At 37.1% G+C, this 72,089-nt stretch overlaps 1 protein-coding gene across 1 annotated transcript; it reads right to left on the bottom strand.

Moving 5' to 3' along the window:
- Positions 1-8,121: 8,121 nt before the first annotated feature.
- On the bottom strand, positions 8,122-58,244 carry RFX6 (regulatory factor X6). The gene is made up of 19 exons (XM_065911732.1): positions 58,022-58,244; positions 57,603-57,759; positions 54,720-54,843; positions 52,940-53,001; positions 40,182-40,259; positions 39,112-39,139; positions 29,088-29,195; positions 25,494-25,571; positions 25,263-25,376; positions 23,154-23,203; positions 20,629-20,788; positions 19,338-19,482; positions 17,918-18,027; positions 16,860-16,977; positions 15,283-15,405; positions 14,255-14,461; positions 12,314-12,826; positions 10,917-11,129; positions 8,122-8,297 (listed from the first exon to the last, which is right to left on the bottom strand). The coding sequence occupies exons 1-19, from the start codon at positions 58,242-58,244 to the stop codon at positions 8,122-8,124; spliced, it is 2,787 nt and encodes a 928-aa protein (XP_065767804.1).
- Positions 58,245-72,089: the final 13,845 nt, after the last annotated feature.

Here is a 72,089-nt window from a genome sequence, read left to right on the forward strand (position 1 = left end):
TTCCCATCATATCCCTGCCCTCTATGCGTCTCCAGGAGCTCAATTCGTGTTTGAATTTCTCTGAGATCCTTCATTTCTTTTCACAGTTTCAGCTAATTACTTCTGAATTGTAAGAAGTTAAGTTGTATAAGTTCCTTGAGGGACGGATCTTTTCTATTCTTGTTACCACCAGTGTGAGCAGACATATTTGTCAAAATGTGGAATAAAATGGAGTATCTCTTGCTACCTTCAACACATTAATGCATTAACAAAACCTAACAAAGACTGAGAACACTACCAAGACTTTTCATTAAAAACACTCAAGCAATAAGTAAATTAAAAAAATCTTTTTTCCTGTAGATTTAATTGATGTTTTAGCTTATGCTATCACTTATAATTTTTATGTATAGTACTTTTATTTACTTGTCACTGTTGTTTAGTCGCTATAAGTTATGTCCAACTCTTTTGCGACCCCATAGGCTTGTCCATGGGATTTTCCAGGCAAGAATACTGGAGTGGGTGGCCATTTCCTTCTCCAGGGGACCTTCCCGACCCAGGGATCAAACTCGCAGTTCCTGCCACGTCTCCTGCATTGCAGGTGGGTTCGTTACCGCTGAGCCACCAGAGAAGCCCCATTTATTTATTATTGGAGTATAATTCTTTATAATGTTGCATTAGTTTCTGCTGTACAACAAAGACCTACAGATGGCCACGGGGCACATGAAAAAATACTGACCATCGCTAATTATTGTAGAAATGCAAATCAAAACTCCAATGAGGCATTACCTCACACTAATCAGAATGGCCATCAACAAAATATCTACAAACAATAAATGCTGGAGAGGATGTGAAGAAAAGGGAACCCTCTTGCACTGCTTGTGGGAAAGTAAATTGGTATAGTCACTGTGGAGAACTAGTCACTGTGGAGAACAGTATGGAAGTCCCTTAAAATACTAAAATTAGACCTACCATATGACCCAGCAATCTCACTACTGGGCATATGCAGTGAGAAAAACATAACTCAAAAAGACACATGTACCCCATGTTCATTGGCGCAATAAGTAAATTTTAAGTCTTTAGAGTAAATGAAATTTGTAAATGTTGAGATAAAGTTCTAACAGGAGCAGGAATCTATAAGTATGTTTTTAGTTGTGCTATTTAGAAATAGAACAGTATTATGCTCTTCATGCTTCAATTTTCTCTGATTAGTGAATTACTGCTATTGTTTTCCAGAGAAGTAAATAATATGGTATCCTCAAAAAAATTTTAAAAAAATTAAAAAACAACTTCCCATACTACTGAATGAGCAGAGAGTCTTTTACTAGAACCCCTGATGTGACAAGTAAAAAGGTCAAACTAATGACTGGCCAATTATATCTTCCTAAACATCTGCATGAATATGACTGAAATTATAGACATTAGAAGAGAAATTTGGGGGAAAATCAGAGATCTCTCCAACTAGATTAGATTCTACAAAAAACTAAATAAATTATCTTACTCATTCTGGAAATAGACTATTTTTAAAATAGGAAACATTTCTACCATAGTATTATGTAACCAAGATCAATAAAAATGGAACAACAGTATTTATAAGATTTTGATATTAGAAAACTAATTACAGATATTTTTTACCAATCAGAACAGAGATAAGACCTTATTTTGTAGTCAGAGATCTCAAAATTTAGCAAATAGATTGTTCATTGGAGTCTACTTAAAACTATTAGTCTTTCCCAGCCATTGCTAATGTCTATAATCACAGAGTAACTGAAATTTATTTTCTTTTCATTTAATCAGTGTGCTTTTGGAACAGACAGGTTGTGTTCTCTGCCATTTACAAACTCAAGGATTTAATTTAGAATTCAATAATTGAATGAGATAAAATAATGACCTTTTATATAAATTCATCATTTCTTATCTTTCCCAAAGCACAAAATGTCCTGTATGCCATTATCATTATTGTTTACTTTTCTGGAAGGTTTTTGTTTAAATTTCTATAACTCACCTAGGATTATAAATCTGCCTTTAAAATACAGTATAAACAGTTTACTCCTCCAGGCCTTATAAGATCTCATAGCTGTTATTATGAGACTTGTATGACAATTAATTTCACTCCCTTTATACTAAGGTTTATAAAGAAATCTGAGTACATGTAATATCCCTTTCCAGGAAGTTCGAGCATACTCTCATCTGCCTCCTGCTTTTTTGAAAAGGTGGAACTCTGGGTTTGGGCTTCAGAATTCATTTATCTCAAAATTGTTTTGTTTCTTCTTTTTTCTCTTTTTTTCTTGAGGGAGGGAGGTAGAGGGAAAGAGAATGTATCATCTGGGCTGACTTTCAAGGAGTGGCACTATTCTTTGTCCTTTTTTGGTGGACGGCATTTGTATGAGCATGAGTTAGTGCTTCAAAAGCTTCTCATGTATTGCCTATCAAGTTTTTCTGAAGAAGAGGAAACGCACGCTGTTGTGGATTTGGTGGTGTGGTCAGAGCAGCTATACTCTGGATGACTAAATGCAGCCTGTGTCCATCAATGGCTTCCAGCGCAAATTTGAATGGAGAGAGGAGGATTTGGCACCATTCTCCGTGTGGTCAGGATGGCACAGTCACAGAGCTGGGATTCTACATCAGGTCCGAGGACCTGCCACCTCGGCGTCCCATTAGAGAGGTCCACCTATTGCTGCCTACTGAACTTCTGTACCAACTCAGCTGCTTTCTTTTTTTTCTCTGCTTTTAGCCCTACTCCTCTGCCTGTTTCTCTAGATTAAGTGTATGAGTTTCCCAGTCACTGTTCTCAAGAGGTGATCTGATTGGGTTAAATAACATTTAATGTGCTCAGTTGTTTTATTTGTATCCGACTCTTTGTGACCCTATGGATTATAGCCTGCCAGGCTCCTCTGTCCTGGTGGGTCAGATGGTAAAGGATCTGCCTGCAATGCAGGAGACCTGGGTTCAACCCCTGGGTCTGGAAGATCTCCTGGAGAAGGGAATGGCTACCCACTCCAGTAACCTTGCCTGGCGAATTTCATGGACATAGGAACATTTAATACAGGTTGCCATTATTGGGCAAAGTTTTGGGACAATCCCCTCCTAGCCTACTGGTTTACCTCTATTTCTCCACAGTTTGGCATTTGAAGTAGGACAGTTCTTCAGATCTCTCCCATACATGGCAGAATATTCATGTCCCTGGTCCCGACACTAAATGCCAGTGCACCGGCCCTCTTTAAGCATCATGCCAATGAAAAATATTCCCCTCACCATTTCCAAACTATGACCTGGGCTACCTTGAGTGTTTTATGGACTTTTTTCTTTCAAAGGAGAAAGAAAGAAAGATTCTGCATCACAACTGTAATTGAAATTTATCTTAAATTATTAAACAAAGAAATTCCTTCTGACCTGAAAGTGTACTTGCAAGCATGCTAAGTTGCTTTTGTCATGTCCTACTCTGTGAGACCCTATGGACTGCAGCCAGCCAGGCTCCTCTGTCCATGGGATTCTCCAGGCAAGAATACTGGAGTGGTTGCCATTTCCTCCTCCAGGAGATCTTCCTAATCCAGGGATCAAACCCGGGTCTCTTAAGTCTCCTGCATTGGCAGGTAGGTTTTTTACCACTGGTGCCACCTGGAAAGTGTACTAGGGGACATATAACTGATGATAGTTCTGCCTTTTCTTATGGCAATGCCACCTGGAGAGAAGAAAATAAACCAGATCCGTTCTGATCTGTGGGTCTGTGTTAACGATTCAGCTGGGTTTTAGTTTTTCTTCAAGTTGTTACAAAACAGGCCCTTGGTCTCTGAATTATATTAAGGATCCAGCAATTAAAACATTCATTTTTATGTTATGTATATTTAGTAACCACCTTAAGACTTGAAAAACAGTACCCCCAAAATTGAGTTATAAACCTACCATTTAAAATTTTTAACCTTAATTTTGTAATTCACATAAGCATTAGTTTGAAGAGATCACCTCTTTATAATTGATATTCCACAATTTCTAACAGGTTTTGAAGAATAATTTACTTTTAGAAACACAAAAATCTAGGCAAGATTCTCTTAACTATATTAAAATTAGTTAACTATATTAAAATTAGTTCCTTCATGGATCTAAAGTTTGGCTGCTTAAGGCCTTTTGTGTAGAAAGCAGCCAAACTTTAGATCCATGAAGGATATAAGTCCTTTTTAAAAAGATTTAAAAAAAAAAAATTAATAGGAAGTAACTTTTATTTATGTCTTATGAAAATGTAGAAAACTGATGAATACAGAATGACACAAAGCAGAAGTAATGTGGGTTACTGAATTACTACACACAGGTATTAACATCTGTAGTATCCTTAGTTATGTACTTGCTAATTGATTTTGTGATAGCATTTTTATACAAAAAATGTTTTAAATTATTTTTGGCTGCACTGGGTCTTTGTTGTCGCACACAGGCTTCAGTAGTTGCAGCACGTGGGATCTAGAGCTTGGGCTCAGTAGCTATGGCACATGCAGTTACTTGCCCCATGGCATGTGAAATCTTCCTCGACCAGGGATGGACTCTGTGTCTCCTCCATTGGCAGGCAGATCCTTAACCACTGGACCACCAGGGAAGTCCCAGGAAACAGTTCTTAAATAATAAAGGTAGCTGATGGTATTAAATGTCTCAAGCTCCTTTTGGTAAAATTAAAGATGCTGTCACCTGTAATTCATGCTGGAATGGCATTGCCTTTCCAGAGGCAAGTGGAGATATGGGAGATGTTTCTGTCTGTCACAAGGCTATGTTGGGGGAGTGCACTGGTATTTAGTATTTGAGGTCAGGAATGCTAAGTCTTAGTAAGATGCAGAATAGTCCTACAAAACCAAGAACTGTCCTCCCTGAAAGCCAACGGTGCTTGCATCAAGAAATACAATCGGGCTTCTAACAGTGATAAACCTAAGTCCACCACCTGGGGGAAAGAGCAAGTTAGTCGTCTTCTTGTCAAAATTTAGCACCTTGGTAGGTGCACCTGAAACCCAGACACTGTTCCCTTGCTTCTGAACTTCTCCTTGCTCCAATCATTTTCCCTCACCTTAAGAGGGAGTATCAATATAGGGTCAACTATTTACACTGGAGGGCTGCCCTGGTGGCTCAGATGGTAAAGAATACACCTGCAATGTGGGAGACCAGGGTTCGATCCCTGGGCTGGGAAGATTCCCCTGGAGAAGGGAACGGCTACCTACACCAGTATTCTTGCCTGGAGAATTCCATGGACAGAGGAACCTGGTGGGCTACAGTCAGACAGGACTGAGCAACTTTCACTTTCACTTCAGTTTCATTTACACTGATATTCTCTGCAAACAGTGTTAAGGAAAACTTTGGAGCTGCTAGTGACATATTGCTTTTTATTCCTTCTATCTACCCAATCACCAGTCCTTCAATGCAGTCTTTGAAATGATGTTCATGTTTCTTTGAAATGGTGCTTATGCTTCTGTCTCTCCCCCATCAATCATTCTTCTTCCCCACTGCCTCTGCACTTACCTGCTGGCCGAGAGGATGAAAGAAACAGCCTTCTAAGTGGCCCATTCTTATGCTAATTCCTTCTGAAATCCACTTCCTCCCTCCAACTAAGGCTAGACTGAGTAAAGTAAGTAAAGTCATTCAGTAGTGTCTGACTCTTTGTGACCCCGTGGACTGTAGCCTACCAGGCTCCTCTGTCCATGGGATTTTCCAGGCAAGAGTACTGGAGTGGGTTGCCATTTCCTCCTCCAGGGGATCTTCCTGACCCAGGGATTGAACCCAGGTCTCTAGCATTGCAGCCAGACGCTTTACTGTCTGAGCCAAGGTTAGATGTTCCCTAAACATCGTTTCCCCACCTTGCTTTTTTTTTTTTTTTTTAAATATTATTTTATTAGTTGGAGGCCAATCACTTTATAACATTTCAGTGGGTTTTGTCATACATTGACATGAATCAGCCATATAGTTACACGTATTCCCCATCCCGATCCCCCCTCCCACCTCCCTCCCCACCCGACTCCTCAGGGTCCTCCCAGTGCACCAGGCAAGAGCACCTGACTCATGCATCCCACCTGGGCTGGTGGTCCGTTTCACCATAGATAGTATACATGCTGTTCTTTCAAAACATCCCACCCTCACGTTCTCCCCCAGAGTTCAAAAGTCTGTTCTGTACTTCTGTGTCTCTTTTTCTGTTTTGCATATAGGGTTATCGCCACCATCTATCTAAATTCCGTATATATGTGTTAGTATACTGTAATGTTCTTTATCTTTCTGGCTTACTTCACTCTGTATAATGGGCTCCAGTTTCATCCATCTCATTAGAACTGATTCAAATGAATTCTTTTTAACGGCTGAGTAATATTCCATGGTGTATATGTACCACAGCTTCCTTATCCATTCATCTGTTGATGGGCATCTGGGTTGCTTCCATGTCCTGGCTATTATAAACAGTGCTGCGATGAACATTGGGGTGCACGTGTCTCTTTCAGATCTGGATTCCTCAGTGTGTATGCCCAGAAGTGGTATTGCTGGGTCCCACCTTGCTTTTTAATCAAAAATCTTCAGTTGAGATTTTACTTATCTTCCCTTTCTCATTACATCAGAACTTACTAAAGATATTGGCACTGTCTTTTTCATCTTTGTATTTTCATTGTGTCTGACACAAAACAGATGCTGAATATGTGTTTAATTACTATACAGTTGAAATTTGGTTTTCAGGTTTTAATATTCATGGCCAAATACTTCTTAAAGCTGTTTTGCTTTCTCCTTCAGTCCAAGCCCTTATTAATTTCATTTCCTTTGTACTCATGATATTACCATAGCAAAGAATAGGACACTTGGATTTCTCATGATTTGTTATTGTTGCAAAATATTTCTGCTAATTAACTAGCTCATAACTACATACTAGCAAATGGTAGCAACACTCCAAGAAGTTCACAGATAATTGTTTATTGCTTGCTGAAAACAATTCCACGGTTGGTCTTTACCAAATTATATCAGGATGTAAAATGCGTGTTTAGGGTTTACAGGTCCTTTTATAATGTACGCAGGGCTTACAGTATAACCCTATGCTTAAGAAAAATAATAGAACACCTGTCATAAGATGATAGGAAAAACCTGTAAAGTTGATAGAAGTTTCCCATTACTATAGGCCACGAGTCTTAACAACAGACTTTTCACTTAAGACGTATGAAAAAGATTCAGCTTGATAAATGGTGTATCAAATTGCATTCGTTTATACTTAATGAATCCTTCATTTCTGTGTTTGTTTTTGCATCTAGATGATCCTTAAATACTCTCTCAGTTTCTAAGCAAAGTACTCAATTAAACACTGCTTCCATATCTGTAAAAGTTCAAACAGTGTACAAGTCACAATTTCTTTGTATTTATATGCATGGATCTGATATGCAAATATTATAGAATTATTGGTTTTAATTTGATATACCAAGGAACTTTGCCTGCAAATCCCAAGAATTCTTTAGAAACAGTACCAGCCCTGAGAGCAACTAAGCCTTTAAAAATATTTCTATACTTTATTTCTTCCTATCTTTTTTAAATGAAGAAGGAAAGCATTTTTAATCTCCATTAAGTTACATAGAATTGGAATACTGCTATGTAACATAAATGATCATACTAATGCACAGGAATTGAAAGTCAAGCATCTTTGGTTGAGGCTGAATTGAACGAAGTCTTGATCCTGTAAACATTTCCATAGGAGGTAGCCATACACATTTGACTTATTGTCAAATAAGGGATAGTAAACAATGATTCTGCGATCCTAATAAATTAAAAGTATTTTAAAAGCATTAAATAAATGTTTCTCTTTTTAAAAAACCAAAAATGAAACAGCACACAGATTTTCAATAAATTAAGAAGAGAAATATTAAATCTTTATAGTTGAAATGTCTGCATCTTCAAACCTCCATTGGTTCATTTGATAATGTTTGATGTTATAACTAATAATGGGACCACATACATTCTAAACAAATTGTTTGCAAGGCAAATTCTGCAGGTATTTCCATTCATTATGGAGCTGTCCACAGTTTTATACCAGTGACCTGAAAAACAATATCCTGCCACTGGATAGTCCATTTTCTTTCTCTGATGGCAGTCTGAGTAGATAGGATTTGAATGGTAGAGATTTTTTAGTTTCAAACCCCACCCAACACTCTTGCTTTAAGTGCCTCCAGCTGCTGTTCCCATGAACACAGTGTTGATTGGTGGTAGAGAGGATACCATTTCTCTACCATTTGCTCCATGGGAGTCCAGGGGTTCTTGAGCTGGATATTGATTGGAAGTTCCATACATACACTGGGAGGAAGAGGGAGGAATTGGGGTTTGCAGGCTGGATGCTGTAAGGGAAAATATAATTAGCAATTGAAAACAGACTTTTTCTTTTTTCTGTGGCACTCACTTTAAGCCTTCATACTTACTTGTGCATTTAGCATATATATCTGTACTAAATTTGAGTGTGCATGGTATCTCAGAGCAATTCTCATCTTTTCTTTCATTTCACCCCTTGCATTTTCCTTCTTCAACATATTTCACAAAGAAAACTCAATTTCAAACATAAATTCAGACAACTTTATCACCACAATATACCCCCAGTCCGCTTCCTCTTTCCATCTGCATCTCCACAATTGGAGTTCAAACTACCATCTTCTCTTTACCTGGACTAACACAGAGGCCTAACTAGTCTCAGGACTTTGCTTCACTTTTCACCCTGTAGAGAGTGGCTAGGATAGTCTTGCAGAAGTGGACATCAAATTGTCCCTCTTCTCAAATGCTACAATGACTTTCCATTACTCTTAGAACAAAATCCAAGCTCCTTGCCTTGGTTCATAATACCCTAGGTGAATTGGCCTCTGCCTTCTAATTTATTTCACTCCCCTCTCTTCATTCACCATGCTCAAAACACACGAGCCTTCTTTCTACCCTTTGAAGCCAAAGAATTCTCATTTCAGAGGCTATGCAACTTGCCATTCCTTCTGCCTAGAACTTGCACCGTCAGATCTTCACATTACCTCCTTCTTATCATTCAGCTTTCAACTCAAATGTTTCTGCCTCAAGATTCCTTTCCCAACTATTTTAGCTAAAGCAGCTCATCCATTACTATCTGTCATTTTACCTTAATATTTAATTGACCTGAGAGTATCTGAAATTATCTTTTTTAATGCATTTAAAAAATATTTTCATTGCTTGATCTTTCCCTACGAGAATGTAGGCTTCTTACAAGCAGGAACTCTGACCTGATCACTCTCATAACTGCACACCTAAAATGAGGATTGGCCCATCACAGTAGGTTCTCAAAATTGTTCACTAACTCGCTCACTAACACTACATTTCCTGCATTTTTGGTTGCTGCTTTCTCAGTACTGTTTTTCTTCTTTTTCTAAGTACCATCATCTCTGTCACTAAAAAGCCGGCTCATAACTAAGGACATTTAATTATAGGTCCTAACTCCCCTTGTGGTGCTTCCCAGGTGGCTCAGCAGCAAAGAAAGTGCCTGCCAGTGTAGGAGACTCAGGTTCCATCCCTCGGTGGGGAAGATCCCCTGGAGAAGGAAACAAACGGCAACCCTCTCTAGTACTCTTGCCTGGAAAATCCCATGGACAGAGGAGCCTGGTGGGCTACAGTCCATGGGGTCACAAAGAGTCAGACACGGCTGAGCAACCGAGCACGCACACACACACACCCCTTGGGGTGCTCAGTCCACTCACTCTATTCCCTCTTTTCACCCTGAAGTCTTCTTTGCAATTCACTTATAGGCCAGCTCAATCAACTAAAGTTTAGAGTCTCTCCTATATCCAAACTATGTTCCATCAAGGTGTCTACTCTCTCTACAAGTAAACAGAACTAATAGTAACAACAGCAACACGGTACATCTTAGTCTCACGGCAAAGGAAACTTCCTGAAGTGGAATTTTCTGCTTCATTAGAGCCACCCAGAAGCCATGACCATATGCAGATGGCATGAGATGAGCTGGCAGCCTCTGCTCAGGGAGCCTGTGTAATGGTCATAGGAAGGGAACAAGTGCTTCCTATTGAATTATTGGAAAAACACACTGAGAGAGGAGAATGGGCTTTATTCAGTTTTCCCTTATGCCCTGTTTGGGTGTTGATACCCTCTACTTAACGCTAATCTGAAATCAATTCCATTGGAAGATTTCAATCATCTCATATCTTCCAATGGAATTGATTTCAGATTAGCCCTGATACATGGATATATACTTTCCCTGTGTTACATTATTAGCGGGTTTAGAGACTAAATCTATGCCTTTTTTTCTGTCCCCTTTTTTCAACTTACTGATATATGGAGATCCTACTACATGGCAGACACTTTGCTGGGGGCTGGCGAATCATCTAGTACAAGTTGTGGTATTTTCTCAGGGACAGCAAACTTGTTCAAATAAGATGCTAGGGGACTTCATGGCAGACATATGGTTTTGCTCATTTTTACCTAAAATGTACGTTATAGACTAAGAAAACAGCATTTTCTACAGGTTGTCTAATCACATTTTATGTACAAATGAGAAAGTGATAGTAACTTTCCTCTCAAGTTACCATTTTTAAAAACCTGGAGTGGTTTTATGATACTGATGGAGATTATGGTGTCCAAAGACAGCTCTTGTCACTGGCCCTGCTTCCAACAGTGAATAAGAGAAACTGAGAAAAATATATCATTATTGCCCTTACAGTTTTTTAGACTACTTTTGATAGGTTATATGAAATATTTTCATACAAATTAGATGCCAGAGATTCTTTTTGGAAAGAATAACATATCTAGCAGTAGGTTGCATGGTGACATATATATTGAAAAAATGATTAAGACTGTTCCTAACAGATTCAAAAACATAACTTCAGATCTAAACTGATAAACCAAAGGTGGGAACATGAGTGCCCAGTTAATACTGGATACCTGAGGTTAACAACATTTTAAAAATATTTTCAAAAACTATTAATACAATTTACCTACTACGGGAGTTCGACATGCAACTGAAGGTGGTGTGTCTGCATAAAATGAGCTGGTCTGCTTTCTACTACCGTCATCTAAAATGTTGAGCGGATCATGAATGTCACCATATGGAGGCAGGGAGCGAACACTGCTGATGACAGAAACGTGTTGATTCACCATCGATCCAAGTCTATGAGACTCTGGGTAGTTGACGTTGGTCCCATAGTACCCTATGACAGAAAGTGTTGAGAAAGGAGAGTTAACTTATTGCAAATAATATTCAGGAAGAAAAATGAAAGGACAAGGTAATAGGAGAGATCCCTAGAGATACCTTACTGTAAATACTACATTGACATCAACATTTACAATACAGTTGGATGTGTGCTTACATATGGATAAGGTTCACTATTTTGTTTTTTGTTTTTAAAATAAGTAGGAGTTATCACATTATTAATTTTGAGATATAAGACTATACCTCTCTCACATTTCCCTTCTCTAAATTAATAAGATCTTATGATGCCTATGAAGAGAAAAACACTATTAGCCTTTCACAAAGATTACTCTACTTATCAAGTACCAGTTTTACTGACAGATTCATGTTTCTGGGAGGAGGATTGGTCTATGCTGAGGAGAGGAGCAACAGGGCAGCCACTTTGGTGGCTGAATAAGTCCACATAGCTTTTCAACTGAGTAGTTTTACCTGTTTTACCAGCCCAGCAGGAAGCACTGTCTGGGTCCTAATCTTTAAGATCTGCTGCTAGTTCTCTGGAAGAAACATTATTCACTAAAAATATCTTCAAAGGACAGAACATTCTTCTTTGGGGCTAACACGGTTTGACAATGTTTTCACCCCGTGTGGCATTTAGAAGGGCAATTGTAATAAAGCCACAAGAATTAGTGATATGCTTGTGTTGTACTGTGCTTACTCAGTACTCAGTCATGTCTGATTCTTTGTGACCCCATGGACTGTAGCCCACCAGGCTCCTCTGTCCATGGGGATTCTCCAGGCAAGAATACTGGAGTGAGTAGCCATGCCCTCCTCCAGGGGATATTCCCAACCCAGGGATCAAACCCACATCTCCTGCATTGCAGGTGGATTCTTTACCATCTGAGTTACCAGGGAAGCTCAAGAATACTGGAGTGGGTAGCCTATCCCTTCTCCAGGGGAACTTCCTAACTCAGGAATCAAACTGGGGTCTCCTGCATTGCAGGTAGATTCTTTACCAGCTCAGCTACCCGGGAAGCCCAGGGATACGCTTATACATGGCTGAAATTAGCTCCAAATATCAGGATTCCATGATCTTGAGAAAGTTCTACACAGGATGACATGCTGTTCACCAGAGATGGAACTCAATGTCTGGTCTTGCCTAACTGCCATCTCAGGAAAGGAAAAAATCTTTAAAAATTTCAATACCATTAGGTGAATTAGGAGGCAATGTTGCTCCTTGGCAGCTGGCAGACCCTGCATTGCTCAAGAAATTGAAGCCTCCTGTATTTAAAAACTGCAGACTATGTGGATCTTGGCCATGTGGGGATGGTCCATAGCTGGAAGGTGGCCGAGAATTATATGGGGACCCAGCACAGCTGCCACTGAAGAAGTCTCTAGAAAGCTGCTGGTCACTCCAGACCATGCATCGACCATGCTCTGGGCGATGAGGATAGAGTCCTGATGGGGTGTGAGGTTGTGTCCTAAACACAGTCTGATAGTTAGAGTTGGTCCCATAAAAGTCATGGCTGGCTTGAGGGAGAGTCGGATAAATAGGCTCTGAGTATGCTGAGCAGTGTGATGGGGCTGACAGTACTGGGCCCACACTCGGGGGTCTCCCTGCCATTGGCCCCTGATTAATGACGCTTCCTCGGCTTGCCATGGCTGGAGAAATAGGTGGTGTCATCAGATGACCAGAACTCTGGGAAAGCTCCATTTGACCTGGAAAAAAGTTATCAGAGAATTCACTAGCGGCAGATTAAAAACAGATGGGCTCACAACATTTAAAATTATGCAAAAGATTTATTAATATGTCTTTTTTCCAACTTAGATCATTTCTAACCTCCAAAAATAACAGGACTGGGGAAACAACCAAACTCTAGGCTTAAAAATATCATCACAACATGTATGTATTTCACAACAGTGGCAACTTTTGGAGTTACTGACCATGGAGAAGAGCCTGGGAAGGCTTCATCCTTCCATCTGTATAAAGATGATTCTCTAATCATCTCAAGCTTGGGAAAGGCAAAGGGTCTGCTGTTTACCTTTCTCTGTAATTAAAAAAAACACACTGAATGCTAAATGGTTTGATGTATAGAAGGGATATTGTAGATCCCATCACTTCAGTCGTGTCCAACTCTTGGCGACCCTATGGACTACAGCCCACCAGGCTCCTCTGTCCATGATATTCTCCAGGCAAGAATACTGCAGTGGATTGCCGTGCCCTCCTCCAGGGTATCTTCCCAACCCAGGGATCGAACCTGCAACTCTTATGTCTCCTGCATTGGCAGGCAGGTTCTTTACCACTAGTGTCACCTGGGAAGCCAATGTATAGTGTGAAAGAAAAATGCAATAATGACAAAAAGACCATGGCTTCAAAGCAGCCAATTCAAAACTTCATGCAAACCCCACTGATGAGCAGTTAGCTATGAAAGCTACCAAATCCCCGGGCCTCCAGCTTTCCATTGTTGGAATTAGGCCCCTGAACTATAAAGCCTTTCCAGGGTTAAAATTCTGTGTGTCCAACAAATAAGGTATATAGAAGGATTTCAAGGAAGACATAAGGCAATAAGTGGACTTAAAGTATCATCTAGTAGCTAGTTTAAGCCATAAACATTCAGACCAACAGGGAACCACAGACCAAAGAGAAAAATTTTTGTTGATGGTTATCCTAAAATAGCTGAATCTTTTTTTTAAAAAAAAAACCTTTTATTCATTTGGCTGTATCAGGTCTTGGTTGCAGGTCCCCTGAATCTATTTTCTAATGGATAACAAATAAAGTCTCCTCAAAATCCATAAATAAGCAAGTAGCTCATATTTTTTGACTTTCAAAGCATCTTAAGGATTTTGTGGACACCTAATCTATTTCTTTATTCGGCCAAGTGAGAATAACCAAGTATTTGAACTTCTGATATAACTAGAAGAGTATCGTAAAGTGTGATGTCTGTCTTTAAAATGGTGTTGATAAAAATATGAATGACAAATGTTGACAATCACAAAAATATTATAAAGCTTTATTAGAAGTCATCGGAGATAAGCCTTTTTATTCTTGGAACACCTGGAGGTTATTAGCTTTAAGAAAACAAAGGAATAGGTTCCTGTGAGACATACTGAAGCCTAAGTGATGTTCTTGGTTGTCTCACAGCCTACCTGGAAGCGGCATATTGTCTGTATTCCCAGCAGGGAACGGGTGCAGAGCGGAGGTTAAGCCTCCAGTTTGACTAGATGACAGAGGAAGATAGGCTGTCTCCATGTGGCTTTCATTCTTCACAGTATCGCTGGGAACAGTGCTCCCTTTATTACGATTGGCCAGAAAGCATGAACTCGGAGAGGCAGTGAAGGCAGCTTTACTTGCATCTGGAAAGTTTTTTTTAAAATAGGAAAGCTAACATCATTACCACATTCCTAGTAGATAAGCCCAAGTGCAAAACAAAACAAACAAATAAAAATAAAAACTGTAAATGTTCCAGGGCTGTGTCATAAATCTGGAAATTTTTGAGAACTGTTTTCCATGGGAAATAAGCCTGGCAGACCTTTGGTCTTGGCAGAGGTGCTGGGCTTTGTTAACCATATACTTGTGGGTATAGGTATTTTCTTGTTGTTTTTGTTCAGTCGCCCAGTCATATTCAACTCTTTGTGACCCCATGAACTGCAGCATGCCAGGCCCATCTGTCCCTCACCATCTCCCATAGTTTGCTCAAGTTCATGTCCGTTGCATCGGTGATGCCATCCAGCCATCCAGGTGTTTTCTTAGGGGCCCTAAGTAATCCTGTAGTGAATAACCTTCAAAATGCGAGTCATCACATGCCGAACAGATGAGTTTCCGTCCCTCTCTAAATTCCTATAGAACTCATCTCTGCACCATTTATAAGACCTCTTGTCTTGAATTATAGCTATATTTGTGTTATAGTCACTTCTCCAATTTTACCTAAGTTCTCAGAAGTTAAGAATATCAATTTTATTCTAGAGTTTCTAGTTGACTACTTGACTACTCTATGGACCAATGGAGGAAAGAAGAAATAGGGCTCTCTTAGTGTTAGTATTCTGTGTCAGTAGTGACAGTCTAATGGGGAAAAATCTGAGTCTACCATCAATCCACGTAACAGGTGTGCTTACAAATTCCTGAAACTAGGTTTCAACAAAGAAAGATGCAAAACAAGATGTACATTTTAAATTACCTGAGTTCTTCATGTACTTGTCCAATAAATTCTGTAACTCCTGCTCTTTGTCATTATTAAACTGGGTCTCCATGGCCAGCAGAATGTATTCATCAAGAAGCATTCGGATCAAATGGAAAGAACCTTGGTTATGGATGAGGAATGAGGAGAGGGTATTGCGAGATGAAATAAGGGAAAGAAAGAGAAGGAAAGAAAAAAGAGAGAAGTCAAGTTATCTTTGTGACCATCTCGAAGCACTTTACAAGGAGCAACTGAAATAAACAAATACTTGTTGGACTTTAAATGACCTGCTAAGACCAACATGCTTAACTTGGGTCTCTAATCTTTTTGTGAACCGCCTGCCCAGCTCCCCGTGTGTACTGTCCTGCCAGCTCTTTGGCCACTAATTACATCAAAGGAAAATACGGATGAAAGTGAGACATGCTTTATGCTTTAAGAGGGCATACACTGGAGTGTGATAAGCTTTAACCTGGGGAGAATGAGCTCTACTCTCCTCTACTTCTGTTTACTTTGGACTAAATAATTAGACAATAGCCAACATGGTCTGAAAAAAATATCAAGTGAGAAGATGCCTTTTTCTCCTGAAACAAAATATTCTTTCATTTAAAAAAAAAAGAAAAAGTAATTTTCATGTGGAAGATGTCCTGGAAAACCTTAAACTTCTTTTATTCAATAGATTTCCCAATGAGTTCTTTTTAATAATAAAGTCAGGATTAAGTATTGTATAATTTAAGAAACCTTAAGTATAAGCAACAAATTTCAGACAATAGATAATATGTTTTGTTTATGCCTCAATACAAGTTCACCAATTTAATCTAATTTTGTTGGAAATTAAATGAAAACAATTTACTTAATTGTAACTTATTTTATAATGTGAATATTTTGCAAAATGCAATTACAAATGCAGAAGTACTTTCCAGTAGATAGCATTATAACTACCAATAAAGAATCTGAGAAGTTTTAGGAAAAAGGAGGTATTCAACTTTTAAATACAGTAACGTGACTCAATTTTTTCATAAGTTATATGGATCAGGAAAGATGGTTCAGAAACATATGATAGCATGTCTTCTAATCAGCTCTTTGATTCTTGGAATACAGCTATGTGGGTTCCTAGAAAAGATGCAGACATTTACCATACTGCAATGAATAGTGCCTTTGGAAAGTAATGTATGGATTATTGTTTATTTGCTTGTTTAACAAAAGAAATGTATCCAAGCACTGATGGAATGTAATGGTTACAGCTACTATTTACTGTGTATACCAGTTGCTGGCAATGTATTTTTATATATATCACCTCACTCAATTGCCTATGTAACCTAATGAAAGAAGTATTCTCCCATTTCTACAATGAGCAGACTAGCTTGGGTAGAAGCAAACTCAAAGAAAAGCAGTGTGAGGTTTTAACTCTGCAAGTGGTCTGACTCTAATACCCAGGCTAATAACAATCATTGTCTACTGGTTTAACAGTCAGATTGGAGAAGTGACAGTGCCACACATTTAATAACTGATAGGAAATGTGACTGAGGAATGAATGGTGTGATTCATCTAAGAAGAGTTTCATAAAGCACGTAAGATACCAAAACTGGATGCATTGTTCAAGGTGAGATTATGCATTACTCGAGCACCAAAAAAGCTCCACTTCAGCAGGAAGTCTTGAGCCCTCTTCTTTAATGATCTCCCATTTTGTTTGCTGGTCTAAAAGTAAAGCAACAAAAATTAAACTATAAAATCTCATCTCATCATTACATGCTTCGTACATAAGATCAAGAGGTAGATAAACTGACAGATGGATAGATGGCATAGCATGCCTTTTATTTCATCAAATAAAATGATCTGTCCAGGGATTTTAATTTTCATCTGTCTTTGCTGTCATTTCTCAGGTTCATAGATCTTTATTCTGTATGGTTTTGTTACCTAACAGAACTGGACAACAAAATGAAATAACTTACAAAATATTTTCTCTCAATTTTCCTTTGACAGAGCTTTAAAAAGAGCAGAAACGAAGTATGAAGAAAGGGTTATATATTTCTGTGAATGATTAACTGACTTCTCTAGTCCTGAATGTTAATCTGCTTTCCTTCCAGGAGAAAAAAAAAGTTCCTACACTATAACTAGTTTCCTTGATATGGAATGGCTAACACCAATTGGTGATGGATATATTTGTTCTTATGGCCTTGTGTGACGGATGACTTGAAGGCTAACTGAAAGAGTTGAAGAAACCACATACAAAACACAAAATACTGAGCTCCCGGAATTAAAAAATGCAAATTACTTAAAACTATATCTTCTGTCACCTTTTATGAAAACATGCTTTTTAAAAAAGGGCCAGATCTTTCCAGTTTTATCTTTCACTACTGATGTTACTCAGTTGTAAACTTATTGACTGATAGCGAATGCACAGTGGCTTGTAGTCTGTCAGAAAACAATAAATGAAATCCAATTCATGTCCAATGTTCTCAAATCTGCTGTATTTCTAATCTTGATATTTGACTTACCTTATTGGTCAGTTTCAAAAGCTTTTCAAAGCATTATTACACATATCCTATCACCACCCCCCACCACTCAAGAAATTATAGCCAGTTGAGCATTTGCTGTTAACAAAATCTTATTTTCTGAATATATCATTGAAAAATACCTTAATAACTCTCTGCTCCACCACAGTATCCAACCATTCAATGAAAGCCTCCACAGTGGCATTCTTCTTAAGGAGATCTTTCAGTTCTTGGAACACTGTGATAGAATCATCTACCATGTAAAAAGAAAAAAAAAAAAAAGAAAGCCTAATATTGTATTCTATTTTGAACCCAAGATAAAACCTAAAACTAGAATAACTGGTAATTTTATAGTATAAAAGGGAAAGACAGGTAGATTAAATTAAACATGTTAAAGAAATTAATTTCATATCCTGCAAACTAACAAAAAGTCCTTAGTTCTTTACTCTTCAAAATTTTAGTCACAAGTGTACATGTCTTGGTATATACTGAAATACAGGTTTATATATTATACACTAGGGAGGAATAAGTTGTCAATAGAGATGATAATTCATTTGGAATGCAATGCTTTCATTAAATGCAATGGATTAGTTGAAAGCTAATGAATGAACTAAGCTAGACTTGTTGATTTCCTGCTTTCTGAAATACCCTTTATCTTTAGCAAAAATTAAATTCTGCCCTGCAGAAATGAGCCACTTAAATGAATAATCTTTTATCATGTAAAAGTTAAAGGGGCAGTTTAGGACTGTCATTTTATTAAACAGTTTGAGGTTTACTGAATCCCAAAGGGTAATATAATTTTGTTAGGAAACAGAAAGCAGGACTAAGGTTAGACTGTCCCAAGAGAGCAGTGAGTTATAGCTTATAGGAGGCTGCATTTTTTTGGTCTTTTCAGAGAGAAATGGTAGGAAAAACAGTTGGTTGTTATCCCTGGGAAATGGAGCCTGGTTGTATGGTCACATATGCTTGCATGGTAAATGTCAGACTGTCCAAACCTAAGTCGGGCACTTCTACTTTGAACAACAGGATTGCGTTGAGATATCATTTTGATATGCATTGTACACCATATGATGCCCAGAGTGGAAAACACATGGAAATGCACATGCATGTAACATAAAACTGGAAGAAAACTCAAAACCATTTTGATTATTCCTAAGTTTTTTTCTATTTGGGTTATTGCTTGACAATGAGATTATAGATGGCTTTTACTTTCTTCTTAACATTTTCTATATTTTCCAGGTTTTTCACAATCAGTAAGTTCAACTGTTTTAAAATAGAGAGCAATTTTTCAAATTAAAAGTATTTCTATAAACCAAGGTTTCTCAAACAGATATGATTTTGTAGTCCAAGGGGACACTTGGGAAATGTCTGGAGACATACTTGGTGGTCACAGCTTGGGGTGGCTGCTACTGGCATGTCGGGGATAGTGCCCAGGGATGCTTTCAAACATCCTTCAATACACAAGACAGTCCCTGCCCGGTCCCATCAAACAGTTATCCAGTCCAAGACATGGATAGCACTGAGACTGAGACTCCCTGCTCTAAACCAAGAGAGAAGGTTTACATTCAGTGTAGACATCAGACTCTGTGTCCGTGCTGCCCGAAATGGTGAGAAGGGCCTGAGATCCGATGCTATTCAAGTCAACCTTCTCAATATCAGACACCATAGAATTCACAACATGCTGGTCAAAGAGAGCTGGTCTGGCAATCTGCATAAAGAAAGTAAAAAGGATACTAAATTATGTCATTGACCCTCCATCTAAAGAAAAATTTAGCTTCTAGAGAAATAATTCTCTGAGAGAAATGTATCATAAATAACTCATTCCTTATTTTAAAACTAAAAGCAGGAGCTGAGACTCATGGTCATCTCTGTTAAAGGTTTGAAAACTATTTTTGGAATAAGAAAATATATTTTTTTATCCATGGTCATAAAATAAGAATTTCACAATGTTATATTTCTTATCTGAAACTATCCTAAGCAAATCTTTCAAAATTTCAGAGGCTGATGACCTTCATAAAGCAAAGGATCATTTGAGGAGAGGGGAAGTATATTTTAACACTATACAAACACATAACTCTAATTTAAGAATTACTTTTTTCCTCCTATTTAAGAGAACTAAATTAGAAGTAGTTTAAAATGACTTCCCTGGTGGCTCAGATGGTAAAGCATCTGCTTACAATGCGCAAGATCTGGGTTTGGTCCCTGGGTCACGAAGATCCCCTGGAGAAGGAAATGGCGACCCACTCCAGTATTCTTGCCTGGAAAATCCCATGGACAGAGAAGTCTTGTAGGCTACAGTCCATGGGGTCGCAAAGAGTCGGACACGACTGAGTGACTTCACTTTCACTTAAAATGTGTTGTGGGTTTCCAAATATCAGATGGGCTCATTCCTCACAATCTATTAATTTTATTAATTGGATTTATTTATTAATAGAATTCATGTGGCAAATAGTTTTACATTTTACATTACATTCAAAAGGTTTTTTTCTCTTTTTACTTTCTATTGTGAAATAATTTTAAATTTACAAAAAAGTTTCAAAAAATAGTGTAGAGTATTTCCATATACTCTCTACCCAGCTTCTCCTCACATCATCATTTTACAAAACCATTGTATATTATCCAAATCAGGAGACCAACGTGAGTACAATACTAGTAACTAAACTACAGGCATAATTCAAATTTCATCAGTTTTCCCACTAATGTCCTTTCTCTGTTCTAGCATTCACTCTAGGATCTCACATTGGATTTAACTGTTGTCTACTTTGTCCCCAATCTCTTAAAGTTCCTCAGTCTTTGCTAACAAATGATTCAATTTTGATTTGGTGACTCAGATACCCTTGGCTGACCGACGTACCTGTGCAAGATGTAAGAAAGATGTTTGTCGTTTCAGAGATGATACAAATCTTCTCACAATAGGTATTTTCTTGTCAGTTAGAGCTTCTGGCAAATTTTCCAGGGATGAAACAACCCATTGTTCCCAATTCTTAGCAAAATTTCTGATGTCTGCTAATAAGCTAGAAAAATTCCCAAAGAACAAAAAACTCTGTATTAAATACTAAATAGTTCACAATGCATTAAATAAAAGCAGTTTGATAGAGGTGTAGTATTATTCTGTGATTCTAAGAACATGACTGAAGTCAGCCTAGGTCTGCTATTTATCATCTTGATCAAAATACTCAATCTCCTGAAACTAATTTCCTCATCTGTTAAATGGGAATAAGAATAGTATTTATGTCACAGGACTACATGAAATTCATGAGGACTACAAAATAATTCATGGAAAGTGTTTGGGTTAAAACTTGGCAGACAGAAAGTGATCAATAAAGATATACTTTATTATTAATGTTGGTAATTCAATCATCTATAAAATAGTTCTGGGAAAAGGTAAGTGTGCATTTGATTGTACATATCATGGCTTCTTGAGAGACATGCATAAGGATCATAATGCCATTTCAGGTATTTAATATTTGTTTCTAGTAACATATTCCTATAATTCCTGATGATTCCTATATTTTAAATTCCTAATAATTCTATAATTCAAACATAACTATAGAATAAATTACCACAAATCATAGGAACTTATTTAGAGAATTGCAAATGTTGGTTGTGTATATATATATTATGAGAATATACAAAAATTTATAAATCAGTCAACAACCGACATATGATATCATAACAAAACTGATCTAAATATATTTAGGATAGGGCATATGTTGAGGAGCAGTGGCATGGTAAAGCAATAAAAATAGGCAGCGTTTCGAGTTAAACAGACAATTAAAATCTAGGTTCTGCTTCTTACTAATTTGGGCAAATAAATTAACTTCTTTGTACTCCTAGGTTCCTCTTTGTGAATTTGGGATGATAACAGTTTGGAATAGTGTGACAAGTTGTTTTCCAAAAAAAAAATCCAATTGTTCAATGAAAAAAAATTGATTAAATATAGTATTTTTCAGATGCTGGATATCTATCCAATCATTTAAAAAATGATCATCTGTATCTGTTGATATGGAAAGATTTTCACAGTATACTGCAATAGTATATGTACTATAATTCCATTTTTTAACATTCCTAGAAAAAGGTTTGTGAGATAACAACCTGACATTAAAAATCTAAGATTATCAGTTGATTTTTAAAATGTACTTAAGCATGTTTTTCATTTTCTAAATGAATACAAACTACTTGCATATGTGAGATAAATATATAAATAATATATAAATAGTACTTTTCAGGTTGGTTGTAGGAATTAAGTGAAATAATTTAGGTAAGATTAAACTCCCACACTATGTTTAATAAAATTCAGCTGTTACTACTTGTTAGTTACAAGGCTGGATGACTTCCCAGGTGGCTTAGTGGTAAAGAATCTGCCTGCCAATGCAGTAGATGCAGGAGGCCAGGGTTCGATCCCTGGATCAGGAAGATCCCTTGGAAAAGGAAATGGCAACCCATTCCAGTATTCTTGCTGGGACAATCCCATGGACAGAGGAGCCTGGTGGGCTACAGTCCATGCGGTCACAAAGAGTCGGACACACTTAGTGGCAAAGCCATCACCTGACTGAATGCCTGTCACTGTGTAAAGCAGAGCCATTCTGCTGTGACACAGAAATGTTGTCTACCTAATTCAGAGCTCAGATTAGATACTTAAAGATTATATATCAATAATTACAAGAAACTATTGACAGACCAACTACTATTTAAATAAACAAACTAGTCTAGAGGAAAAGGTAAATAAAAAATAAAGATTGTTTTATCAATCATCATGTATTTATTGAGAACCTATTATCCCCGCCTATGTATATTTGTATCCCCAAATACTAAAATAAATTTCATTACTTTATTAGAATTTATTGTTTTTTAAATTGGCTTTGTTTCAAGTTTCTATTGTTCTTACATCAGAAAAGACTTTGTGAAAAATCTTCAGGCATCATTTCCATTTGAGATCTTACTCCTTTGTTAAAAAGAAGGTAATAATTCCATTATGTTACTTTCTGATTTCCATAATTAAGACTAAAGTATAATAAATATAAAACAATTTCCCTTATGCTTTTCTTATTGGGGTTATTTTCCACGAATTATCCCATTTATCTCTCTCCAGCCAGTTTCCATTGAAGAACTTCCTCGGTATCTTAAGGTCAACTATACTTAAATATTTATTTTTCACTTGGGCAGCTCTCAAAGGGATTTCAGGATTGTCCCATCAATTTTGTTCATTGAGGTTTGAATATAAAGATTGAGGCACATCTCTTCAGCTAAAACAAATGGACAGGAGCAGGAAAATAATACTGGCAAATGAATGAATTTCTACTTAATGTTCTGCTTTACTATAATGTATAAGGTTAAACTCTTTACAAGCAAGTATCACATTTTATTGACGGAACCTACCTTTCAGGCATTTCTTGCATTGTGGCAGGAATGAGTACATCTGTAAGAACCTTAATCACAGCAAAAGAGAGTTAACATAAAACCTTACTCAATATTTCTATAGAGACACACTTACTCTTTGTCAGCTACTTTTTATTCCGAACTTTCTAGAGAATATGTTAACTCATTTCTGAAAGTTATACTTTTATCTCTAAAATGAATGCATATGTGAACTGTGTATGTGTGTTTGTGTGTGTGTAAAAGGCAAGGGGAGGGGTATATAGAAATACTTCAATGCCAGTTAAGCAGGTGACATGAATATACTGAGTACAGAGTGTTAGTTTTCAGAACATAAAGGACACTGAAAAGAAAGGGCTAGACTGACTGAACCTTAAACATGGGTGAGATGGTGAGTGGACCTTGATGAGAATAAGTGGAAAGAAAAAATTAGTGCCGACTGATACCAACTCAGGAGAAACTGATAAATAAGGGAGATGGGGAATCAGATAGGATATGAACAATACAGATCCCTTGGGCTGGCTCATAAACTGAGTGGGCCAGTCTGGGGACGAGGACCAAGAAGGCTACAGAAGATATTTCAAAATGAGATTAAACCCTCATCTACAAAGGCCTGTGTAGCCTACTAGCAAAACACACATGTAGTCCACGTATATGAAACACTAAAACCAGACAGTATTATAGATGTCCAGTATGCTCGTCACCGATGAACTGGCCTTGGTGATTATGTACAGTTTTAAAGACTAAAAGCTGAGCAATCTCTAGAGGTGGGCTGAAGGTCTTGCCAAAGCTCATGTTACAATACACTACTCTGTTTACAGTACTCACTGTGGGGAAAACTTTGTGTATGGAAAGGTACTTAGACTCTGGACTTTTGTGCTGAAGGCAGAGAAATAGACCATTTGGCAATGGGGAAAGCCATGCTTTACGGATATTTTTTGGAGGTCTGAAAGACAGTCGGAACAGCTTTACCTTGCTGCTGGTAAATGTGTGTGTGTGAGCCCAGGTCTTTACCCACTCGTGGAACCACCTGCTTTCACCTTTCCGATTACTTCCTCATGTCTTAAATGTTGCAGATAATCACTTAGTGCAAACTGAACCATTTCTCTCTACATGATGATATTCTTATTTGACCCAGAGAAATGAGACAATCCTTGCCCTCCTTTGCTTTCCTTCAACTTTAACTAAAGGTAGAGAATATACAGCACTTACTCCTTTCTCTTATTCTGCAATAAGGAAGAATGGAACAGAGGATGAAAATATGGGCTCCCTCATCCTAGGTCAAGCCCAGATCTCGATGTGCAAAGATGCTTCTGGACTGTTTAGTGTCTGCTTTACTTCTCTGCAAAGTTGAGAAGGTAATAGCAGCAACTAACTTAGATGGATTATTCCTCTGAAATACGTAACAGAGCTCCAGCTTGGGTTTTCTTGCTTACCCAAATCCTTAATATGTTTTAAAAGGAAAGCTTTTGTTTTTCCTTATGACAATTGAACAGGTTAATGCAGATAGACTCAATTCAAAATACCCAAATTATAATACAGTTTTCTCCCTCAGCTTGGATCTCTGTGTACTCTCACTTGGGAACAGATTCCTGGGGGAATTAGCTCGACCCTCTTTCCAGCTGAATGGCTGGTTTTGTGGCCAACCATTTCCTCTTTGCTTTCAATATCCTTCCTGATCCTTCTGTAGACACTTAGGGACTCTTATTTGGCTTAAGAACAAAATTCATCATTAATGCATTAACATTAGAGATTTCCAGATTTTTCAAGTTATTAGTTTTGTAAGAGTGCGTAATTCTGCTTTCCCCAAACTCTGATACTATTTATTCTGAAAACATCTTAGACAGTTAATAAAATTACGGAAGTTTTTATGGAAGTATGCCACATTTAGAATCATTCTTAGCTGTAAACAGAAACTGATTTTTGTATTACTTAATATAAATTTATATTAAAATACATTCACTATTACATACATACTATTAAGCTGATTGCTTTCTAATCAGAAAAAATTAATAGTGTATCTCCAGCTAGAAATAACAAGTTTATTGAAAACATATTGAGAAGTTTAGATGGAATGAGAAATATATGCTTAAGTCATCCTAAAGAGCTTACCTTATAAAGAATTGAGTCACAAACACAGAAAATGTCAATTATAACTGGGTTTTCAAGCAGGGGAAGAAGATGATCAGGCATTCCTTGCCAAAAGTGTAATAAGAAATGCTGAATCTAGTTGAGAGCAAAGAGTACGTACATTAGCATTTTTCCTTAAGGTGAACTTGCATGAAAAACAAGAAAAGAATGTTTACATAATACAGTCAGCAAAGTATTCTTTATTACTCTTACCTCCTCAAAGTTTCCATTTATTGCGTTGTCCAAGATGCACTGGCAGTGAGTTTTGTACATCATTATTAGGGTATCAACCTATATCAAGGAAGAAAAATCTTATCAAAAGCACCCTTTCAATGCTGCCTTCATTTTGTTCATGCATACGTTTGTTCATATATCCAAACACATCTTTAAAATTCCTGTTATGGACCAAGCGCTGTGCTCAATGCCAAGGAAACAAAGGTAAAGGCGTAATTCTTTTTTTTTTTTTTTTCATAATTCTTATTTTAAGGAGCATACTGCATTATGAAGGGAGAAGGATGAGCAAATGGATGGCTGCAGGACAGTGTGATAAGAAAAATGAAAAAAGTGACTGTTCAGGGAACTATCAGTCAAAGCGACATTGTAGTTTTCTGCTTAATAAGAAAATCTCCTTTGATTGGAGAAATAAACGTAAAATGGTAACATACAGTAACTCTTCCCACAGTTTTATTAAGCAGGTGCTTGGGCAGGTTGGTGCAGTGGTTTCCAGTTTCGGCTGTGGAGTCAGCTAACACTGAACATTGGCTCCACCTCACTGTTTTGCACAGGTTGCTTTGTCTCTGACCCCAAGTTTTGTATCTTCAAGTAGTAATAACATATTACTTATAAGGTGTTGGAGAAGATAAAACAAGACGTGATGCACGTGGAACAATTTTCCTCATGCAAAGTATAAGATCTTACCGTATAACCTCAAATTACTAATAACATCAAATGACTCGTTGGCCAAAAAAGATTTCAACATTAAATGTCTGTTACAAAAATTCTCTATTTCCATGTACACACCAGTACTTGTATCCACAGATAGAAAATCTTAAATATCTTACAATTTGCAGAGGGTTAGAACTTGTTAATATTCTGGCAAACTAGGAACACCCATGTTCAAAACATTTTTATTTTTATAAGCTAGAAATATTCCTACCTGTTACAGGGTGAGTGTTCTATGTGAACAGGGGAACAGGCTTAGATGTTAGAGGTGTGAACTCTGCCTGCAGGATACCTGGATTTGAATGCTAGCTTTCATCTGCCACTTAATAGCTATGTGATGTTGGGCAAAGTACTTAACATTTGTGTCTTAATTTCCTCATCTATAAAATGGAGATCATAAAAACAGTAAATATCTAATCAGGTTGTTATGAGGACTAAATAAATTAACACATGAAAGTGGCCGGAGTAATCCATAATACAATGTTATGGTTAACTATTTTTATCTTGATAGTATCTAGGGTGGTGATGGTGACAGGGGTGTCCTACTCCAATTCTTTGCTCTCCAACCTTTATCCCTGCAGCCCAGCGACATCAGACATCTTTGTGGTTTAGTGTAAAGCTGTAAAATGATGGCATGCAAATTACCAATCTACCTCTAAGGAGGTATGCTGACTACACTCCCCTGCCAGGATATGTCACCACTGATGCAAATGAAATATGCTCTTTACCTTAAGCAACAATTTTATATTTTCAGATGGACCGCAAGACATAGTTTTAAATGAGGATAAGAACAGCATGAATGATAGAAAGGAATTAATAACTGTTGTCAAAAATTAACCCTTTGATCCCTGAAAGCCACTAAAGAACAAGTGAACTTTTATCTTCACAAGTGTTTCCATTTATTTGTGTCAAAATTTTTTTCTTCTATACAGACAGCATCAGAAATTTTAAATCTTATCATTGGTACTTTGTTTATTTAATAGTTACACAGTCTAGGGTAAGAACTTTGCATTGTAGCATACTTTGCAGTCTTTATAAACATAATTTTGCTTAATTTTCTGAGAACATACATCACATTACAGAGGGTAGAATCAAAAGCAAGTCTTCGCTCTAGTAAAGTCAGTGAGCAAGTGAGGGGATAGTAACTGTCTTGAGTGACGCTCTGCTGGGGGCAAAAACAGGTCCCTCAGCTTCAGCAAACACCGCTCACTGGGGTCAGCTTCTCACTAGGCAGCCTCCATCATATCTGCCTCAAGAAAGTAGGTGCTTGAAAGTGTTCAGCTTCAGCCACACCCCTCTTTCTACAAACTGACATGTTACCTGGGGAACTTGGCTACTGGCTAGGAAGGGAAAAGGCAGGGCCCAGCTGTCCTCAAAGGACAAAGGGAAGTATGGGGCTCATGATGGGGGCCACTGGGAATGAATTTAGAAACCAGAGGTTGTTTAAGCATCTTGAATACCGAGTGAGAAATGATCTACAGACCAATTTTTCAAGTTGACAGACAAGGAATTCCTTGGAGGTTAGTAGAGAAGGCTGAAATAAACTACTGGAACATGTTCTTCACTTCTTTTTTTCTTTGTTACTCTCTCCGTCTACCCTCCTCACCTGGTATATTTACACAGTAAACATCTTCTTGATATGTTTGCATGTGAGCCATCCTCTCCACAAAGGTGAGCCAACAATACCCTCCCCCAAAGAACTGTGTTCCCCAAGGTCCCGCAGATTTCCACAAGTTCCCCCACAAATTGTCACATGTTAACATTTACTGGAGGTGTCTCCAATCTGAAGTCATAATATCATATTATTTCCATAAGGTTAAAAGATGATGTGATGACCTTGAGAAATATGATGGGAGAGGAGCATAGTAGGAAGTGGACATACTTCAGGAGGCTTGCCTGGATCTGAGAACTACCTTTAATATTTTGCCTGTTCTTAGTGGGAGAATAAGTCTGTCATCATAAATTAGAATGAAGTTACTGTGCATCTCTACTTATCTATGAATAAACCTTTTTAACAGCGTGCCATTTTTATTTCCAATTTCTACAAATGCCCATTACTAAATACAGTTGGACATTGTTAATCATATTCATCTGTCTTTGCACCTTAAAAATATGAACTGATTTAAATATACTGTGAAAAATATTTTCTCAAATGCTAGTAGAAAATAAACTTTAGTTGAAAAGAATGCAGAAATCTTTATGCTCTGATATAATAATGGATTCTGCTATTAGTCAGTCAGCAGATACCCAGCAAATGCCTCTAGAAGTCTAGAAAGAGAGGAGCATTTAGCTTTAGACTTTACTACACAAGCATTGAAATTTATTTTATAAACTGAAGTTCAGGAAACTGTTTCTTCTTTAACTTTCAAAAAATTTTGCAACAGAGCACAAAGTTTTATAATTGAGAAGAATCTTTGGAATCTTCAAGTAAGGTCCTTCCATTCAGCTAGGTATCTCTCCCTTAGTGATAGGAACAAATTCTGTCCTAGAGAAGTGGTTGATGACTAATTACTGAAATGAAATTGTGCTAATAGAAAAATATAACACTTAAAATGAAAGAAATTGCATATGATAGGCACATTCTAGGATTTTCTTCCCTGATACTGAGTTTTAAATAAAAAATAAACTTTAGTCTTTTGAGGTTTATTTTACCACCTTCTGATAATATACTATCAGGGAGATGGTAAATAATTAATTGGAAAGTCCTGAATCAATGTTAGTAAACATTTGTCCCTCCTATAAATCAGTCAATTATGTTTGATTATGCAGATTTCTGTTTCCCACGAGTGCCATGAGATTCCCAGCAAATTGAGATATGAAACCAACATATCAGAAAATCAATAGAGAAGTATCTTTAATTGATACCTTGTCCTTAGAAAGGCATCCTTGGTACACAAGGTGTTGAGCGCTGGGGAATTCTGGAAGAAGTGTTCCAGTTTTTGAGCTAAGGGAATATTTACGAGTGAAGCCACCCTATAATTTAAAAAATGAAAAGAAATAAATCATTATCAACTATTTGATAATCACATACAATTCTACAACATACAATTCTAACAATATAGAAACGTACAAAATTTCATTCTTTATCTTTCAAACCATAACAAGTCAGGATGTTTGGGTAAACTGTTTATTAGATCAAACACCTGGATAAACTAGGTATTTCAGCAGAATTACTGTTGCCAAATCATACATAGTTCCATAGTCTGGGCATTTTTCTTTTACTTCAGACTTTAGTTTTAAACACTTTCAGTTTTCACAACTTTTAGAAACTTTAGTTTACAAGTTTATATTTGTTAATGACATGTTTTAAAAGAGCTACTTTTAGACTACTGAAATTACTTTAATATGAAAGGGTCAGAAATTGCCAAATTCACTTATGAATTACCAAATCATTTATGGATGAAATAAACGAGATGATAAGAAGTTTAATTTATTATGCCTCGTTGATAATTAGTGGTAAAATTGTGATTAAAGACTAATTCTTCAGATTTCCAAACTAGTACTCAGAATTTTCCCATCTCAACCTCCCTCCCTCTGCCAAATTCAGGTACTCGTTTTCTTTTGAATCTTTTGGAACGCACCCTTCAAAGGTTGGAGAAGGAAATAGCAACCTACTCTGGTATTCTTGCCTGGAAAATCCCATGAACAGAGGAGCCTGGTGGGCTATAGTCCAAAGGGTTGCAAAGAGTCAGACAGAACTGAGCCACTAAGCAACCCTCTGGTAGTTTTCCGAAAATCAGAAAAAGTGACAAATAAGTAACATATAATAGTGCAATTCTAATGTACCTACAAGAAACCCACACATAAAGACAGAGTAAGAATACATAGTCATGACGGAACCAGAGCCTTAGCAAAGGCTTCCCAGATGGCTCAGTGTTAAAGAATCTGCCTTTAGCACTGTTAGGAGATGTAGGAGACACAAGTTGGATACCTGGGATGGGAAGATGCCTTGGTGGAGGAAATGGTGACCCACTTCAATATTCTTGCCTAGGAAATCCCATGGACAGAAGAGCAGAGCAGGCTACAGTCCATTGGGTTGCAAAAGGTCAGCTGACTGAACATGCACACACACACTCATAGGTCACAACTGATTGTTGGTTTTGTTTGTGGAGAACACCTACATATATTAACATTGATGAATTACAAAACCTAATGTTGAATGAAACCAGAAAGTCATAGGAAAAGTGAATCCATTTTTATGTAGGGCCAATGATAAATAATGCATTGGTGATAACAAATTGGACAATGATAAGCAATATATAATATTTACTATTTTAATCATTTTTAAATACACAGTTCAGTGGTAGTAAGTACAGCCTCATTACATTGTTTAATATTTATGGTATACATTCATAAGTGACAAACTTTAATGAAGGACAAAGGAGTAATTAACACCAAATTCTGTGAGCAGTAGTGTTTGGTAGGGACAGGAAGTGATTGCGGTGAGGCACAAAGAGGACTTCTCTTTTAAACAATGAGGTAGGTCACGAGTTTTTATCTTATGCTTATTTTTAAAACTCCGTGTGTGCATGTGTTACAATAATACATTTCCCAGTAAAAATGTTAGAGTGCTATGGAAACACATATTAAGGATCAGAGTATACGTCTTTTAACTATTATTTAAAACTCTCATGCTGATAAACAATACTTTTGTCATAGAAGCTAGCAACACATATGGAACATCAACAGGGGGAAGAGTGCCTAAAGAAAAAAATTCAAAAATTAAATTTGCCTGGATATGTTAACAAATGTGTACAAAGCTGGTATAAATTAAATGATAATATTCTGTCTAGAACCTATAACACAAAAAGAAAGGAGAGATTGATAAACTGGGAAAAATTAGAAGATGTTCATTTTAATTCCACTAATAGGTTTTCTATTTTAATTGCACTAAATGAGGTGCCAAATCTTAGACCAGCTATGGAGGTCTGTTTCTTTTTCTACTTTTTTCCTCTCAACTGATGACTTCACTACTCTTGTTTGAACGATTAGGAATCTTATTTCCAAAAGAAAACAAGAAGGAACCTACAGAAAAGAAACAATATGATTAGAAGCAAGAGGGTCTGATTTATGAGGAAAGATTAAAGGATTTAAGCTGCACAGTTTGGTTAAGTGATGACTAAAAGAGGGCATGATAACAGTCTACAAATATTTGAAAAGCATATACCAAGGAGGGAGGATTTGCTATTTATCTTGGTACAAAGTTGTTAAACTGGTCATGAATGGTTGATATTAAGGAGAAGGCTATCAGGGAAACTTTCTGGTTGAAATGTATGAAATCAAGGGACTATTCCCTAGAAAATAATGGCAACTTCATTACTAGAGCCACTGAAAATAAAATTGGACCCACACTGGAAGATTCACAGGAAAAGTTTTCTTCGACCAGAACAAAGTATTAAAACTAGGTTTCATTTGTTTGTTTATTCCTGGCAATTAAAGGGTTCTGAGACTTTCTCCAAGATATTTTTGAAATGGGAACCACTATATTTATGAATAAAACATTTTAAGCAATCAAAATTCATACTGGTGGCTGATAATGAGCCTTAATTTCCTCTCCATGTTTTGTTTTGCTTTTGTTGCCATTGATTTTGTTCACTTTTATATTATGAGTCATTTAAAACTTAAAAGAAGGTATATATAAAAAGTAATAAATACTCCTACTTACCATCTTGAGACATCAGACATTTGAAATACTAAAGTGGCCTCTGTTGCCCTCTCTAATTTCATTCCCATCCCCCTCATAAGGAATAATTAATGTTCTGGATTTGGTTTATATCATTACTATACAAACCTTTAAAAATTTCCCTCATATGTAAATGCTTTTAAATAACATACACTATTTGCTTTAAAACTGGTACCATATAGTATGTATTTTTCTACATTCAATGAGCTTTTTTCACACAACTTTAAGTATTTGAGATGAACCTAATTTGATTCTTAAGACTATAGTTCACTCATTTCCAAAGCAGTATAGTATTTTCTTAAATATATAAAATTTTATTTTCCTACTATATCATAATAGAATTTTATTTTTTGGTATTCTGAAATTATAAACAATACTGTAATGAACATCCACACGCATGCCTTCTTGTGCACAGTGTGAAGGTTTCTCTAGGAAGGCAGTCATACTGTGTGTGAACTTTCTGTTTTATTAGGTATTGCCCCTTCTACCACTTAGAAAAGCTTCTTAGCTCCCATTCTTAACAAGACTATATTTTAATAGTTTTAATTGCTGCTAGTTCAGTAATAGTAAAATGATTACTTGTTAAGATATTAATGTTCATTTTCCTGATTTAAAAATAGATGTATATATTGGCAGGGGGGTATTCAAAATATTTATTGAGTACACAGTATAGAGGGCTTCCCCAGAGGCTCAGTGGTAAAGAATCTGCTTGCAATGCAGGAGCTGCAGGAGACACAGGTTCAATCTTTGGGTCAGGAAGATCCCCTGAGGAAGGTCATGGCAACCCACTCCAGTATTCTTGCCTGGAGAATCCCATGGACAGAGGAGCCTGGCGGGCCACAGTCTACGGGGTCACACAGAGTCAGACACGACTGAAGTGACTTAGCACGCACGCACACACACGTTACAGAACCCGGTCAATCAGATAAGGCACCATGAGCACCAACACTACATATGTCATTCTTTTTCATCTTGGGTGACTTGCCTGTTCACATACTTTGCTGCTACTAAGTCACTTCAGTCGTGTCTGACTCCTAGCGACCCCATGGACTGCAGCCTACCAGGCTCCTCCATCCATGGGATTGTCCAGGCAAGAGTACTGAAGTGGGGTGCCATTGCCTTCTCTGGTTCATATACTTTACTATATTTCTATTGGGTTATCTTGTTATTGGGCTTCTCTGGTGGCTCAGACAATTTTTATTATTGAGGTGAACACACTCTAAAACAGTGCCATCTGATAGAACTTTCTGGGATGATGAAAATGTTCTATTATCTGCATTGTTCAAATATAATATTCACTGGTCAGCACTTGAAATGTAAATAATGTGACAAAGAAACTGAATATTTTATTTTATGTAATTAATAGTGATTTGTGGGTAGTGGCTACCATACTGCATAGTATTTGTATATATTAATCCTCTGTCACTTATATATGATATATATCCAGTTTTATGTTATATATTTTATATATTTGAAGCCATATAAACATACATTTGTTTTTGCATCCTGTTTTGCTTCCTAACACTTCTCCATGTCATTAAAAGTCTTAATAAATGATATGATATTCAGTCCTATAAAAGTCTTACAAATTATTCAACCATTCTTTATTATTAGTCATTTAGATTGATATGTTTTACACCATAGTCAACAACAATTTTGTACGTAATATCTTGTTTGCATTTTCTATTATTTCTTTATGTGAGATTCATACAAAGGTGAAATTAGTTGGAGAAAGAGTATGAACACTTCTAAGATTTGAACATGGATCTTGCAATGATCTTTCAGAAAATTTGTTCTGTCTTCACCAGCAGGATATGAAAGAGCTTATCTCACCATACTTTTACCAGCTTAATAATAATTTTTATATTTGATAATTTCATTATTTAAAATATTAATTTAAATTTATTTGGTAGTTCATTTTCATGCATTTATTGGCCTTTTCTTCCTCGTATATTTTCTCTATTCATGTCTTTTTAAAAAATTGTTATTGAGGTCCTCCTACTTTTTAAATAAATTGGTAGTATTTCTTCATGTAGTAGAGATATTATTCTATTGTCATTTTTGCATGTGACAATGGAATAATATCTTCTCATTGTCTTTTTTTTGACTTCAGATTTTGTGTATGATACTTTGATTTAAAGAATTTTTTTCAATTTCATGTTTTCATTTTTTTCCCTTTGAAATTTCTTAAATTGTTTTCATGCTTAGAAAGTTATTCCCCCTTCAGAAGTGAGGTAGATATGTTTCCTTCTAATTATTATTTTTGTATTTAATAACTTATATGAACTTCATAAAGATATGAGCTTTAAAAATTTTTTTTCCAAAATAGACCATTTTTCTAACATCATGCCCTGAAGAATTTTATTTATTTATTTGTTACTCTCTCTTCTTCCATAAAGGAATTATGAAAATTCATTGAAAAATACTTTTTCCTTCATTGGGTATAATGTGTCCTTGATCACATACTAAATTATTACGTACACTTGGGCCTTTTTTCAGGTATCTAATCTCTGCTGTAGATTTGTTCTACCTACATTTGAGTTAGTATAATAGTGTCATAATTTTGATATCTGCCAGACAAGTCTCCTTTGATTATTCTTTATACTTCTCTTAACTATTACTTCCTGTATATCCTTTGTGCGTGCATGCATGCATGCTCAGTCACTGAGTCATGTCATACTCATGTGACCGCATGGACTGTAGCCCGCCAGGCTCCTTTGTCCATGGAATTTTCCAGGCAAGAACACTGCAGTGAGTTGCCATTTCCTACTGCCGGGAATCTTCCCCATCCAGGGACTGAACACGTGTCTTTTGCGTCTCCTGCATTGGCAAGTGAATTGTTTACCACTGAGCAACCTGGGAAACCCCATATATCCTTTTAGATCAAGTTAATTTCCAAAAGTAACTGCTCATTCAGATTTTTAAATAGAGTATTAAATATCTAAATTTAAGGAAGAATTGAGACAGGGTAGCCATTCCCTTTTTCAGAGGATCTTCCTGACCCAGGTATTGTACCTGGGTCTCCTGCTTTGCAGGCAGATTCTTTACCATCTGAGCCACCAGGGATGCCTTTTCTTTTGATTACTCCCAAATATTTTGCATTTCTGCTGTTTCCTGAAATTTACATTTTACAATGTTCTACCTTTCCTGTCTTCCACAGAGACTGTTCCCACCTCTCTCAACAGGGAATCTGTGAGAAAAGTTCTGTAGGAAACAATTTGAATGACCATTTTCTCAGTTCTCCCAAGGAAAGCACTTGGCTAGCACAATTCCAGATGCCTAAAAGAGCTTATTCCCTACATACAATGGATGCCTTGGAGGTATTAAGACTACATTCTCTCTGGAAGTCCTGACTGAGAAGAGCTGGGACTTCAAAGTTCTTTAGACTTCTACCAGCCCCTACCAAGATTTCACTCACAGAAAATGACCTGACTGCTGATACCTCAGAGAGAAAACCAAAACCACCAAACTATCTCAATTTCCTGCCACAAAATCCACAAACCCACTTCATCTGAACGAACCCATTCCTCTTTCTAGTTTTAATGAAATAAATGTCCTTCTCTCTAGGGCCACTTCCTCCACTCCAAAGCTCTTCCTTGCCCATCTCTTCGTGGCCCTGTACTCTCGACTCTCTTTCACATCTTCAGTCTCTACTCTTTACTGACTATGTGTTATCAACATTAGAACCATGGTTCAATCTTCCTTTTGAACTAACTGTCAAGCCCACCCCTATCCTGACTTAAATTTTCTACATTCAATTCCACTGCCCACTCATTTCACAAATCAATCAAACCCTAGTTCTCTCACAACTCACTCAAACCCTAGCACTGAAAATGCTCTCCCTGCAGTTATTATCTGTACTTATTCCATAGACCTTTTCCAGTCTGTATCTTAATGACCCTATAGCACCATTTGATAGCAGCAACCATTCCCTTCCCTTGGAATCACTCTTTTCTTCTGGCTTCTGTGCCTCTATGTTCTCCTTTCTCCTCCCTCTCTGGCTTCTCCTCTTGTTCTTCTTTCCCACTTTTCACAACTCTTTTCTCATAATGTTTTTTTCTTCTCATTTATTTTTTCCCTAAATGTGTTTACCCTTCACCATGACTTCAATCACCATCAAACTAAATACCTAAATCCTCTCATCCAGTCATATATATCCAACTGCTCACTTCAAGTACACACTGGATATTTTATAAACATATCAAATATTTGTTGTTGTTCAGCCACTAAGTCGTGTCCGGCTCTTTGCAACCCCACAGACTGCAGCAAATCAGACTTCCCTGTTCTTCACTATCTCTCAGAGTTGGCTCAAACTCATGTTTGTTGAGTTGGTGATGCTATACACCACCTCATCCTTGTCACCCTCTCCTCCTCACACCCTCAGTCTTTCTCAGGATCAGGGTCTTTTCGTTGGTGGCTTCCCTGGTGGCTCAGACGGTAAAGAATGTGCCTGCAATGCAGGAGACTTGGGTTCATCCCCTGGGTCAGGAAGATCCCCTGGAGAAGGGAATGGCCACCCACTTCAGTATTTTTGCCTGGAGAATTCTATGGACAGAGGAGCCTGGCAAGCTACAATCCATGGGGTCACAAAGAGTTGGACACAACATCAAATATAGCAAGTCCAAACTGAGCCCTTCGTCTTTCTAGTCTTTCTACCTGCTTCTCTTCCAGTACTTCCTGGCTAAAATCAGTCATTTCTCTTCATCCTTTGGGCTTTTATCCTTATTTGGATATTTTCTTATCCAGATTATCCATGTATCTATAGCATGATGCTCCTTTTGTTTGCCTTCCTGTTTGCTGGTTTTTAATATTTGGCAACATCAGAGACATTTTTGGTTTTCACAGTGAGGTGGAGGGAGAGCTATTGGATCTGAAGGATAGAAACCAGAGACTCTGTGATGCTGAAATATCCTACAAATGCACAGGACATCTCCCACTACACAAAATTATCTGGCCTAAAATGTCAGTGGTACTAAGGCTGAGAAATCCTAATCTATGTTCCATCTGTCTGGACCACTCTTCTCCTCCTCCTCCTCCAAAATCCTGCTTATCTCAGTTCTATCTTTAAATGTTACTTCCTGTGGGAAGTGTCCTTAATCACATACTAGGTTAATCCTCAAGACACTCTTTATAATTAGTTATGATTACTTGCTCAAGGTATGTTTTTCTGCTACAATATATAGTATATATATATATATATATATAGTATATATACTTATATATATATGTATATATACTTATAGTATATATACAAAATATATATAGTTTGTATACAATATACAAATTTACCCATTCACAGTTTTGTTCCCTCATACCTGTAATACCACATATCTATCAATTAACATTTCAACCATGGGTTTAAAAAATAGAATTTTATTTTGAATTTGTAAGAAAGCAAATACATCTCAGTTTCCTTAGCTGCAAATTGGCAATATTATTACCTATTTTCCCTACCTCACCATCCTTAATGCTTAAATGACCTGAAGGATATGAAGATATGCACTGAAACTCTCACATCCTGAGCAAACTGACGGTTGGTCACTCCAAATGCAAAACAATTTTTTAAAATTTCAATTTTGTTAAACAAGTATCTTATCATAATTTTTTAAAATTATCTGGACTCAACGGGAAAAGACCCCGATGCTGGGAACGATTGAGGGCAAGAGGAGAAGGGGGCAACAGAGGATCAGATAGCTGGATAGCATCACTGATTCAACAAACATGAGTTTGAGCAAGCTCCAGGAGATAGTAAGGGACATGGAAGTTTGGCATGCTGCAGTCCATGGGGTCACAAAAAGTCAGACATGACTTAGTGATTGAACAACAAGAAGAGTATTTTTGAGCTTTTAGAAAGCCCTTAGCTGTGTTCATTTATATAATAATCACAATAATTATATTCTATTATTGCTTCAGGTAGCTTTAGAAAAATAGGCTGTACAGCTCAATCAAAAAATTATTTTTACTTTATTAACAAAATCTATACCCGAGTTTTTATTGTGCTCTTCTAAGGAGGAAGAAGTAGACATGAGAAAAATTTTTCTTTTACTCGATAAAGCAAGGCTTGCCACCTGCATGCTGTGGCAGCTAATGGACTGATGGTACCAGCAGCTCTTCAAAACAGTAGAAGGAACACCTGAGAGAAATGATTTAAACTCCCTATTGACATAAACTTCAGTCAACTGAAGTGTATTTCTAAGTCAATATTTTTGCACTTTCACAACTGTTTATCTAATAAAGAGCTATTATTTCATTGATAAAAAAAGCAATCTGGAGGATTTTATTATGTAATTAGCCATTAACTATATTAAAAGCACTCGAGGGAAGAAATTGGTCATTTCAGAAGATTGGGGGTTTTTATATTATTTCTTAATATGTTTGTATCATTTCACCAAACTAATGGAGTTATAGTTTACCTCAGGTCCAGATGGACCACACAACACATCGTCATGGGCCCAGGATTCTGTGGCACCTCCTTTAATGACTAGTTAACTGGAGGATAACGAAGACCTGATCATGTGCCTAATTAGCCATGCAGTCTCTAATGGTTGTTTAACTCATTTAGATAAAGTCAGTTTGTTGATCTGTTCTTTGGTTGGGAGTGAGAAGCGGGAGGGGAGTCTACAGAGAAAGTGTGTGCTGGGTGAGAAAGTGTGTGCTGTGTGTGTGATGGGCCCTTTCTCCTTAGCTCCCACCTCTGCCACACCCCACCGTCACCCCCAGTGCAGAAGACAGCAGCAAAATCACACACACACACGTACACACACACACACACACACACACACAATAAAACATCACAGCATAACATTTGGGTTCTTGACAACTATTAAAGGTTTTGTCTAAATAGCTATAAATACTCCAAACACCAGTTTTTTCCATATCCTCAGCTTTAAATTTCTTTTTTTAATTTAAGTAAAAATTTCTTGGATCAATGGTGGTCTTTTAAAAAATACTCTTTCAAGTATCTAATATTAGGTGAGAATAATTGAAAAATTCCCCCCTGCTAGGTTAATTGGAGGTTCAGTAGGTCCATGTAAAGAATCGTTAGTTGCCCCAAATCTAATTTAACTCTGAAGTGCTCAGCCGTTCAAGGGACTCTTAATAAATAACATTTACTTCTATATTCGCCAATAAAGATGAATAGCCCTATTGTTAAGCTTGTAATACAAGTTATAACTGATATACAATATAAATGAAAATAATTCTTACCTCATTCTTCAGCTTGCTTCCAGAAAACCTTAAAAATAAGAACATTTTTCAGTAATTAAAAATATATACACAGTTATAGCTATCAAGGAAATGCAGAGGACCTACAAAAGTAGTAACTTTATACCACAACTAGTGAAATAAATCTAGAGAAATGTGTTTGATTTTCAAAGGGACCCAAGCTTCTAAGGGAAAGTAGAATAAAGGCTATTGAGCAGAGTCAGGTAAGAATTGAGACAATGAAGGCACACAATACTAAGAATTTGTGTGTTCTAGCCTGTATTTTCACTTCACAGCAAGCAGTGGTTAATAAGCTGCCATTATGTTCTCTATAGTATCTGAGTTCATCTTAGTATGACTCAAGTGACTGAAGTTATTTGTTTATCCACAAGATACCTTACTTTTAAAAATAAATCATTCTTTTGAGAGTTAAGAGCAGTTCTTGGTAAATCATACCATAAAGAAATTTCGGATGCAGATTTAATCATTTGCAGTTCTAATATTTTAAAAAATAATAATTGCATTGGATGCCACCTTACTTGGCAATAACATAGTCCTGAAAGTTGATGGCAGATTAGAGCAACATGTTCTTTATATTCATTTGTATTTTTTCCTTCACAGAGACTTGGTAGCCTGGGGTCAGTAGCTTTATCATACTAAAGTAAGCTGGTATATCAGAGCATATGTGACTAGAGATGAATACGCTTTCCGTTTTCATAAGATACTGGCCAAAGCATCTTTAAAGTAGGTTATCTCATAGAAAAAAAATACATTTTCTGCCTTTATTTTATTGAATCTAGCTTGAAAACCAATTTAGCCTTATAAGCAAATATTAATTTAAAAGCAATTCTGCTTCCCTGGTTTCTCTTTTACATCTCTCTGAGACACCTGGCTCACCATTAATTTCTCATTAATAGCTGCAAATTATATAAATTGCCCAGTCATTGTAAGTGTCCATACAAAGTTAAAATTCAGGTCTGATGCTTAAAGGAAAACATTAGCAAGTCATTTTATTTGATATATATTATTTAAGGACATTCAGAGAACTTGTCTTGAAGATAGCAGGACTCTACCTTGTCAGGCCTTTTCCAGAATAAACGGAGTGGTAATATGCACTACTCTCTTTGATGCCAATCCCATAATAATGATACCTAGAACAAGAACCAGCTCTGTGTTAATATAGTTTTTTGAAGTGGAAAACTAAAGTAGAATTGAAGTGGATCACAGGTTAGAACTGCAGTCCCTTGATCATCATCTTCCTTTCCTGACTTTTTTCAAGTAACATCTTAATGTGTTTAATCCTTCTTTAACAGTAACTAACCCTACTTATGCTTATATTTCTGGCTCTAAGCTTGAAAAAGAAGGAAAATCACCTATTGCCAATCCCTCTCAAACCTCTAAAAAATTAAGTTTCAAAAGCCAGAAAAAGAAAAAAAATGTAATTGCAGGCCTTTAACTGTAGGCACTTAAATTTGTAAATGTAGACACTGGCTCTAAGTATACCCAGTGTATCTATCTACAAATTGCTTGGTTCAATTTGAATGTGGTCAATTGAAACAGAAAATGGTGGGTCTTCTTCGTAGTACCTCTATTGAATGGAGAAGAATGTGACATTATGCGTGGGGAAGATGATGATGTCATGTATAGGAATATGTACAAAGCATATGACCCTTTAAAAATTATTTCCCTCTGGAGGAGTGAAAAGCCCAATTCACCATCATTTTCACTTCAAGTTTTTGTGCAACAGTGGGGAGAAAACAACTATGTGATGAATCAGTGGAAATATGAAACATGGAATGTAACAGTGTGACAAACAATTTGTTATCAGTTTCTCTATGGAACCTGAAGTGAAGTGAAACCGCTCAGTCGTGTCCGACTCTTTGTGACCCCATAGACTGTAGGCAACCAGGCTCCTCCATTCATGGGAATTCCCAGGCAAGAATACAGGAGTGGGTTGCCATTTCCTTCTCCAGGGGATCTTCCCGACCCAGGGATTGAACCTAGGTCTCCCACATTGCAGGCAGATGCTTTAACCTCTAAGCCACCAGGGAAGCCCTATGGAACCTGAGACACAGGCAAATGTAGCATCCCATGGAATCTCAAGTTGTACCTCATTCTCAACTGCAGAATCCTGACTTACTTCACACTCCAGCACAAATGCTACACACGGGGCACAAACACCAGTCAGACAGTGGGTATTTAGTGAGGGTGGCCAAAGTCTGCTAATTTCTGCCTGCACTTTCCCTTTTCTTCTCTGCCTACCACATAGCACCATTAAATATTTGGTTATCTACCATTTCAATTTGCATTCATCTAAAATCAGGGAAGGACTCTATGGCTGATTCATATCAATGTATGACAAGACCCACTGAAAAATAAAAAATAAAAAAATAAAATAAAATCAGGGAAGGAATGAAATAAAAGGATAAGGGGGATTCCAGTAGACTCCAGTGTAATCATATTTAAAAATTCATTTCTTAGCATTGCCATCTGAGTTTAAAGCGGAGAAGACAATGGAGGATCTATGCTTCAAGGCCCCTTTGCTGACATCAATAATAAAGAAGAGACTTCGCAGAGTAACTCTAACCCTAAATGTTTTCAAGTCTCAGGACAAGAGTACAAATGGAGGCCCACAGGCCTTATACCTACTTACTTAAAATATATAAATCGAGGGAACACATTGTGAAACAAAATGTCCCTGTCCTCCTGCCTTGACAGTTACCGCCATAATGATCTGGTGGGTAGGTCTGAACTTAGAACGTCTAGACTCCTGAGGATCCATGAGGAAACATGGTAGTGTGAGAAGAGCCATCCCCACCTCACTTCTCTCCCCAGCCTCTGCTCCTCTGTTCACTGCGAGGGGCTGCTTGAGACCACTCCAGCCTCCACATCCAAGATCCACCCTCACACACACCTGGACAGCTGCCCCTGAGCCACCGAGCAGGTCTATGTCTCTTGAGGATGGATGAGGGAAGAGGCCCACATAGCCCCAGGAGGCAGGCCTGAGGCTGTTTGGAGTTCTTGGGCCCCATGGCCTTAAAATGTGGGCTGGAAGGGGTGTGTGGTCTCCAGGTGGGCACATCCATATGGGCTGTGAATTCCTTGTCTCCTGAGGAGACCAGCTGAAAGAAGGCAGAAATAGAGCCCTCTGTGTGAGTCCCAGAGATGGCTTCTCACCCATTAGGTTTTAAGGGCAGTATAGTGGTAGAGAAGATGCCTCTAATGACACTGGGCCATTTGAGATGGAAAAGAAAGCATTTCTAAATATGAAAAAAATTACATAATTATAATAAGAAATGCTTCAGAAAGAGCTGTTCTATTTGATCAAGGTAGTGAAGATATATTTTATGAGTATAGCAGACTTGGAATAAGTTTTCAAGCCTTCAGTTTTGGCAGAAAAACAAAAGCAGTCTATTAACCTAAAGAGAATAAGCTCCATTTTTACAGTAAGAAAATAACCCTCTGGTAGATAAGGGAAAAGAACTTCTATGGTATATTGGGACAAAGAGAGAAATGAAGGAAATATGAAACTTCAGCAAACTCCAAAATTTTGAGTTTATTTGTCTCTAATTAGAAGCTAAAAGAAGAAAACTATTTAAATTATACATAAAGACATTACTAAAAGCAGCTATAGTAATAGAAAATGATAAGGTAAATACCTAAAAACCGTAACAAATGGACATATTTAGATGACATTCGATCAAGCATATTAGAATTAGTTAGTGAACATAAGTCTGAAATAATTATAACTATTTTTCTTTTTTTTCTTTCACTATTTTTCTTTTATTAGGTTTTAGAACTAAGATACCAAAAGAAAATGACTTTGTATTGGGTTGAATAAAGCAAGAGGTGCCTGAGAACAAGAGAAACTATTACAATGAAAATAAACTGCAATTTCATGATCTTTAGCAAAGCTTGCTCTTTGCTCTATAGATCCCACAGTTCAAAAGACTTCACTAACATAGCATTGTAAATCAATTATACTCCAATTTAAAATGAATTAATAAAAACATCATTGTAGCCACTGTCTGAAGCAATACATGGTAAGCATTGCTTTAAAAGTTGATTGATCTTCTAGGTGGTGCTAGTGGTAAAAAGAATCCCCCTGTCAATGCTGGAGACTAAGAGACACAGGTTTAGTCCCTGGGTTGGGAAGATACCCTGGAGAAGGGCATAGCAACCCACTCTAGTTAGTATTCGTGCTTAGAGAATCCCATGGACGGGGAACCTGGCATGCTACAGTCCATAGGGTCACAAAGAGTCAGACAAGACCGAAGCAACTTAGCACTCAGCACTCATTCTTTTATATAATTTGACCTTCTTGTTTCTCATCTATAATCCTTTTTCAAAAGGTAAGTAATATTACACCACGATGAAATGATCTGCCATGTAAACGGAGAAGAAACTACATTGCCTTCACATGTGGTAGACAAAATTTGTAAGACAAATCAAAGGGATAACCATGAGTTCAGCAAACGTTAGACGGCACACTTATCCTGACCCCCGTGGGAGCTGTCAATACAATGATGAAAAATCAGACATGGATGATCAACCAGGAACCTATTCGTTTCTGAATTTCACCCTGCTTCATGGCTTCTTGAGCCAGGCTGCCTGCCAGTCACAGAATAGTGATGACACTGAACAACCCTTAGGCAAACTTTATTTTTATTTAAAAATATCACTTGATGATCACTTTTTGTAAAAATTGCAACATCCTTTGCTGCTGCCGCTGCTAAGTTACTTCAGTCATGTCCGACTCTGTGTGATCCCATAGAGGGCAGCCCACGAGGCTCCCCCGTCCCTGGGATTCTCCAGGCAAGAACACTGGAGTGGGTTGCCATTTCCTTCTCCAATGCTTGAAAGTGAAAAGTGAAAGCGAAGTCGCTCGGTCGTGTCTGACTCTTAGCGACCCCATGGATTGTAGCCTACCAGGCTCCTCCGTCCATGGGATTCTCCAGGCAAGAGTACTGGAGCGGGGTGCCATTGCAACATCCTCTACGACCCCCCAAAATGCCGAGTAACATGGATTTGTAATTCTTTTTTTACTTCAGAAGGAAAGAATATTTTTATTACACAATTCATTTGTTCCTTATTTTTATAAAACAGCTCTTATTTTGTTTCCTCCCTTCTCATCTTTAAGGCAGAATATTTTTTAAAATGGGTTTCCCTGGTGGCTCAGATGGTAAAGAATCCACCTGCAGTGCAGGAGACCTGGGTTCGATCCCTGGGTCAGCAAGATCCCCTGGAGGAGGGCATGACAACTCACTCCAGTATTCTTGCCCGGAGAATCCCCATGGATAGAGGAGCCTGGTGGGCTACAGTCCATGGGGTTGCAAAGAGTCAGACACAACTGAGCAATTAAGCACACACACATCTTTAGAAATAGACGTGTTTAATACCTCCACCTACAATGAGAATCAAGATGTTACATCTAAATCTTTTAAGTAATGTATTTTATTCATAGGCCACATATAAATGATACCATCAACCAGATACACACTGACACCTGAAGAAGGTAACTTGGTCAGCAATTTTCCACTCTACATGGGAGAAGCAGCCAGCCCCTTTCTCATTAGCAATGTCTCATAATTGAGACATGTTGAGGTACTTGAGCGTGTTACATGAGCACAACCTTATAAACATGCTGGCCAACAAGGAACTAGTGAAAGAGTGAACACTCTTTCTTTCAAACATGTATCCAAGGCTTACTGTGTGCCAGGAGTTAAGGATACAAAAAGACTGATGAGGGTTTCTGCCCTGGGGGAGTGGGTAGTCTTGGGGCGGAGGTCAGGGGGAAGCATGCAAAGAAAGAATTGCAATACCAAATTAACATGTGTTAAAACTGAAGCAGGTGATAGTCAATACTAGTGTAAATAGTTACCACTATTTATTTAATATTGAGCAACTATTACATGTAAAGAATTTTACCTATACTTCACCTTGAAATTCCACAGCAGCCTGCAAGTAAAGTAATATCTCCATTTCAAAGCAAAGTTCAAAAAGGTTATGTGATTTTTTGATCAAGTTGTGTGAAAGGTTATGAGTTTGAAGACAAAATTCAAACCAGAAGCTCCACAGAGCACTCACTGTGAGACCATGTTACCTCCATACCCAAGATACAAAATTACACTGCATCTTAATTTAATTTATAATTAGAAATTCTTAGGTGAAATATAGTTCAAATATGCTTGCACTCAGAAGATGCACTCCCTCTCCAACTTCACATTAATCATTAAGAATTAATAGCTAACTTGAATCATTAAGAACAATATCATTGGTCTGAATGTTTCATATTTGAAATTCTATATGTAAACAAATATACCCTCTAGAATATAAGCTCCCTATAAAGGAAAATCAATAAATATTTGTTGAATAAATACATTCATCACATGAAAAAAGTTAAAAATAACAATGTGTCATAAAGAAAATGTTATAAACAAGAATTTGTTAATAAAGGGCATGCATATAGTTATCATAGACTTAAATATAGCACAATTTAAAATTTGATAGAGACTAAATTTCTTGTCTAATGTGATGTCAGGAAATTGACTAATTCCTTTAACTCTACCACAAGTACTGAATAATTTAGGGAGAACCAGGTTCAATCCCTAGGTCGGGAAGATCTCCTGGAGAAGGAAATGGCAATTCATTCCAGTATTGTTGCCTGGAAAATCCCATGGATGGAGGAGCCTGGTAGGCTACAGTCCATAGGGTCACAAAGTGTCAGACACAACTGAGCAACTTCAATTTCACTTCCACTTTTGTGAATAATAATAATAATAAACTATTACATTTATTGGAAATATAGTTTACATATAAAGTAAAGTAAAATAAATATTACTTTACTTGCAGGCTGCTGTGGAAATTCGAGGTGAAGTATATGTAAAGTTCTTTACAAGTAACAGCTGCTTAGTAAGTGGTAACTATTTATACTGAATAATGATACAGAGAATTTATCTCTTTCTGAGTTACTTGCTTTCCATAAATAATGTTTGCTTTCCTTCCTTAGTGCCTTTATCTTGTTGAGCTCTTCTCTGGGAATGCCCTTCTTCCTACATATCCTAGTTTGTTATCCATGCTTCAAGGCATAGCTTCAACACATGAGGTTTTGCATGGTATCTTAGGTAAAATTAATTTCTCTGTCCTTTGAACTCTTGGTCAGTTATCCCATGTAGCTTTGTATCTTATACCATTGGTATGTGCATATACAGCTTATCTCCCCTACTTACAATAAAATTTAGAGGAAGGGAATTGTATCTTTCCCTTCATTGTATTCCCCCTTAAAAATTTATGTAAAGAAAAATCCTCATTTATTGGACCAGTCAATGTGTTCTGCTAGAAATCTAGAAACTGATAAAACACACACTCTCTTAAAGTCAATAGTTTTCAATAATTGCTTTGTAAGACTGCCTTTTCAGGTTACTGGTAAAATATTAGAGTTGAACAAAAGTTGTATACCTGAACAATGTATATAAAGGACATGGCAGTCAGTGTATTTAGGTGAAAAGACTAGAAATTGCTAGAAATATAAATCTCAATATTTTGCAATGACCATTGTAATGCTTTAGCACACTTCATATCCAGTTTCTTCTAGTGCCAGTAAAATAATCTTTCCCCTTTAATCTTCCTTTTAGTCTAACTAGGAACATGTTATCATCTGAGTGATGATTTAGTGTCTTTGAGAGAGATAATTGAGCAGCTCTCTGTCTTCCTAACAGCTGAAGATAAAACTCATAAAACAGGGGAGAGTAATTTCAAACAAAGTATATGTGAATTTTTTTCATCTCACTTGCAACATTTTATATCATTATTTGTTGTTAAAATATTACCCTAAAATAGATATTGCTAGGAAATATTTGCCAGAAATATTCTAGCATAATAAGAATATATACATGTAAATATTGAATAAAAAGTGAGGTTTGCCTCACTATGGGATAAATAGTTTTTTTAATTTATATACCAATAGACAATGCCTATCCTGTAGGTTACTCTATTTCCAAACATTTCATAGTTCTTTCTCCCTGTATGATTTTTATCTATTTTTATCCTAAAAGATATATGATAACTACTTAAGAATCCTGGGTATGATTACCTAATTTAGCTAATAAAATGTTTGCATAATACAAGTAGTCCTTGTGATTAACAAAATTGTGTTCACTCACTAGCATCAACTGTCCTTTGCCTTGTATCAGGTGACAGACATCATTTACATTTTAGGAATGAAAAAAATTATTCATTAATTTTTATGTCCACATTTTAAAGTCAGTGTGTTATATTTTAATAGGACAAATGAAATTATTGCTCCTGTTTTTAGTACTAAAATATTTACTTTGTGTCTAATACTTTCCTTCATTTGATGATCAGCTTATACCTACACCTATATGTCTTCTTTTCCATTTTGTCATTATATAGAATTCCTGAAACATATGTTCCCACTGAGCTAGTAGCCCTGATGTTAGTTTACATTAGACAAATGATAACTGATAAGGAAATGATGGGATTAAGCTGTTCAGGGCCTCGCAATAACTTACTATGATAAGAGCAGCTGCCATATCAGTTTTATTAACCCACTAAATCACTACTAATAAATAAGATAATAGCTTTTATCTGTCATGTCTGAAAACCGAGATTTGACTGATCAAAGTCTACAAGAAATTAAAATGTAACTTCAAATCAAACAGTTTACTGTGTGCATGAAGTCTCATGAAATCTACTAGTAGCTCCTCTGTTTTTTCCCTCATCCCGCTGAGTGGTTTTGAGCAAGGGTGGGACACAGACTCTTTTGCTAACCATTGTATCTTTAGGGCTTAGTCAGTACCAGGACACACAGTAAAATGTTTACTGAATACGTGAATATTAATAGTGAAAGTTTTTTGACAGTATGTACCCTATCTTACTACTGTCTAAAACTCTTTAGCACCATGCTTTGTACATCAATAAAAATCCATAATATATTACATTCAAAATAATACATTCATGATATAAAATAGGCAGGAATTATTTTCATTAAACATTGTTTGTATCTATAGAATTTTGATCCATTTCTATTTATTCAAAATCTAAATTTAAAATTTTTGCACAGGAAAAAAAATCAAAGTATATTATTGACATTGGTGGTGAATCAAAGAGAAGAGAGAAAAAAACCTCAAAAGCAAAGTCAATTTTTATACTGGTATTGAGAACGTGCAGAAACTACCATTGAGATTGTTGGTTTCCTTGGCAGGGAGGGGATGGTGAGAGTGAATGGAAGGATGGAGGATTGTGTTTATTATTTATTTACTTATAAATAAATTAATACTAAATTTATTAATATATTAGAAATAATTTAGTAGACATTTAGTGATGGTACATTCTGGCCACTATTATAAAAATGACAACAAAAAGTTTTCCAAATTACTAGTAAAACTGGGAGAAATTATAAATCTTCTTTCTCCAAAACATGCTCACTTCTTCATTTATATTTGTTTCATCAATTTTTCACATTTCCAAACACATACAAATATTTTTCATAAAATGAAAATTTTTGAAATATTAAACAGCCAGTAGAAATAATGATTATAAAGATAATATGCCAACATAGAGAAATTTTGGACAAAAATTCAAAGCAGAACATAAAACTGCTACAAACTTGCTTTTATAGAAAACAAAAATATCTCTAAATAAATATAAAATAATTTTAAATGCCTTATGATTGATGCTTGAGAAATGTTGTTAGCTCTTTGAAGAAAAGTCTAATATATTAACAAACATTTACAACTGCTATATCAGAAAAAATAAATATATACCCCCAAAACTCAAAAGTTCAATTAAACAACTTTTTGATATGACATATTGGAAAGAAGAAATTTTATCAGTTGTTAAGGCACAAACTTTAGAGCCAAATAAACCTTGATTTAAATGCCAGCATTGTTATTTTATAGTATCTGTACGGCCTTGGGCAAGTCAGTGATCTTTGAACTGCAGTTTTCTCCTTTGTAAAACACAGTAATTCCAATCTTGTATTGTCATTGTAAAGATTAGAGAGTGAGTGTGTATGTGTGCATGTGTGTGTGGGGCTCGATAAGTAATAACTTTTAATTGCATTGCTGATTTTTGGATGCACTGTGAATAATATATTATTAATTTCATATTACTATTAAGGATAGTGAGGTTGAAAGCATATTCATGTCTCCATTCATTTCTATACTTTTTTCATTTAATACTCACACCAAATCTAATAGCTAATGGCATAGCCAATTTCTTGATGAAAAGCTGAACAACTCAGCCAGGTATATATGGGAATATGGGATTAAAGCTCAGATTTGTTCAACTTTAAACCTCATATCCCTAAACACTAGGTGACTCTACCTCTTGATATATTAACTTCTAAGAGTAAAAAAAAAAGTCTAAGAGTATTTCTTGGAAATGAAAAGAGTCGGGAAAATCATTTCACTAAGAATAATTACATCAAAATATGAACAATGACAAAATACACGAACTCTACAGCTTGTCATATCTTTCAACATACTTAGCTGATACATAGAAAAAAATGTCCCCACGATATCAAATACCAGAAGTATAATATGCAATTTATAAAAAGCAAATGGCATATCAGCAAAGTAGGAACAAATTCAAATTGTTAATGCTATGCTCTTGGGCATCAGCTGTTAGATACCAAACAAACTCCCTGAAGTCACTACATATTGTTACAACATAAACCTAGACACTGGAGCCTCACTGTCACAATGGACAAGGTTAATGATTCATCCCTAATCCTAAAGGCTCCTTCTGGGATTAATTGACTTTCTCTGCAGCCTGCCTGCTTGTCCTCTTGTAGACCCCATGAAGAGGATTTCTCTGCATTGCTTAGCCTCTTTTTCCACTGTCTATTACCTCTAACACTATTTAACCTTTTATCACCCTACACAGTCCAGCAGGAATCAAATTCAGTAGAAATTAGCTACTTAAACTGATTCAACTTTGAAAAAAGCTGATTTGGTTAGAAGGAACGAGCCAATTTTGTCTTTTTAAATCTGGCATTTCATTTCTCAGGTCACAATACTATTAACATTAACAGGAATCAATGAAATAGCTATTAATTGATAACCTATTATATTGCTTTTGTTTTGTTTTGTTGTTGTGTTCGACTCTTCTGCTACCCCTTGAACTGTAGCCCACCAGACTCCTCTGTCCATGGGATTTCCCAGGAAAGAATACTCAAGTGGGTCACCATTTCCTTCTCCAAGGGGTCTTCCCGACCCAGGGACTGAACTCACATCTCTTGCATTGGCCAGCGGACTCTTTACCACCAATCCACCATGGAAGTCCTGGGCTTCCCTTGTGGCTCAGCTGGTAAGGAATCCCACTGCGATGCGGAAGATCTGGGTTCAATCCCTGGCTTGGGAAGATCCCCTGGAGAAGGAGAACACTAGCAATTCCAGTATTCTGGCCTGGAGAATTCCACGGACTGTATAGTCCATGGGGTTGCAAAGAGTCAGATATGACTGAGCAACTTCACTTTCACCAGGGTAGTCCAACCTATTATATAGCAGACCACAGAAAGAATACAAGAATGGGTGAGACAAAGTCTCTATCCTCAAAACACTATCTTTTGAAAGGAGGAGATAGTTAATTTCCCACTAGGATAGATATCAAAAACTGCTATGAGGGTGCAAAGAAAAAGCCTACAAAATGTCAAGAGGCAAAGAAAAGACTCAAAAGAAGAGGAAGTTCAGGAGACATTCTTTTAAATGAATAGGGTTTAACTCCCTTCTAGGGAAAAGATCTTCCATGGAGGAAGACAGCATGAACAAAACAGTGGCAGTTGAGAGGGAAGCAAAGAGAACTAACTGATCGATAAATTGGTGAGAGCACAGGTGCATGCTGAAAAGTGAGTCGCAGATAATAAGGTAAGAAAATGGTTTGGCACTAAATCATAATGGACCTTTAATGTCAAGGTTAGAAAGTTTGTCATGAGCAGGTGGAAGTGTCTGAGGATGACAGAGAAAAGATTGAATCTGAACTTCACAAGGTCAAGATGAGAACTATATTGAACAGACTAGAAACACAGGGTGAAGGTCAGGTTTTGAAAGTATGAATGGAGAGAGACACAGATTCAAGAGAATTCATAATAAAATAGGATCAATTTTTTTGGCAAATGACTAAGACTGACCTAGCCAATAGAATAGCCACAAATCACATGTGTATACCGAGTCATCTGAAATGTGACTAGTCTGAATTACTATGTAATGTAGCTATAAAATGCACATGGGATCTCAAATACTGGTAGGAAATAAAGAATATAAAATATCTCATCAATAATTTTATTTTTTATATGGTTAAATTATCATGTTTTGGATATGTTGGCTTAAATAAAACATATTAAAATCAATCTCATCTGTCTCATCTTACTTTTTCAATGTGGCTACTAGAAAATTTTGAATTAAATATGTGGTTGCATTATATTTTTTTGGACAATGCTCGACTAGATGTTAGGGCAGAAAGAGACACTGGATAAACTGGAAAACAAGCAGCAGAAGGGGGAAAAAGACTTGATAGCGGTCTGAAAGAAAAACCATAGCGGAAGCTTTATGCATTTATTTATTTTAAGAGTACATTATCAGTGGATTCAAACTCTAGACAGGTGCCTAGGAAGATCAGTAACAGTAAAAATGGGCCATTGAATTTTTGCCCAGGTAAAGAAATGGACGAGACAGAGGTATGTGATCAGTGGTAAGGTAACTGAACAGATAGCTACTCTCAAGAAATAGCAGAGAAGAAAAATAACAGCAATATTGAAGATTATAGCAGGTTTGAGATAATTTTATTTTTATCAACACAGAAGAGATCTGAATATGTCTGTAGACATTAGGAAAGGAAAAACTAAAAAAATGGTGGGCAAAAGAAATAACGGATGAACAGGAACCTGTAACTGAAGATTCCGCAGAGATTGTCCCAAGAGACAAGTAAAAGCTAACGTTATCAACAGAGAGAAAACGTGACTGTTTATTTTATATTTTTATTTCCATTGAGTCATTCGTGCCTGTCATTTGTTTTGAATGGAAAAGAGGGTGATATAAAGAAATTATTATCTGGGAAAGAAAACCAGAGGAAGAACCTGGACCGTGTTCAAACCCTCCCTGCCCTTCCTGCTCTTTGGAAGTGTGTGGATTCCACCCGGTCACTTAGGTATCCATTTGCATTTCCTTTTCATGATGCTGGTAACTTCAGCCGTGGCTTTAAGGTTATAAAAATGATTCATTTAGGTTATTCCACCAGAGGACTTCCCTGGTGGCTCAGTGGTATAGAGTCCGCCTGCCAACGCAGGAGACACAAGTTCGATTCCTGGTCTGGGAAGATCCCACATGACATGGAGCAACGGCCTATGCACTGTAACTACTGAGTCTGTGCTTTAGAGCCCGGGAGCCACAACTACTGAAGCCTGCGCGCCCTAGAGTCTGTGCTCAGAACAAGTGAGCCCACCGCCACGAGAAGCCTGTGCATCACAACTAGCACAGCCCCACTCGCTGAAACTAGAGAAGAGCCCAAGCAGCAACAAGATCCTGTACCGCCAAAAACAAATAAATAATGTAAAATAAAGAAAAAAGATTATTTCAACAGAAAAAAATGATTTCTCTGCATAAATTTAGCTTTTAAACATTATTGTAAAATCCATTTAATTTTTTTTCTTTTTAGGTCTTAATAGTTAGTAAAGCAGTTCTCTGCTTTATCAAGAAGAGAATACCTCGTTCTATTCACCAATAAAGACAATCCTTGTTTCACTCTGTGCTAGTCCTCATGTATAAGGTACCATGTTGTACAGATCTGAAATATGCCCATTCATGTGCCTTACTTTGAATGGCCTCTTGTTCCAAGCCGCCGAGTTGTCAAGAGGGGAAATTTCTGACGAATTGTCTGAAAAGAAAGTCAATTACTTTAGTTTTTAGGAGGTGTATGGTTCTATGGCAAGCCTCTCATGATCAATTAATTCTAGAAAACAAATGTTGAGCTTTGAGTAAATATTTAGTCTGGAAAAAATAATGTCATACACATATTGATACATAATGACACATCTGCACAGGGAGAGGGGTATTTTTTTTTTTATGATATTGTTCCATTGCCCTTTTCTCAATTTCCAAAGCAGATTATACCAATATGTGCTCTTGCTTGATGTTACTACTAGATCAATTATTACTTTATCTATATACTTTGTGGGAAGATTTGGGTTTCTTTATAGTAATTCTTTGCAGAGATTTACCCAAATTAAATATCTATCTCCAGCTCTGAAAGGACATGGAAATTTTCTTTGTCTTACAAGATCTCCACAGCAGTGTTTTAAAATTTTTCTTTTCTGTGGTTTCAAATTTTAGTGTTTTAAATTCTTTTTCTCTAAACTGGCTAAAAATTAGCGCTTGAATAATGAACAAAAATCTTGCCTACATAAAAACAGTGGTTTTAACCTGAATCTTAGGAGATCCAGACATGATCTTCTAAAGACTCCATGGCAAACTTTATGCATTAATATGCGTCAATTTCTTGAGGACTGGTTCTATAGTTTTTATCATATCCTCAGTGTTTCATGGCTCCCCAAACAGTTAAGAATTACTATCATAAGGAGGCCTAGTAAAATATTATAGCTAAAATGGATATTAGAAGTCGTCTTATGCAACCTCCTCATTTTATAGAATGAGTGAACTGAGTTTTGAGGACGTTAAGTGCTTTTCAGGTCTCCCAACAAATTAGAGTCTAGGCAGGAACCAAAATCACTGGATTACCATGCCCTCATCACACTGTTGCTGTAAACAGATAAGTTTTCAAAATAAATTCACAAATTATTTTATTAAAAAAAAATGAGAAGCAGACCATAGTCATCATTATTTTCTAATACAATGAGTCCCTCTACAGGCTAGAAGTTGGATTTCAGTTGCTAAGAGATGTAATAGCTGAGATCTAAACTTTCGATTTTTCTGGGATATCTGAGACAATAGAGCAGGACAAGAATCTCAAAAAACAAGACTTTCTCAAGAGACAGAAACTGTTTCCCAATTCTTAAAATGAGACCCATGTATGTAAATACAGAAGCATTCAGTTATAGAGATTCCCATCCTAACCACACAGGTTTAGTAAAAAGGAATATTTTTAAAGGAGAGAAATTTAACCAATCCCATCACAACACTTTGGGAGTCTGGGGTGTAAATATACTTAAGAGCAAATGGAGAATTAAGAGAACTGTTTATGAAATAGAATAAATGCAATCACCAATTATATTAACAAGATACTTGTCATTTCCACTTAGTTTTGCTTCTCAGTACAGGCCATACCATTCTTTTCAAAGTATCCCTCTGAAGGGAATGGAGCTTCAATTGGAGCTTCTTTTAAGGTCACATTAAAACTTCTGATAGCCAGGGTTCTAATATTTAAAACATATAGAATTACAGTTCAAGGTAAAACAAACAGTAGGTAAAATCTACATTAAACATATAGTAGTTGCAAATGCAGTCCTTAAGAGATTTCATTTACAAAACAGATTTCTTACTATTCTGTATGAAAACTTGAACAGTTAAGTTTGTTTCCTACTGCCTGCCTCACATGACTTTAGTTGTAAGGTAGTATAGCCAAAATGTGGTATTTACCTTTCCAAAGGTGGCTGCGCAGGCTGGCTCCAGCTGCTCTTTCCTGCAGAAATCTAGATAGTGTGCATAAAGGATGCACCGTGGTAAGCAAACTCCTTCACATACAATGTAATTCTCTTCAAGCCTAAGAAAAAGGGCAAAGAATTAGTTCAAGCCTTTTCTTTATTTCTTCCTTCCTTCCCCCCTCACATTGTTTTAGTGTTCCTTTTGAACACAGACTCTATATAAATGAGTTCACGACCAGACATAAGTAGACTTCTTTTATTCTGGATAATATTAAAAGCACAATCACAAGGATTAAAGTTAGAAGAGCAAGAACCTCAACAAACACCTATTAGTGCAGTTAAAACACCATGGCCAGGACAAAATCACTTCTGCCTGGTCCACGTGCCTGAATATGCCGTACTTCTGAGTAAATCTTCACTGTTCATCATGCTTTGCTGTGTGATAACCAAATATGAATAGTGAAATTGAAGGTGATGGTTTTTTAAAATAACATTCTCGAGAGGCTTCAGGTTGGTGAATGCCTACAATCTCTTCCTTTCACTCACAACGTAGTTCTGAACATTGAATAGTTAGGGAAGTATGGTGACACATTTATTTGCAAAATACATAAGCATAAATTAACTTTAAGTTTGAAGTAGTACTGATTTATTTCTATCTCTACCCTTTTTTGCTGTAATCAGTACTTATAATTACCTAAAAGGTCCTGTACTCACGAGACATAATGTTATTCTCTGTAGATGCCTCCAAATATGACACTAAATTCGGTTCTATATCATAAACATAATCATATAATCTTTGGAAATTTAGAAATAATTCCATTTAATTTGGATACCAGCAATTGCAATTGCACACAATTTATATAAATGTAATAACATATATTTAAGTGTTACAAATACCTGAACAGCAATCAAGAAATCAGAACTTGTGGATTCTACTTTCAATTCTTCTACCCTTACAGGAGATGATAATGGCTAAAATTTACTTACATTCTTTTTATGTACACTAAAATCATAATTACTACTATACAAGAGCAACACAATATAGAATATACATTCAGGTTAAAATTGAGTGAAACTTTTCAAGATCTCTGATTTAACATGTTCCCAAGGTGTGTGAGATAAAAGCTACAGGATGTGTTTCCTGGGATTTGGTTCTTTTTTTCCTTTGTCATAAAAAGATGGAAATCCCAGTAAAATTTGCATACATAAAACCAAACACCTAGTTGACAGTGATAATTGAAGCTACTCAGGCAGATTTTTTCACTTTAATTTTTAATTCTAATTTTTAACATCCCCACTATAATCTGTAATTGTAAGGGAAAATTATCAAAAGGTAAATAACTCACATAGGTTTTTTTAAAACTATGCATCTCTTTGGGAGGGGGTGAGAGTGTGGAAAGTTCAAACAAAAATGAGGATATTTTATAGTCTCAAAAAATATGAAAATTACTGAGAAATATTCAACTATTTAAACTATATTTAAATGACACATATAATGTCCACTGTTTCACCTGGCTATATTGATATTGTTGGCATTGTTTTTGTCTTCAAAATACTGACTAATCCTAGACATAAATACAATCTTTATTTTGGATATGACTTTTTTCTTTAATTGTAATGTATTTATATTTATAAAATAAAAACCCAAGTTTGTTTCCATTCACTCAAATTGAATGGAAGTGATCATTCAAAAAGCCTTCATAATATATCCGAAGTCAAAACCTTTTTGCTCCAATTATCCTAAAGAAAATAGCTGCTTCCTAAATATTTAAGATTATTAGCTCAATTATTTACTGCTCTAGTATATTCTTAACTAATAAATGAGATATCAACTTCAATAGATAAGCCATAAATTTAGAAGGATATTAAGGCTATATTTCAAATGTTTGGAAGAATGAAGGACACAATCACAAACATTTATTATATGCAAATTGTAATTCATTGTTTAAATGAAATAAAATGTGCTAGTTTTTATAAAGATAATGTTTTTTCTATTGTATTTTTCTAAGATTTAGATCACATTTTACATATAAACAGATTGTGTTAACTTATCAACAAATAGACATTTTTACTTATTTGCATCCTATTTGGAATTTGGGAGGAAAGTTCTTTACCCTACATAGGGAAGTTTAATATTATGTTTTTACCTTAGATTCCTCTTCCTTTTGAAACAATATTATAAAAGTTTCTGTAGGATCTTTATTTAGAGAGCCTACTGATAAACTCTTGATTTTAAAAGATTTTCCACAAAATCTAATTAGTGATATTTCACTGTAGTAAATCATATATAAAAGCTACTATAAAATAGTTGAATATTTAAGTTAATAGCACCATTTTAACTGATTGATCTATGTCTTCTAGTTCAAACATATTTCATCTTATGACTGAATTGATACACAATTGATACACAATTTTGAATTTGCACTCTAGGGTAAAAGGTAATGTTAAGATCCTTCCTCTTTTAGAGTTATTTTTAAGAATCATGTTTTATAAACATAAAATTACCAAATAACAAATATATAAGGGTTGAGTTGATTGCATGTTAAACAAGTAAGTCATAAAAAATTCATTATTGCTTACTTTCAAAGAAATTACAATAATGAAACTACAACAAAGAAATTACAAAATTACAAAGAAATTAGCCAATAATGAATAAAGTGATGGTTTTATTTACATTGCAGATCATTTTTTACCCGTACCAGAATATGTCTCTATACCAAACATCCAGTGAAAACAATTTTTGGATGAATTTCTAATTGATCTTTTAAACTCCTCCCAGAAAGTTTGAGAGAGAACCAAATGGAGAAAAGCAAAGAATCTGAATATACTGACTTTAAAAACTCAACAGGTGTTACAGGCACCCTTGAGCGAGCCTTACCACTGCAGAGTGAGCTGGGTCTGCTTCTTTTTATCCTTCATAATCTGTGTGATGGTTTTCTTCTGTGAGAGATGTGGATCGGCTGCTTTGGTTTTGCTGTCTGGATTATCCGCATCCTCTTCTTCGGAGGAAAAGTTACCATTGCTTAAATGCATTTCTGATTGCCAGTTGAAAAGATGATAAAGAAAACCAGAATATAACATCAATTAATTAGCCCCTAAATGTATCTCGGCGTCAAACGGGGTGGTCTATGGGGGTTCGGAGAGTTACACAAAATCCCTTAGACTTAATTTCTATTTGACCAGCATTGTCCTAGGGGAAACACATGTACGGTTGCGATGTGTTTATCTTTATTATTGGAGGCCCTTTTAGAACCATATCCGAGTCCCAGTCACGTCCCGGGAGGGCAGAGCACTCACCGGCTTTAACTCCCCCGGGCAGCTCCGGGTCGTCCGCTTTCTCCCCGCTGCCCGGCGCGCGCCCCGGCTGCGCTCCGGCCGCCAGGTACACCCTTTCTTCGGGGTAAACCAGCAAACCCTTGCCCAGGAGCTGCACGCAGCACTCCTCCTGGACTTCGGGGGAAACCGGGGGAGAAGCCTGCGCCTGCAAGAAGGCATCTTCCAGCTCCGGGACCTTGGCCATCCTTCTGGCCGCCGAGGCTCGGGCACCCGCCGCTCGACCGGCGCCCCGCGGAGCCGGGAGGCCGGGGCGGGGCGGGGCGGGGCGGGGCTGGGGAGCCGGGGCCGCTGGGGCGGAGGCGGAGGCCGCGGCTCGGGATCCCCCGGACGTCGCGGAGAAGAAAGGCCCGGCACAGGTACAGCTCCGACCGCCCGGGGAACCGGGTGGGCCGAGGCGGGACTGCCTGTCTCCACCTGTCTGCCATCCTGACAGATGCTCTGCACAGAACTCACTTCCTCACCTGCGCGAGTCAAGCCTGAGCAATGAAGTCCCTTTCCCCACATCTCCTTTCCCCTGCTTCCTCTTCTCCCATCTTGAGCTGGGACCGAGGACACTTTTCCACACCCAAAGCTCTCCAAAGAACCAAGAAAGCGACACTGTCAGCTCGGGGTGGGGCTGGGGGGGGCGAGGGAGGGGAGAAGCAACTCTCCCCACCTCAACGCTCGGGTGACATCAAGGATGCTTCCGGGGACAGCCCCGAATCTGCACGCCCGGGCCAGAAGAGGGGGACCCCAGAGCACCGCTCGGTCTTTGCATAGCATGGTCTGGGTAGATTTATTCCCAGGGTAATCCTGGGCGGTGGGGGCTGGGGGGTGGTCAGGGGTCTTCCCAGTGACCCGGACAGACGCCATCTCGTCCCACAAGTGGGAAGACCGCCTTGCTCCCCAGCGCAGAATGCCTGCCTCTCTGCCCTCTGGGACTCTGGCTTTGAGCTTAGAGGAAAAGATGCATCCACTCTCTACATATTTTGTAATATAAACTCGTCCCTGACGATTCCTCACCCCTCATACCTGGTAGTAGTGCAGTGGACGTTTGCGGAAATGAAAAAATGAAGTTGCCACTTTTCATTTCCAATCTAAAATGCCGAGATAGTCGTGTATGGGAGAAAATATCTTGTTCTCTCTTTAAGAAGAAATCAGTAAACTTGGGCTCTGTGTTGCCCCATTGGCACAGAATCGTTCCTTCCTTCCATCTTCTGTTCTTTTGACAGATATTGCCCTGTGCTTACTCTCTATATGTTTGGCGGTCTCCAGAGAGAGCAGATATCTTGCTTTCATTAACACTTCTTCACCACAACCTGCAGCCTGCCATCCTCATTTGGAGCATTAGTAAGATAGATCACTCCTGAAATTTAACAATATTAAACTATATTATAGCCAAATATAACATGGAAAAAGCAAAATGGGACCCAAGGTGGTGGATGGCTGAAGGGTGGATTATAGGTGGGAGTAAAACAATCTAAGAGCATTACTTTGCCAAAGTGGCTAAGATTATGAGTGTATTTGACCCTTACCCATTTTTCAGCATAACTTATGGGAAAGTCACCACTTCTCTCCTGGTACCTCCGGAGCCTGGATCTAGGTTGGGGCCATCCATCTATCCAGGCACCCAAAGCTCTAAGTCTATACCACCACCACTCCCTACAACCTTGAGTATCAGTCTCCTCTACCCAGTACCCCCTCTCTGCAAAGCCTCAGTTTTCTCAGTCCATGGAGCTCAGCCTTACAGTGCTAAAGTTTAGAATGTCCCTTCTTTACAGAGACACCCTCAGGCTCACTCTATAAAGGAGGTCCTAGTGGTTAACTGTACAGAGAAAGACTCTGTCCACTTGTATCACATAATCATAAGAAAAACATTCAAGAAAATTACTAGGATTTAAAAATAGCTTTTTTAAAATATCACTTGATGGCCAGGTTGTATGTGTGTGTGTATGTCATACAGACACTAAGTGAATATCTGGCAATTATCCAGTTGAATTGATCAGCGAAAACACAAACCATTTAAGGCCCCGAGTGAACTTTTTGCTTTATTTTTAAGTAAACTCTTTCCCCCTAACAAAATAATATGTAAGTTCTTTGTACTACTGGTCAGAAATAAAAATCTGAAAGACTTATTATTAGAAAAGAAATTGAATCAATAATAAAAACATTTCCAACAATAAAAGCCTAGGACAAGAGGACTTGAATGCTGAGTTATACCAAATGTTTAAAAACGAGTTCATACCAATCCCTCTCAGATGCAGTAAGAGTGGTGCTCTGAGAAGGGAATAAAAAGCTTTTATCATCCTAAATTGCCATTTGTGATGATCATAATTTGAGCTCCTAAGAACAATGATTTAGAGACAAAAGTGGTAAGCAGGTTAAAAAAAAAAATCCTAGGCAAGAAAATAGGTAAATATAGAAAATGATCTTTTAAAATAATGCTTCTAAACATTTTTTTATATTCCCATTAAGAAATTTGCATAAGCCATAGATTCTCTTCCCAGAAGATAAAAGCACATGCATACACTCACATACACACACACAGAAAATTCTGTATTCATTACAGATCTCAAACAAAGAATATCTGGAAAAGTTTACTCTGTTTGAATAAAACAGCCCAACGATATACGAGAAAGGAGATTCTTGGAAGTTTCCAAATGAAAGTATCTTCATGACTGGAGGTACCACATTAAAGGGGAAAGGAGTTTGGAGTCAGATACACTGGCACTCCTTCTCCTAGTGACTCTGGGCACTTAACCTTTCTGTTTCTTTCTGTCTAAACTGGAAAAAATGTAACTATCTGTAGCAGATTCATGGGTGCTTTCTCAGATCCTCTTGGGTCCCCCTTATATTTTTGAAACACTCTTTCTCCAGCTTCAACTTCCTTTTGTTTCCAGTAATCAGCTCTACCACTCACCACCTGAAAGCACCTGACTCTTCTTTGGAGGAGCTGCGCTTGGCTACCAGACCACCTCTGCCCACAGGCAGAGTGAGCCCCAGCACCTCAGTGTTTATACATCCCCGGGATAGCCCTTAACCAATGACTGATGATTAAGTAAAATAAAAGTCTAGCTCATTGACCTCCTGGTGGATAAATATGAGTTGCAGTTTACAGTCCAGAGTTCCTCTGTGGGATCAGGCTGAAGCATCATCTGCTGGAGTATTTCTGGAAGCCTGTTTTTTTCTTTTTGTCTCCTTTTTTAATTTTATTAGCTTTTTAAATTAGAGGATAATCAGTTTACAACATTATGATGATGGTTTTTGCCATACTTCAACATGAATCTGCATTAGGTATCCGTATGTCCCCTCCCTCTTGAAACCCCTCCCACCTTCCTCCCCATCCCACCCCTCTAAGTTGTCATAGAGCACTGGCTTTGGGTTCCCTGCATCATCCATCGAACTCCCACTGTCTTCTCTTTTGCATATGGTAATGTATATGTTTCAATGTTATTCTCTCATATCATCTCACCCTCTCCTTCCCCCACTGTGTCCAAAATGTCCATGTCTTCTTTCCTGCCCTACAAGTAGAATCGCCAGTACTATCTAGATTCCATATACATGTGCTAATACATGATATTTGTCTTTTTCTGACTTAGCTTCACTTTGTATAATAGGCTCTATGTTCCTCCACCTCATTAGAACTGACTCAAATGCATTCCTTTTTATAGTTGAGTAATATTCCATTGTGTATATGTACCACAACTTCCCTATCCATTCATCTGTTGATGGACGTCTAGGCTGTGGAAACACGTTCTTATTTGGCTTCTTCTGCTTCTCTGTCCTCCTGCCCCATCCCTTGTTTCTCCTCAAAACGGTTTCTTAAAAATCACATTTGTAGATGACTACTTGACTTGTGTTCTGCTGACATAAGATACCACACTATAGCACAGATGTAAGAATTAAATATCGTGAAAAAGAACCTAAGTGTGTTCTTTTTTATGACAGTGACTGTAACAGTAAGCACTCAATAAAAGGTATCTAATATTTTTATTCTGAAACTTTAGGTCTTTTTTAGCATTCATAGGAAAAAAGAAAAAGAAATTTTCTCTTTCATTGCTGAATGATTCTGAGAAACATTTTGCTCCTTGCCCAGACTCTTTCTGGGCTTTGAACTTGATGCTCTTCTTCACACTTTTAATATATACAAAAATTAACTCAAAATGGATCAGCGACCTAAATATAAGAGCTAAAACTGTACAATTCTTAAAAAGGAAATCTTAGTGTAAATCTTCATGACCTTAGATTAAGCAGATATTTCTTAAATATAATACCAAAAACACAGCAACAAACAAAAAAAGATGGATTGAACTGTGCTAAGATGCGTACATCAAGGAACACACTGTCAAGAAAGTGAAAACACATAGAATGACAGAACATTTAAAAATGACTACCTGATAAAGATCTAGTACCCAAAGTATCTAAATAATTGTTATAATTCAACAATGAAAAGATAGTAGCCCAATTTATAGACGGACCAAAGATTTGAATAGACATTTCTCCAAAGAAGGTAAACAAATGTCCAATAAACACATGAAAGAATGTTCAATATCATTATCCTTAGGGAAATGCAAATCAGAACCACAATGAGATAGCACTTTACTCCCATTAGGATGGTTATCATTTTTTAAAGGAAAAGGAAAATATGATATAGAGAAACTGGAAGTCTCATACATTGCTGGTGAGCATGTAAAATGTAGCCACTGTAGGAAACAGTTTGGCAGTTCCTCTAATATTTAAACATGAAGCTACTCTTTGTGGTTGTTGTTCAGTTGCTAAGTCACACCCAACTCTTTGTGACCCCATGGACTGCAGCACACCCGGTTTTCCTGTCTTTACCACCCAGAGTTTGCTCAAACTCATGTCATGTCATATCATGGAGCTACTGTATGACCCAGTAATTCCATTCTTATGTAGTTACCCAAAAGAACAGAAAACAGAAAACACCCAAACATAAATACAAATGTTTATAACATAATTATGCATAATAGTCAAAGCAGATACCACCCATTGTCTATCACTATTGAGTAGATTAATAAAATGTGATATATTCATTAAAAGGAATCATACTTAGCAATAAAAATAAAGAAGAACTGATATATGCTACAATATGGGTGAAAATTGAAAATCTAATGGTGAATGAATGAAGTCAAATATAAAGGCCACATATTGTATGAGTCCATCTATATGAAATGTCCAGAATAAACAATTCCATAAAGACAGAAAGTAGATTAGTGATTGTGAGTGACTGGAGGTGGGATATTGGGAAGTAACTGCTTAATATATATGGGGTTTCTTTGGGGGGTAATAAAAACATTCTGGAATTAGTAGAGTTGGTTGCACACCATTGTGAATATGCTAAAAAACAAAACACTACAAAACACTGAATCATATACTTCAAAATGGTTAAAATGGTGGATTTTATCTCAATAAAGAAAAAAATTTAAATAGACAAGTTCAGTGTTATAAGGATACCTTACCAGATAACAATGACTATTTAATCCAAAACTTTGCTATGAATAAAATTAGAAAGTTTGGGAAAACTTCCCAGGCTTATTTTTAAAATATGAGCTATTAGTTTTGCTACCGTCCTATAGATTTCAATCAATTATGTCTACATCTTTCTTCAAGTCTAATTCCTTCATCCTTCAGTCTTGATTATGCCAGGTTAATTTTTTTCTTCTTTCCTTCCTACCTTCCTTTTTCCCTTCCTTCCCTCCTTCCTCCCTCCCTCCATCCCTCCCTCTCTCTCTTTCTTGTCCTTATTGCATGTAGGATGAGAAAGAAGTACTAGAAAACAAAGAACATGGAGGAGAGAAAGAAAGAAAAAGAAGGGTTAAGAAATGGTTGAGAGGATTGAGGGAGTCAATAAAAAAGAAAAATATATAATATGTCCCATTGAGGGCATATACTCTGAGAAAACCATAATTGAAAGACACATGTACCTCAATGATCATAGCAGCATTGCTTACAATAGCCGGGACATGGAAGCAACCTAAATGTCCATCAACAGATGAGTGGATAAAGAAGATGTGGTACATACAGATACTGGAATGTTAGCCATAAAAAAGAATGAATTTGAGTCAGCTCTAGTGAAGTGGATGGACCTAGGGCCTGTTAAACGGTGAAGTATGTCAGAAAGAGGAAAACAATTACAGTATATTAACACACATGTACAGAATTTAGAGAAGTGATATTGATGAATCTATTTTCAGGGAGAGGATGGAGACATAGATGTGGAGAATGGACTTGTGGACACAGTAGGGGAGGGAGAGAGTGGGATGAATGAAGGAAGTAGCATCAACATATATACACTATCAGACATAAGATGGATAGCTGGTGAAAAGTTGCACAGAAAGTCCAGTCTGGTGCTCTGTGATGATCTAGTGGGATGGGCTGGGGGCAGGGGAGGGAGGCTACCAAGGAATGGAATGCATGCATAATTATGGCTGATTTGCATTGCTACATGGCAGAAACCAACACAACTGTTTAAATTGTTTTTTCAATATTTAAATAAAAAATAGAAAAAAAAAATTAAAACGATATATCCAGTTGGTTAGAACACTGTAGATCACTCCTCTTTACATGTAGGCAAAACCACTGTTTTTTCACAATTGCAAATCAATATAAGATGCCATTTAATTTGGGAAAAATCCAAGTAAGGGAATTCAAGAAATCTATAACGAGATTATATCTGGTCAGTGATCAGGACTGGGAAAGGGAAAGTGATCTTGGAAATAGGGTAAGTGGCAGATACTAATGTTATCAAATTGCCAACATCCATTGGATTAGAGAGAAAGCAAGAGAATTCCAGAAAAAAACATCTACTTCTGCTTCATTGACTATGCTAAAGCTTTTGACTGTGTGGAACACAACAAACTGGAAATTCTTAAAGAGATGGGAATACCAGACCACTTTACTTGCCTGCTGCGAAACCTGTATGCAGGTCAAGAAGCAACAGTTAGAACCGGACCTGGAACAACACACTGGTTCCAAATTGGGAAAGGAGTATATCAAGGCTATATATTGTCACCCTGCTTATTTAACTTATATGCAGAGTACATCATGCGAAATGCTGGGCTGGATGAAGCACAAGCTGGAATCAAGATTGCAGGGAGAAATATCAATAACCTCAGATATGCAGATGACACCACCTTTATGGCAGAAAGCGAAGAGGAACTAAAGAGCCTCTTGATGAAAGTGAAAGAGAAGAGTGAAAAAACCGGCTTGAAACTCAATATTCAAAAACCAAGATCTTAGCATCCAGTCCATCACTTCAAGGCAAATAGGTGGGGAAACAATGGAAACCATGAGAGACTTTCTTTTCTTTTTTTTGATTTTTTGATTTTTTTTTCATTTATTTTCATCAGTTGGAGGCTAATTACTCCACAATATTGTAGTGGGTTCTGTCATACATTGACATGAATCAGCCATGGATTTACATGTGTTCCCCATCCCGAACCCCCTCTCACCTCCCTCTCTAACCGATCCCTCTGGGTCTTCCTAGTGCACCAGGCCCGAGCACTTGTCTCATGCATCCCACCTGGGCTGGTGATCTGTTTCACTATAGATAATATACATGTTTCATTGCTGTTCTCTTGAAACATCCCACCCTCGCCTTCTCCCACAGAGTCCAAAAGTCTGTTCTGTACATCTGTGTCTCTTTTTCTGTTTTGCATATAGGGTTATCGTTACCATCTTTTTAAATTCCATATATATGTATTAGTATGCTGTAATGATCTTTATCTTTCTGGCTTACTTCACTCTGTATAATGGGCTCCAGTTTCATCCATCTCATTAGAACTGATTCAAATGAATTCTTTTTAACGGCTGAGTAATATTCCATGGTGTATATGTACCACAACTTCCTTATCCATTCATCTGCTGATGGGCATCTAGGTTGCTTCCATGTCCTGGCTATTATAAACAGTGCTGCGATGAACATTGGGGTGCACATGTCTCTTTCAGATCTGGTTTCCTCAATGTGTATGCCCAGAAGTGGTATTGCTGGGTTATATGGCAGTTCTATTTCCAGTTTTTTAAGAAATCTCCACACTGTTCTCCATAGCGGCTGTACTAGTTTGCATTCCCACCAACAGTGTAAGAGGGTTCCCTTTTCTCCACACCCTCTCCAGCATTTATTGCTTGTAGACTTTTGGATAGCAGCCATCCTGACTGGCGTGTAATGGTACCTCATTGTGGTTTTGATTTGCATTTCTCTGATAATGAGTGATGTTGAGCATCTTTTCATGTGTTTGTTAGCCATCTGTATGTCTTCTTTGGAGAAATGTCTGTTTAGTTCTTTGGCCCATTTTTTGATTGGGTCATTTATTTTTCTGGAATTGAGCTTCAGGAGTTGCTTGTATATTTTTGAGATTAATCCTTTGTCTGTTGCTTCGTTTGCTATTGCTTTCTCCCAATCTGAGGGCTGTCTTTTCACCTTGCTTATAGTTTCCTTTGTTGTGCAAAAGCTTTTAAGTTTCATTAGGTCCCATTTGTTTATTTTTGCTTTTATTTCCAATATTCTGGGAGGTGGGTCATAGAGGATCCTGCTGTGATTTATGTCGGAGAGGGTTTTGCCTATGTTCGCCTCTAGGAGTTTTATAGTTTCTGGTCTTACATTTAGATCTTTAATCCATTTTGAGTTTATTTTTGTGTATGGTGTTAGAAAGTGTTCTAGTTTCGTTCTTTTACAAGTGGTTAACCAGTTTTCCCAGCACCACTTGTTAAAGAGATTGTCTTTTTTCCATTGTATATCCTTGCCTCCTTTGTCGAAGATAAGATGTCCATAGGTTCGTGGATTTATCTCTGGGCTTTCTCTTCTGTTCCATTGATCTACATTTCTGTCTTTGTGCCAGTACCATACTGTCTTGATGACTGTGGCTTTGTAGTAGAGTCTGAAGTCAGGCAGGTTGATTCCTCCAGTTCCATTCTTCTTTCTCAAGATTACTTTGGCTATTCGAGGTTTTTTGTATTTCCATACAAATTGTGAAATTATTTGTTCTAGTTCTGTGAAAAATACCGTTGGTAGCTTGATAGGGATTGCATTGAATCTATAGATTGCTTTGGGTAGAATAGCCATTTTGACAATATTGATTCTTCCAGTCCATGAACATGGTATATTTCTCCATCTGTTTGTGTCCTCTTTGATTTCTTTCATCAGTGTTTTATAGTTTTCTGTGTATAGGTCTTTTGTTTCTTTAGGTAAATATACTCCTAAGTATTTTATTCTTTTTGTTGCAATGGTGAATGGTATTGTTTCCTTAATTTCTCTTTCTGTTTTCTCATTGTTAGTGTATAGGAATGCAAGGGATTTCTGTGTGTTAATTTTATATCCTGCAACATTACTATATTCATTGATTAGCTCTAGTAATTTTCTGGTAGAGTCTCTAGGGTTTTCTATGTAGAGGATCATGTCATCTGCAAACAGTGAGAATTTCACTACTTCTTTTCCTACCTGGATTCCTTTTACTTCTTTTTCTGCTCTGATTACTGTGGCCAAAACTTCCAAAACTATGTTGAATAGTAGTGGTGAGAATGGGCACTCTTGTCTTGTTCCTGATTTTAGGGGAAATGCTTTCAATTTTTCACCATTGAGGGTAATGCTTGCTGTGGGTTTGTCATATATAGCTTTTATTATGTTGAGGTATGTTCCTTCTATTCCTGCTTTCTGGAGAGTTTTAATCATAAATGAGTGTTGAATTTTGTCAAAGGCTTTCTCTGCATCTATTGAGATGATCATATGGTTTTTATCTTTCCATTTGTTAATGTGGTGTATTACATTGATTGATTTGTGGATATTAAAGAATCCTTGCATTCCTGGGATAAAGCCCACTTGGTCATGGTGTATGATTTTTTTAATATGTTGTTGGATTCTGTTTGCTAGAATTTTGTTAAGGATTTTTGCATCTATGTTCATCAGTGATATTGGCCTGTAGTTTTCTTTTTTTGTGTCATCTTTGTCGGTTTTGGAATTAGGGTAATGGTGGCCTCATAGAGGTAAGAATGAGTTTGGAAGTTTACCTTCTTCTGCAATTTTCTGGAAGAGTTTGAGTAAGATAGGTGTTAGCTCTTCTGTAAATTTTTGGTAGAATTCAGCTGTGAAGCCATCTAGTCCTGGGCTTTTGTTTGCTGGAAGATTTCTGATTACAGTTTTGATTTCCTTGCTTGTGGTTGGTCTGTTAAGATCTTCTATTTCTTCCTGGTTCAGTTTTGGAAAGTTATACTTTTCTAAGAATTTGTCCATTTCTTCCAAGTTGTCCATTTTATTGGCATAGAGCTGCTGGTAGTAGTCTCTTATGATCCTTTGTATTTTAGTGTTGTGTGTTGTGATCTCACCCTTTTCATTTCTTATTTTGTTAATTTGGTTCTTCTCCCTTTGTTTCTTAATGAGTCTTGCTAATGGTTTGTCAATTTCGTTTATTTTTTCAAAAAACCAACTTTTAGCTTTGTTGATTTTTGCTATGGTCTCTTTAGTTTCTTTTGCATTTATTTCTGCCCTAATTTTAAGATTTCTTTCCTTCTACTAACCCTGGGGTTCTTCATTTCTTCCTTCTCTAGTTGCTTTAGGTGTAGAGTTAGGTTATTTATTTGACTTTTTTCTTGTTTCTTGAGGTAAGCCTGTAATGCTATGAACCTTCCCCTTAGCACTGCTTTTACAGTGTCCCATAGGTTTTGGGTTGCTGTGTTTTCATTTTCATTCATTTCTATGCATATTTTGATTTCTTTTTTGATTTCTTCTATGATTTGTTGGCTATTCAGAAGCATGTTATTTAGCCTCCATATGTTTGAATTTTTAACAATTTTTTTCCTGTAACTGAGATCTAATCTTACTGCGCTGTGGTCAGAAAAGATGACTGGAATGGTTTCAATTTTTTTGAATTTACCAAGACTAGATTTATGGCCCAGGATGTGATCTATTCTGGAGAAGGTTCTGTGTGCACTTGAGAAAAAGGTGAAGTTGATTGTTTTGGGGTGAAATGTCCTATGGATATCAATTAGGTCTAGCTGGTCCATTGTGTCATTTAAAGTTTGTGTTTCCTTGTTAATTTTCTGTTTGGTTAATCTATCCATAGTTGTGAGTGGGGTATTAAAGTCTCCCACTATTATTGTGTTACTATTAATTTCCTCTTTCATACTCGCTAGTGTTTGTCTTACATATTGTGGTGCTCCTATGTTGGGTGCATATATATTTATAATTGTTGTATCTTCTTCTTGGATTGATCTTTTGATCATTATGTAGTGTCCTTCTTTGTCTCTTTTCACAGCCTTTATTTGAAAGTCTATTTTATCTGATATGAGTATTGCGACTCCAGCTTTCTTTTGTTCTCTGTTTGCGTGAAATATTTTTTTCCAGCCCTTCACTTTTAGTCTGTATGTGTCTCTTGTTTTGAGGTGGGTCTCTTGTATACAGCATATGTAGGGGTCTTATTTTTGTATCCATTCAGCCAGTCTATGTCTTTTAGTTGGGGCATTCAACCCATTTACATTTAAGGTAATTATTGATAGGTATGGTCCCGTTGCCATTTACTTTGTTGTTTTGGGTTCATGTTTATACAACCTTTCTGTATTTCCTGTCTAGAGAAGATCCTTTAGCATTTGTTGAAGAGCTGGTTTGGTGGTGCTGAATTCTCTCAGCTTTTGTTTGTCTGTAAAGCTTTTGAATTCTCCTTCGTATCTGAATGAGATCCTTGCTGGATACAGTAATCTAGGTTGTAGGTTATTTTCTTTCATTACTTTAAGTATGTCCCGCAATTCCCTTCTGGCCTGGAGGGTTTCTATTGATAGATCAGCTGTTATCCTTATGGGAATCCCTTTGTGTGTTATTTGCTGTTTCTCCCTTACTGCTTTTAATATTTGTTCTTTGTGTTTGATCTTTGTTAATTTGATTAATATGTGTCTTGGGGTGTTTTGCCTTGGGTTTATCCTATTTGGGACTCTCTGGGTTTCTTAGACTTGGGTGGCTATTTCCTCCCACATTTTAGGGAAGTTTTCAACTATTATCTCCTCAAGTATTTTCTCATGGCCTTTCTTTTTGTCTTCTTCTTCTGGGACTCCTATGATTCGAATGTTCAGGTGTTTCACATTTCCCAGAGGTCCCTGAGGTTGTCCTCATTTCTTTTGATTCTTTTTTCTTTTTTCCTCTCTGCTTCATTTATTTCCACCATTTTATCTTCTACCTCACTTATCCTATCTTCTGTCTCTGTTATTCTACTCTTGGTTCCCTCCAGAGTGTTTTTGATCTCATTTATTGCATTATTCATTTTTAATTGACTCTTTTTTATTTCTTCTAGGTCTTTATTAAACATTTCTTGCATCTTCTCAATCTTTGTCTCCAGGCTATTTATCTGTAACTCCATTTTTCAAGATTTTGGATCATTTTTATTATCATTATTCTAAATTCTTTTTCAGGTAGATTCCCTATCTCCTCCTCTTTTGTTTGACTTGGTGGACTTTTTTCATGTTCCTTTACCTGTTGGGTATTTCTCTGCCTTTTCATCTTGTTTAGATTGCTGTGTCTGGAGTGGGCTTTCTGTATTCTGGAGGTTTGTGGTTCCTTTTTATTGTGGAGGTTTCACCCAGTGGGTGGGGTTGGACGATTGGCTTGTCAAAGTTTCCTGGTTAGGGAAGCTTGCGTCAGTGTTCTGGTGCGTGGAACTGGATTTCTTCTCTCTGGAGTGCAATGGAGTACTTAGCAATGAGTTTTGAGATGGGTCTTTGTGTTAGGTGTGACTTTGAGCAACCTGTATGTTGACACTCAGGGCTATGTTCCTGCGTTGCTGGAGAATTTGCGTGGTATGTCTTGCTCTGAAACTTACTGGCTCTTGGGTGGTGGTTGGTTTCAGTGTAGGTATGGAGGCTTTTGGATGGTCTCTTATTACTTAATGTTCCGTGTAGTCAGGAGTTTTCTGGTGTTCTCAGGTTTTGGGCTTAAGTCTCCTGCCTCTGGATTTCAGTTTTATTCTTCCAGTAGTCTCAAGACATCTCCAACTATACAGCACTGATAATATAACTTCTAGGTTAATGGTGAAAAGATTCTCCACCGTGAGGGACACCCAGAGAGACTCACAGAGTTACATGAAAAAGAGGAGAGGGAGGAGGGAGATAGAGATGAGCAGGAGGAGAAAAAGGGGAACTCGAGAGGAGAGAGACAGATCTACGCAGTTCTCTGTTCCCAAAGTGTTCTCCGTAGCCCAGACACCCACAAAGATTCACAGATTGGATTGGGAAGAGAAGGAGAAAGGAGGAAATAGAGGTGTTCTGAGGTAGAAAACGGAGAGTCACAAGTGGGAGAGAGTAATCAACACATTCCTCAATAAAAATGGGAACTGAATATTGGATTCTTAAATGTCCAAAATTTATATCACATACTGAAAAACAAAGATTAAAAATCTAGAGTAGAGGTTAGACTCTTAAAAATACAATATTAAAAACAAAAACACAAAAGATTTTAGAAATATATATGAAGTTTGGTTTAAAAATAGGGCTTCTCTCTCTTTTTTTTTTTTTTGCAAGGTTATAGTGAAATGAAAATAAAAATTAAGGAGTAGTAGAGGAGTAATAGAGGACTTTAAAAGAAAATAAGAGAAAAGAAAAGAAAAGAAAAAAACAAGAAAAAAAAACTTTTTTCCTAATTAAAAAAATCATAAAAATATATAAAAATGAAAGTTAAGGAGTAGTGGGAGAGTAATAGGGAATTTAAAACGAAAATAAAAGAGAAAAAATAAAAAAGAAAAGAAAAAAAAGGTAAAAATATATCTAGGAATTTCTCTGGAGCTGTTGCGGTCAGTGTGGGTTCGGTCCAGTTTCAGATAGCTCCTCTTTCCAGCTTACACTTCTCGATATCTACAGGCCCCGTCTGGGGTAGTTGGTGTTACCTACAGGGGTTTTAATCTGTTGCACCGGTCCCTTCTAAAGCAGTTCCCTTTGTTTATTTGTCTTCTGTTTCCCGGTTTCTTCAGTGCCTAATTTCCGCCCTGACACAGGCGGGCGGAGGTGGTCTCTTGTTCAAGTTCACTAGTTCCATCCCGCTGTGGGGAGGGAGGGGCGC

The sequence above is a fragment of the Muntiacus reevesi genome, chromosome 19 (assembly GCF_963930625.1).
Source record: "Muntiacus reevesi chromosome 19, mMunRee1.1, whole genome shotgun sequence".
NCBI lineage: Eukaryota > Metazoa > Chordata > Mammalia > Artiodactyla > Cervidae > Muntiacus > Muntiacus reevesi.

What these genes read in the sequence shown, in the direction of transcription:
- RFX6 (XM_065911732.1), bottom strand. Translation starts at nt 58,244, where the DNA reads ATGGCCAAGGTCCCGGAGCTGGAAGATGCCTTCTTGCAGGCGCAGGCT. An exon ending in GAAGCAAGCTGAAGAATGAG is followed by an intron (nt 29,196 to 39,111) that starts GTAAGAATTATT and finishes TTTAAATTATAG; the next exon opens with GGTGGCTTCACTCGTAAATA. An exon ending in GTGACTCAATTCTTTATAAG is followed by an intron (nt 23,204 to 25,262) that starts GTAAGCTCTTTA and finishes GCTGTGATTAAG; the next exon opens with GTTCTTACAGATGTACTCAT.